Raw genomic sequence first — 72,089 nt, forward strand, 5'->3', positions numbered from 1 at the left:
GATCTGTCTGGCAAACAATACCCAAAGAAAAACACATTAGTCAGAAAGACACAAAAGTCTGCGTGACCCATCTCAGAGGGACTGTAGATGAGGCAGAGATTTTGTGGGACATTACAGGATGTCTGGGTATGCATTGGATGGTTATTCACCTCCTTGTGGGCTGTTCGTTTGCCATGAAGTTATAGAAGCACATTTTGTGGATTTTGAGAGTGTTCTTCAAAGATCACATCACTGGGTCCTCTTACTACTGGTTATGACCCTGTTTATCCAGCTCTCAGATGATTTACTGCTAGAATTCTCAAAGATCAAACAAGGATGACGTTGGCATATTGTAAGTGAATGTATATTAATAAATAAAGCCTATTTTTTGGGGAGGGGCAAGATTACATTTGGAGTCATATTCGATTAGCCAGAACATGTTCAATTAAAGTAAGTATTTCAGATTTTTTAAAGGATCTAGTGCTTTCCCAGCATATATAACGAATTAACTCTTCTCCAGCCTTCAGCCAAGTACATATATTGATCACAACAGACGTTTTATTGATAAACTCTGCCATCTTCCTCATAGCTAGTCCAGTGGTATTTATACCCCGTAGTCTGTCCCTCCTGATTGGATGAATTCTAACCAATCAGGTTTCCGCTCTCCCACCTTGTTTACAATGAAATTCCAATTCTTACGTCCACCGAGACCTTCGTCTTTGTAAAATCTAGTTTTAGTTCAAAGGCTTCCTCTATTAGGCGGACCCATTGGGGTGATGTGAATCCCGTGGCCAGTGTGTATGCCATGCTCTCCTACCGCCGATTTCTCCAGGAAACCCAAACGGACACACCTCATGTGCTCCTTGGTGCAAGTTTCCACCGCACGTCCCGTCTGGCCAATATGCACCCAGTACCTCCAGTAATTTAGAGAGACACTCAAAGTGTTGGAGAAACTCAGCAGGTCAGGCAGCATCTATGGGAATGAATAAATATCGGGCCGAGACCCTTCATCGATTCTGACTTGTGTCTAGCAATTTAATTTAGTCAACATGGGCAAATATTTAACACGTATTTAACACATACTGCATTGAACTAGACGCATTTCCTATTAAAAAGTGGGGGAAGAAATGAGATTACCATTCCCTCGCACAATAACCTATATTTAGAAAAAGTGGTTAAAGTAAATAAAAGTATACGCCCACTTATCTATGGAGAAAGTGGAGAGGTCTGATTGGGATACGAGGGTACCCTCGTTTTTATTTAGTGGATACACGTACTACCAACGTACTCGATGTGACAATTTCCCCCCGCTGCGACTCTGCGTGCGTGGTTCCTTTTTCTACCACCGCCGCACATAACATGGCAACCCTTGCAGATCGCCCAGTCAGCCCTCGCAGAGTGTCTGAGAACCAAAAATAAGAACTGCATCTCCATGGAAACTGGCCGGCTAAACAGACCGAGACCAAGTTTCCATTTCGGAGAGAGGGAGAGGCGAAGGCAGCATCGCCCCGGCCCGGCCCAGCCTTCGCTGCACCTGTAAATAGTCTCGGAAAGGGCGAGGTCGCTCTGCGCGCCTGCGCACATTCTTCCACTCGCGGCATCGGCGGAGAGCAGCGCTGGGACTGACTGATCGACCCTTGTATTCGCAGCCGGGACTCTGAAAACCTCCGAAAAAAGTCTCTACTTTTCCGGCAGCAAAAATGGTGCAAGGTGGAATGAAGTGCGTTAAGTACCTGCTGTTCGGCTTTAATTTCTTGTTCTGGGTAAGTGCTGGGATTTGCGTGTGCCTTAAACGTTAGAATTTTGTTGTTGTTGTTGTGGTGGCTTGTCTGGAAAATAAAAGAGTTGTTTGCCTTGGATTTAAAGTTCAATCATTAAAAGATTTTACTCTGCCGCTGGGGTTATTCGAAACTGTTGAACTTAAACCTCTGGAATTTTAAATCGGATTTAAAATAAAGTAAACTGGATGTGTAATCCTTTCAGATAGATGTAAAATTTTCATGGAGCGCCTCTCCTTTTTTGAAAGTATCCTTTGGGGAAGATATTAGGGAAAAAAATATCTGAAACAGCTCCGCCTCGTGGCTCTCTGCCTGTAAGGTGGAGTTTATGACCGGGTGGCCTGTGATCTTCAGGTGTACTTGAAGTGGGTAAAAAAAATAGCTGCCTTCAACAGTTTAAAAAATGAGGAAATACCTGTTTTTACATGTAAGAATCTGGTTGGTTGTGCAGGGATGTTCTGAAAAATGATTATTAGTTCTTTGATTTGCAAGTTCTTGACTAAGCCTAGCCATTATTGTTGATTTTGTCTAGAGGTGCCATACGGGTATGAAGTTGATAACTCTTGGTTCTTAATATCTTAACTGGTGTGCTTGCAAATTTCTGCCGCTGTGATTTTAAGCAATAAGCATGCTGTTTAATCATTGACATGTTAATTACAAATATCTGTAATCTAATTTCACTCTTCCATTGAAGAAAGCAAACTTAGGGCATATTATGCAAACCTTGGCTGGATCATGCTGCCGATTCTGGTCCTGTCGCATTTAAGTTTTATTACCGTTGGGGTAATAAACTTGTCAAGAGTTGCAGACCAGGTCCTAAATGAATACTTTGCATCTGTACTCACCAAGGAGAAGGTCATGTAATAGAGTTCAAGAGTCAGAATTGTTCAACAGTCATTACCTAAATAGACTAATCCTCTTTGAAAGTACTTAATCTACCTGTCTAATTGTCATTAAAATGTCTTTCATGACCCCTTATACTTTGTGACCCCCCCCCCTTCCCTTTTAATTTCTTCCTCTCCTTCAAGGCTTCCTCAATCCCAGTTGCCTGTATCTGCCATCATTCCCTTTTTCTCCCCGATCAAGTCTTGGTCAATCCAAGGTTCCCTGTTCTTGCCATTTTAGCCCCCTCCCTCAGTATTAACTGTCCCTTTAACTGCAAGTCTAAGCTCCCAGTCTGCTTCTACTACATCTCTTATGCTGCTGAAGTCAACTTCTTCCCCCCACCACCAGCTTAATTTCATTTTTTAAATAAGAATGTGTGTGTGTATGTATGTGTGTTTATATACATATATATTCACATGTATGTATATATATCCAAAGACTTTTGCACAGTACTGTAGTAATTTTATGTATTGCACTGTACTGCTTCAAAAACAAACCATGACATATGTGAGTGATAAACCTGATTCTGATTGAGGACTGACAATGGGAAGGGGGCAGGGAAAGGGTAAGGGTAAGGGAGAGTGGAGAGAGTGGGAAGCCCCAGAGAGGCATTCTGTAATAATCAATAAACCAATTGTTTGGAATCAAATTACCTTGTCTGTTGCCTCAGGGATGGGTGCGTCTGCAATTCTGGCACCTCCTCCCTCAGCACTCCTAACCTGCCACCTGTCCAACAACCCCGCCCCCCAATTGCACTCCGCTCTCAGCATTTCATTTATCCTTTGCTCCTGCCAGATTTACAAACTTGCTCTCCATTCCATGTTGACAAGTATAGTACTGTGCATATAGATGTGCCTAAGATTTTAGCACAATACTGTAGATCGTAGAACAGTGCAGGCCCTACAGTTCAAAATGCAGTGTTCATAATACATTTTAACCTACTCCAAGATCAATCTAAATTTTCCCTCCCACATAGCCCTCTATTTCTCTTTTATTAATGTCGAAGAATTCCTTAAATATCTCCTGTTTATCTGCCTCTGCCATGACTCTTGACAGTGTATTCCTTACACCTACTACCCAATGTGATTTAAAAAAATACTTTGAACAGCCCCCCCCCCATACTTCCCTTCAGTAACCATAAAATTGAGGCCTCTCATTTCTTCCTTCAGATGGTGTAGGCTATTGTCTCTATCAATGTGTACACCTCTATCAAGTTGCTTCTTATCCTCCCCTACCAAGAGGAAAGCCTTAGCTCACTCAACCTATCCTCATAAGACATGGTCAACATTCTAGTAAATCTCCTCTACACTCTTCCTGTATCTCTTGTCGACCATGGTTCTGTCATCCTACCATCTTTCCCTGCATCGATGGGACAAACCTATTTAGAATCCCATGCAGTTCTCCCTAAACAGCTTCCATATTTCCGTTGTGCATTTCCATTGCATCTATTCCTAACTTATGCTCTCAAGTTCTTGCCTAATATTATTAGAATTCTTCCTTTCCAATTAAATACTTCTCCTGACTGTCTACTCCTAACCCTCTCCAAGGGTATGGTAAAGGTCAGAAAGTTGTGATCAACTGTCTGTGAGGTGCTTACCCACTGAGAGATAAGTCACTTGACCAACTTCTTTATTTAGTACCAATTCCAGTAAGGCCTATCCTCCAGTCAGCCTGTCTACATATTGTATGAATAATCCTTCCTGGACACACCTAACAGATTCCACTGCCGTGAAATCTTTTGCACTAAGGAGGAGCCACTCAGCATTGGAGACGTTGAAGTCAACTGTGATAACAACCCTATTATTCTTGTATCTTTCTAAAATCTGCCTCCCATTCTACTCTTCAGTTTATGTTTCTCTCACGAAGACTGTAGAATTTTCCCAATAGAATGATTGCTCACTTCCTTTTCCTGACTTCTACCCACACAGTCAGTGGATAATTCCTCTGCAACGTCCTCCCTTTCTTCAGCTGTGAATTCCAATACCACTCCCCCACCTCTTGCCTCCCTTCCTGTCCCTTCTGAAACATGTAAACCCTGGACTTTTAGTAGCCATTCCTGCTTTGGAATAGTCAAGACTCTGTAATGGCCACAATGTCCACAATATACTGACCACAGTATAGTTGACTACAACTGCAATAATATTCTGATCACAACTTTGTTGACAACTGCCTCATGCTCCAAGTTCATCACCCTTGTTTCTGATATTTCTCACTTTAAAATAGACACATTTCAACCCTACTGACTGCAATTATGCCCTTTCCAATGCCAGTCCTTCCTCACAGTCTCTCTACAGATTGCATCAGTTGTTCCACTAACTGCTTTATCCTCTGATCTATTACTCTGATACCCATTCCCTTGCCAAGCTAGTTCAGACTCCCTGAACAGCTCTAGCAAACATGCCCTGAAGGATGTTGGTTCTCCTTGAGTGGAGGTGTAACTCATCTCATAACCCGTTACATTTGACCTCTTCAGCCATGTGGGTTTTTGGATTAAATGGCTACTGTAATTAGTCTTTGGTGCGTAGGTGAGTGGGAGAACTTGCGGAGTTAGAGGAAATAGAGGGGGAAAGGGAAGTTGGAACGGGGGAATAAAGCAAGGTGAGCATGAATGTTTGCTGGATGGTCAGTACAGTATAGACTTAATGGGCTGAAGAGCCACTTTCTGTGCTGTAAGACTTTGCTTCTGCTGAACTCTTCAGTCTGTTATTAAGAGTATGAATGAATTGTCCAGTATCATCCTAACCGACCACTCTCACTGTAAACCACACCAAGTTCTGCCGCTCTTCTGTTTACTGATGCATTAGTTCAGATCCATCCATACTCAACTTCCTGATTTTCCATTAATGTGTTAAAAATGCTGCTGCTTGCAATTCTGCAGCTGCCGAGAATTGTGTTCCATCAGTGTGCATCTTCCAGCCCTCCCCACCTCCCCATTGGCAGCAGTGCCTCGCACTCACTGGTCTTCTCAGGAATTCTTGCCTTAGGTTTCTGTAGCACTCTCACTCTCTTAAAGATACATCAACTAAGTTTATTTTCTTCATTCCTGTCTTGGGATCCCTCTGAAAAACAATGGATTAATGGTTAGCCATTAAGACCCTATCTTAATTTCAGTGTCATAGATTTTTCATTACCAGGTTTCTACCACAATGGGCCATAAAACTGAAGTGTTCTAGTTCAGGGCCTTGTTGCCATCTGCCTGCCAAGCCAATTCCAGCCTCTGGTTGCACTTGCTTCATTGGCAGACCTTACAAACCAAACCCAAAATATCTCCCAGTTATAGGAATGAACTTCAGTCCATGAGGAAATGTTTTTGGATGGGGGAAGATTACTGAATAAATTACTTCACTATACTTGTTTTAAACATAATATATTATAAACTGTTTATATTATGCAGCAATTCATCTGAGTCCACAGTGAAATACCTGTTGATGTGTTTTTAATTGTGAGGGTGTGCAATTTTCTCTAGTACAGCTGGGCTAGAATTATTTTGTCTTGTATTTTCTGGAGGTAACTCAAACGAACCATAAAGGTTCCTTTTCAATAAAAGTAAAGCTTGTAGTGTTAACACTGTCCTCACAAAATGCTGGTGGAACGCAGCAGGCCAGGCAGCATCTATAGGGCGAAGCACTGTCGACATGGGGACTAGAGGAATACACTCCATGTGCACGTAGATGAGATTAATTTGAAAACATAGAGCATAGAACAGTACAGCACAGTACAGGCCCTTCAGCCCATGATATTATGCTGGCCTTTCAACCTACTCCAAGGTCAGTCTAGCCCTTTTGCATGCAGTAGCCCTTCATTTTTCTAGTATCCATGTGCTTATCTAAAGGTCTCTTAAATGTTCCTAAAGGGCCTCAACCACCACCCCTGGCAGCACATTCTACACAAAGTTCAAATACTCTTATTATCAAAGTATGTGTGCTGTATGTAACCTTGAGAATCATCTCCTTACGGGCAGCCACAAAACAAAGAAACCTGGTAAAACCCTTTTTTTTTTAAATGGTTAAGTGCCCAATGTGCAAAAAAGAACAAGTCATGCAAACAATAAAAAGTAACATTTAGAACTAAAGTTCATGAAAGTAAGTCCACAGCCACGAAGCCAGTCACAGCCAGGCCAGAAGCCCATCAATTATAGACCACAGCCTCAGTTCAGCACAGGTGAGAATGTGAAGAGGGTAAGGGGTACGTGTAGAAGGGGTGGGCAAGGGGTAAGTGCAGCAAAATTTGTAGACAGGATCAGAGAAAGGTTACGTCATTGGGGAAGTGTAATAGAGCTGGGAAGAGGTAGCTAAAATAAGATTCCGGACAATGTGTGGCAACTACAAAGAAGAGGAACCTTGCGACCTCAAGACAATGTGTTCTGCAAAGTATTTTGAGCGATATACCTTTCTCGAGTGTTTTGCTTGTGTCCATACCCATTCCAAGTATTATGCTTGCGTCTATGCTTATTCAGAATATTTTGCATGCTTAGCTGTGCAATAGCCAATCAATTGATGAATTTGAATCAGTAACCATATTTGCGAATGTAGGACCCTGCTTTTGGGTATAAGTCTGACCTTTGTAAACCGACAAATTGGAAGTTGGCTACCTTACGCCCGAAGTGCATGGGGCTGCGAACTCCTCTCTGAATAAAAACTGTTTCAGAGGTAATTTCGTGTCTCTGGTGTTTTTCTTGAACTGAGCAGGTTAATAATTTCAGGTTGACACAGATGAGTAAACCTCATGAGCAGCGAGCTGAACACCGGTCCGACCCTCACCTCTGGCCCCAGTATCCTCACCCATTCAATCTGGCCTGTTGCTTGAATTGGCCAAACAGCCGCCGTTCCTTGTTCTCACACCCGAGCCCTGCCGTTTAACCTTGCGCTTGGGCCTGGGACCCATCACCTCAGTTTGGCCCTCACGTGAACCTTCCAGTCTGGCCAGGAGCTTGAATGGGTCAAACATCAGCTTGTTCTTTGTACTCAAGCCTGGGCCCTACTGCCTCGTCTCTACCTCAATTCGCCTCACTTCTGCCATTTCGGATCAGCATCAGGTCCAGTGCTGCAATGACCAAACATTGGTTTTGTTAGCATTTGTTCTCATTCCGTGCTCGGAACCGCCCTGCACTTTCAAGACTTCAGTTCATACTGCAACAGTGGCGGGTCATACAGGCTCAGCTCCGAAAGAAAAGATACAGTCTATTGATTGTGGTGATTGTTTTCCAGAAAAAGAGTAGTTAGTAGTTCTGTTTGCTGCCTGCAAGTTGTCACTGTGTTTCACCAGTGCCATCTTAAACCAGAAAGACTCTCTGTGTAAAAAGAACACCTTGCCTCTGATATGCCTCCAGTATTTGTACATGTCTTCAATCACCTTAAAGCAATCCCCCCTTGTAGCAGCCTTTGACAGGAAATTGTCTGTGGCTAATCACTCGATCTATGCCTCTTAGCATTTAGATCGGAGTCATGATCAGTATGGATGTGGTGGACTAAAGGCCTTGTCTCATGCCCTGTTGTCAGTGCTGTACACTTGTATGTTTGGTTTCCATTTAGAGTAAGCTAGCTGGATGGTTGGTTGTGCCAGTCCAGAAATGAAGCCTTTTCTGCTACATGCTGTGGTTGTTTTCTTTTTACTTGGTAGTGAGATTGGTCTCTGCAAGTTGGTGCAGCCGCTACCCAGCAGTGCAGATTTCCTCAGCTGTATGACTTTTGCATTGCCTCTAGGTAGGTAAGGCAGACCCCTCGGGTTTCCCAGCCCTCGGGCTCAGAAATTTTGCCTGCTGCTCTTCTGTTGAGTTTATCTGGGACAAGTATAAAATGGCATTGAAAGCAATGGGAGAAATTAGCTGCTGCAGCAAAAAAAAAGTTCCCAGTGCTCTGTTTTGATTTTATTGGAAATAGAAGATCAGGAAGGGTTTGTGGAGAACAGAATGGTTAATGTTCTCCAGGTCAGTGATGCTTCATCAAAATAAGTGAAGGAAGAAATATCTGTATTGGAGAAAACAAAGGGAATGTCTGCTTTAGGGTGGAGATGGGTGTGACACTGTTGTTGGAGTTGTTTTGTTCCCAGATGAATGACAGGAGTTAAACTGAGATGTAGAGTAGCTGCTGGAAAATTGGAAGCAAAACAAGGAATGCTGGAAATTTCCAACAGTTCAGGGAACCTCTGAGGAAAAAATAAACTGAATTAATGTGAAAGGCCTTTTTATGAGAGTTGGTTAGTTCTGAAGCACGAGCTGATAATTTGAAAATATGGAATTCTGTATTGGATCCTCACAGAAGATGAGATGTTTTTCCTCAAATGTGTGTGGTCTTTATTGAAATAGTTTAGAACAAAAGCACAAGCCAGATTGAGAAGAAGTGAAAGTAATGAGACTGAAACTGAGTGTTGCCTGGTCAAGTTCTTACATGTTAATAACTTTCCCTGTGCCATTGTTGGTAGATCTTTCAACATTGTTTTCTATATTTCTGCATAGCTGTTCTCGTTCCCTTCTCCAAGGCAGAGCAAAGATTCCATCCTACCATCCTCCATATTCAATGGATTGTCCTTTGAATTCCAGTTTGTTCATTGTGATTCTACCGTTGGATGCATATTCACTTCCTCAGCAGTTTGGTTCAATTTTCTATCTCTACCAATCACGCTACCGATCCTTTTATATGTCACTTTTCCTTGCAACTGGAGGAGATGTAACACCTTCCCTTTTATCTCAGCTCTTCCATCCAGGAATCTAATGGTCCATCCAGGTAAAGCACCAAAATATCCATTCAAGATCGTGTATTGCATTTGGTGCCCTAGGTATCTTGCCGGTATCAAAAAAAAATCTAAACACAGACTGGGTGAAAATAAAACGAATGCTATAAATACTCAGCAAGTCAAGCTCAGGAAGAGAAATGGTCAAAATTTCAACTTAGGGACCTTCATCAGAACAGTGACAGATTGGGCAACTGCCAAAAGGAACACATGATCAGTCTTGTTTTCCAGTTGCCTAATACTTTAGTTCAGGGGTGGGCAAACTTTTTGACTTGAGGGCCACAAAGGGTTCTAAAATTTGACAGCGGGGCCGGACCAGGAGCAGATGGACGGAGTGTTTTGGTAATACACCTCATAAGAGAAAATAAAATATCATGGGATATGTAGAAAACATGTGCTTTAATTTCAATTGAAAATGAACAAATGCATTACAACAAAATATCTGTCTTTGAAGTCCCATGGTATTTAGCTATTTATTGAAATGACTTTTAAAACACTGAAAATTAAATGAATAAAATACAGCTTTTTTAATAGTAACAGTTATTATTTTAAAGCACTGAAAATTCTGTTATCCTTCAAGATATTATCATCATCACTCTCCTCCTGACTGTCTTTATTTCAAAAACGGTAGGAGATGCAGGTCTACTTGTCCTGCTCCTTCTTACTCAATTGTCCCCTGTGCCAAAACTCAACAACGACCCGCACAATGACAGAACAGTGAGAGCGCGCCAGTATGCGGAGCCCATTATTTGATCTGGAGCACATTTTTTATTTTGAGAACGTACGTGCACCTGCACACTACTCATGTCCATCACTTAACAGAAATGACATGTAACATGTAAGGCTTATTGAAAAAAATATTTTCAAATGCATTTTTTACATAACACAACGAAGAAACTTATTTTTAATTTCAGTGGGAACAGTGTTGCTGATCTCCCTTTTTAGCCAGCGCATCAAAGTCTGGATTTAGTTTTGTTGTGGCGATTCTCAGGATGGATCTGACGTGTTGGTCAGTTAACTTGGATCTGTGGCTGGCTTTGTTGATGTTCATGACGCTGAATGCCTGTTCACACAAATAGGTCGAGCCGAACAAAGAGTAAAGCGCAAATGTGGAGTAATACGCTGCACCTCAACAAAGTTCAATGTGTAGCGGTGTGCTACATGCTGCGCTAAAATTACGACACGGAGTCGGTAACTGCAGTCGAAGAAAAAAACTTTATTCGAAATCCCCAGCCTCACTTTTAAGCCTCTCTCAACCTGCACCCCATGGCGCAGAGGCTCCAAAGCTCTGTGCTCGCAAATCCCCGCAGGCTATCTCCCTTAGCCGGAACGCTGGCTAATTGTGAGCCGGTTCGGATGTGCCAGGAAATGGGTCACCACAAATGTATATAGAGTGCGTCATCTATTGGGAAAACGCCAGAATTGCGGGGAAAAAACGTTAACAAGGTTTATTAATATAATTTCATCAAGTTCTGCGGGCCGGATTAAAAAGCTTAACGGGCCGCAGTTTACCCATGCCTGCTTTAGTTCCACATTCTCCTCTCACTCTAAACTCCTGTGACCTAGACAAAGGTTCCCAAAATGGGCTCCACTGTTCCAACCCAAGCCTGAGGAACTGAACTTTAATCATTTCTGTTTCTGTTCCGTGAATCAGGTCTCATTTGCATTTCACGCCTTTATTTTTTCCTACTGACTCCTATCATTAACCCTAGACCAAAAAATGAACTGTTTGTTTTCGTCCATAGATACTGCCTGACCTGCTGAGTTCTTCCAGCATTGTATGTGTGTTAATTTAGGCTAAAATCAGATCTGAATCAATGGAGCAGCCATTTGGCAGTAACTCCACCAGTTGCACCACTATTTTATATTTTCTCTTGCTGTTTTAGAATTTAATTTTTTCAGTATTCACACTCAGCACCAGATAAAGAGATTTGCACAGATTTAATTGGCAGGTTTGACAAGTGGGGTTGATTGCAAGAAGCCCTGGCATTGCCCTGTCAGCACAGTTCTGCGCACGGTGTCAGAAGGGAGCCTGCTCTGGCCCCTCGTGTGCTGGAAGCTGGGCACCAAAAACATTGGCTCCATGCTGACAGGGACTGGGGCGAGAATATAGTCAGCCACCTAACTCTAGCATGAGATCTGCTCCAGTGTTTTGGGTCAATCAACTTTATTCAAATTGTCGTTGATTAATGCACCACAGAATATCCTGTCCTGTACCAATGCATTAGTATTGATCTGTCCCCCTTGTCCTACTTTTCTCTGGAAGCTACAAAACTAGTTTTATTTTTACTGTTTGTATGAAAATAACTTGACTATCAAGTTTCGACTCTTGCTTTTATGTTCACACTACCCACTCGCTGTAGGCACTACCGAAACATCTGTGAAATTCCTAATTCAGAACATGCAGAATTAAATGTCATCCTAAAAGATTTTTAAAAAACACAAATTGAAGATGACATGCAGGAAAAATGATGAAACAAAATGGCTCTGAAGAAATTTCTGTAATCCAGAAGGGAAGGCGGGGGGGAAGGAGGTGAGCAGTAGTGGTAGGGGATTCATTGGTGAGGGGAACAGACAGGAGATTATGTGGATGAGAATGGTATTCCCAGATGATATGTCGCCTCCAAAGTGCTAGGATCAGGGTTGTCTCAAATCGAGTCTGCAGCGTTTTAAAGCTGGTGGGTGAACAGCCAGAGGTCCAAGTAGATATTAGTGCAATGACATGGATTGGAAAAGGGATGAGGTCCTGAAGAGAGATTATTGGGGAGTTAGGTAGAAAGTTGAAAAGCATCTGTATTTACTGTGGAGACAAATACAATCTATAGAACTAATGCAAAACAACAGTGAGGTCATGGACAATATCCAGTTTAGAAAAGAGGAGGTGCCTGACATTTTGAGGCAGATTAGGGGGAAGAGTCCCCAGGGATTGACAAACTGTCCCCTTGGACCTTGTGGGAGGCTAGTGTAGATGTTGTAGGGTCACTGGCAGAGGTATTTAAAACCATAGTTGAGTTGCGGGAAGATGGTTAATATTCTGTTTTTAAAAAGAAGGCTGTAAGAATAAACTGCAAAGCTATTGGCTGGTGAGGCCCATATTAGTAGTATGTAAATTATTGAAAGGTATTCTAAGAAGTAGGGTATAGAAGTATTTACATAGACAGTAACTGGATAGGGATAGTGGACATGGCTTTGTGTATGGCAGGTTGTGGCTAGACTTTGAGTTTGTTTGAGGAGGTTACCAGGAAGTTTAATGAAGGAGAGACAGTGGAGATGGGCTCTCTACATTGACTTTGGCAGAGTTCTGCATGGAGGAGCCTAGATATTGAAGCTGTATGATATTGGTGAGGCCTAGTTTGGAGCATTGTGTGCAGTTCTGGTCACCTACCTACAAGAGAGACATCCATAAGATTGAAAGAGAACAGAGAAAGTACATAAGGATGTTGCCAGGACTTGTAGGTCTGAGTTATAGGGAAATATTGACTAGGTTAGGATTGTATTCCCTAGAGTGTAGAAGAGTGAGGGGTGATTTGCTAGAAGTACACAATAGATAGGATAAATTTAGGCTTCTGCCACTGAGTCTTGGGTGTAACTACAACTAGAATGCAATATTTAAGAGAAGTTTGGATAAGTATGTGGATGGGGGGGGGGAGAGTATGGAGGGCTGGAATCCAGCTGTGGGTTGGTGAAGCTAGGCAGAATCATAGTTTGGCACAGACTAAATGAGCCAGACAACCTCTTTCTGTGCTGTGGTGCTCTATGACAATGAACCTGGATTGATCTGATGATTTATTAATTAAAATATGATTAACAACATGTAATAAAACTTCAATAATGCTGCGCACACAGATTTTACTGGATTTTCAAGAGTACTGGATGTTATTTCTATTAATTCCCTAGCATACTTTTAATTCAGTTTTTTTGATGGTTACACAGCTTGTAATTTTCCAGTAAGCCAAGTAAGTTTAAAGGGATTGTGGGAAATGGGATCCCAGAGAGTGGAAAGCAAACATGACAAATAACACATGATGAGCCAGATGCTAATTCTTAATGATTTCTGTATAGTTGGGTCAGGAGTTACCAAAGTTGTTTACAGTATTTGTACAAACTATTGCTGACAGACCTTGAGTTTCCTGCCCATAAATTGTGCATAGTATGGTAAGGTTAAAGAAGCAGAATTGAGTAGGAAACTAAGAGTGAAAACTGCAATAGAAAGTAAACTTCGGGATGAACTTGGTGGATCAAGCAGCATCTGTAAAGGTGTGGTCATCATTTCAGTCCAGACCCTACACCAGGACTGGGAGAGTAGAGGGAAGGTGGCCAGATTTAGAATTGAGGGGGAGGGCTGAGGCAGACTGATAAGTGATAGCTAGAACGAGTAAAATGAGGGATATTGAGCAGGTGGGGGAGAAGGCATAGAAAAGGTGAAGCCCAGGTTGAGGTCCCCTGGTCTAGGTAATAAGAAGGGGTACAGATAGAAAAGCTACAAAAGGAAAAGACACTGAGTGGGAAAGGTACACCAAGGAAGCTGGTTTGCATGAAATTGGATAACTCCTTGATCATGGTATTGGATTGTTGAGCACCCAAAGGACAAGGTGATACTGTCCCAGTTTGTGCTTCGCCCCACAATGACGGTGAAGAAGGCCAAGGCTGCACAGGCCAGTGTGGGAGTGGAAAGGCTAATGGAAGTTGTATGTAACTGGAACCTCAAGTTGGCTCCGAGTGCAGGTGCCTAGTCTGCACTTGGTTTCCTCAATGTAGAGGAGACAAAATCGTGAGAACCCGATACAATCAACCAGAGTACATACAATTGCCTCACTTTGAAGAGCTGTGTAGTTCATTATATGATAGCGGGGAAGTAAGTAAAGAGACGAGTGTTGCACCTCCTTCCCTTTACCCAGCTTGTCCACCTTTATCATCTGTGCCCCTCCCTCCTCAGCCATTACATAAACATTACACTTGTTCAAACTGTCCATCATTCACATCCCTTTTCACCTTGGTTCACCTCCCCCAACCTGGTTCCATTCCTGGCTCTGTCTACTCTTTCCTTACTACTGCATGCACTGGCTGTCTTCTCATGACCCTCTCAGGCATGAGATAGCATCTCAACCTGAAATGTCAACTATCCCTCTGCTTCCACAGATGCCACCTGACCTGAGTTCTTACAGCAGTTTTGTTTTACTACATATTCTAGCATACTCATTCTCTATAATCTTGTAGTTTTTACTGCAGATGCAAATTATAGAGCAATACCACATGAATACAAGGTCTTTGGCTCACTGAGTCCATGCCAACAATGAAACCTACCCATGATACCAACTTACTATGTTCAAATACATATCCCTCTAAGCCCCTGCCTCTGTATCCTAAATGATGCCATTACTCTGTACTGAACTACTTCCCTTGGAAGTTCAGTCCAGGTACCCTCATGAAAATGTTGCCGCTCGGGTCCATTTTTTTATTGAATTGAATTGAGTTTATTTCTTCCAACCTTCACATACAAGAGGGGTAACATTACGTCTCCATCTAAATGTGCAATCATAGTAATTTATAATAAATAGAACAGTCAATGTAATACAGAGTACACGCAAATCAGCGTGAGTTCATCAGTCTGATGGCCTGGTGGAAGAAGCTGTTCCGGAGCCTGTTGGTCCTGGCTTTTATGCTATGGTACTGCTTCCCGGATGGTGGCAGCTGGAATAGATTGTGGTTGGGATGGCTTGGGTCCCCAATGATCCTACGGGCCCTTTTTACAAACCTGTCTTTGTAAATGTCCTGAATCATGGGAAGTTCACAAGTACTGGGCTGTCCCTGCAGAGTCCTGTGATTAAGGGAGGTACAGTTCCCATACCAGGCAGTGATGCAGCCAATCAGGATGCTCTGAGTTGTGCCCCTGTAGAAAGTTATTAGGATTTGGGGGCCCATACCAAGCTTCCTCAACCATCTGAGGTGAAAGAAGTGCTGTTTTGCCTTTTTCACCACATAGTTGGTGTGTACAGACCACGTGAGGTCCTCGGTGATGTAGATGCTAAGGAACTTGAAGCTATTTACCCTCTCAACCCCAGATTAATTAATGTCAGTAGGGGTTAGCCCATCTCCATTCCTCCTGTAAACCACAACCAGTTCCTTTGTTTTTGTGACACTGAGGGAGAGGTTATTTTCTTGACACCACTGTGTTAGAGAGAGGACTTCTTCCCTGTAAGCCACCTCGTTACTGTTTGAGATGAGGCCAATCAATGTAGTGTCATCGGCAAACTTAATTAGCAGATTGGATATGGGGTGGTGGTATACAGGGAGTAAAGGAGGGGACTCAGTACACAGCCCTGAGGGTCTCCTGTAGTGAGAGTCAGAGGCTTGGAGAGAGGGAGCCCACTCTTACAACTTGTTGTCAATCTGACTCTCACTCTGAATCTCTGTCCCTTAGTTTTTTAACTCTCCGATTCTAAGGAAAAAAACTGCTGTTGTCCAACTTATTTATGTCCCTCATGACTTCCTAAACCTCTATAAGGTTATCTTCTGCTCCAAGTAATACAGACCTAGCTTGGTTAACCTCTCCCTATAACTCGGGGCCTCTAGTCCTGTCAACATCCTCATGAATCTTTTCTGCACTGTTTTTGGTTTAACTGCTTGGCTATAACAGAGTTACCAAGCAGAGGTACCTAGTACTCCCAAGTGCAGCTTCACCAGTGACTTGTAGAACTGCAACAAAACGTCCCAGCTCCTGAACATCCTGACCGATGGAGGCCACTTTTTTCACCACACTGTCTACTAGTGCAGCTCTCAGTAAACTGTGCACTTGTGTTTCCAGCTCCTCCTCTTGCATTGTATTCCCTAGTGCCCTACCATTCATAGTACAAGCCCTGTACTGATTTGACTTTTCAAAATCAGTTACCTGCACTGAAATCCATTTGCCTTTTATTGGTCCACATCCTTAACTAATTGATTTCCCCCTATAATCTATGGTAGCCTTCTTCACTATCAAAAACCCTCCTAACTTCATATTATCCACAGGCCTACTGAAGCCTTCTGCCTTCGCATCAAAATCATTTACAAAATAGAATGAATAACAAGGTCCTAGCATCCATTCCTAAAGGATTTTCAGACTGCATGCCCCAAGATAAAAATCTCTGGCTGTCCACTCTATCCATGCCTCTGACTATCTTGTACACCTCTTATTTTCCTACACTCCAAAGTGAAAAGCCTGAGCTCACTCAGCCAATCTAGATAAGACATGTTTTCTAATCCAGACAGTATTCTTGTTAAATCTCCTGTGTACCCTCTTTAAAGATTCTGTGTCCTTCCTATAATGAGGTGACCAGAACGGAACAGAATTCTCTGTGTGGTCTAACCGGAGTTTTTTTTAGAACAGCAGCATTACCTTATAGCTCTTGAACCCTGACCTAATAAAGGCCAAGACACTGTACTCCTTAACTGTATCAACTTGTGCTGCAACTTTGAGCGGTCCATGGGCATGGACCCCAGATCCTCCCTCCACACTGACCCTGTCCTCTGCCTTTGAATTCAACCTTCCAAAGTGTATCAATTCACACTTCTCCAGATTGAACTCCCATCTTCCATTTCACAGCCCAGCTCTTCAGCCAATCATTATCCCATTGTAATGTATGACAACCTGCTACAAAATCCATAACACCATCAACTTAGTCATCTGCAAACTTCCACTTCCACTTTTCATCCAAGTCATATGTATGAATTACAAAGAACAGGGATTGCAGAACAGATCCCTCTAGACCACCACTGGTCACCAACCTCCAGGTCCACTACTACTCTCTGTCCTCTGTGGGCAAGTCAATTCTAAATCCACAAAGCCAAATTTAAATGGATCTTCTTTCTTTATCCTACTGTGAATGCCTGTAAGAAAAAAAAATCTCAAGATAGTATATGGTGACATATAGTGACTTTGATAATAAATTTCATTTAATCTTCCAACTTGATCTCTCTTGACTTCCTGAATGAGCTACCATGGGAACCCTTGTCAGAAGTCTTATCAAAATCAATATGCATCCGCTGCTGTGCCATCATCTGTTTTTGTCACTTCCTCAAAGATTTCAATTAGGCCTATGAAGCATGCTCCTTGCAAAGCCATATTGATTGTCTCTAGTCAGACTAGGCTTCTCCAAATGCTTGTGAATCCTGTCCAGAAGTTTGCCCACCACTGATATAGACCAGTGTGTTTTACATTTCCCAGGGTTATCCCTATTGCCTTTCTTGAACAAAAGAATACTATTTCCCATCCTCTCATCTTACTGTACTACTCCTGTGGCCAGTAGGGACAAAATAATTATTGCTAAAGGTACAACAATCTCCTCCCTCAATTTTTGTAGTAACCGGAGGTATATAGTGTCTAGCCCCAGAGACTTAACTACCCTAATGTTTTTCGAAAGCTTCAGTACGTCATCTTTTAAAATGTCAACATGTTCCAGTATATCAGCCTGTTCTACGCTGATCTCACATTCATCAAGGTTCCTTTCACTGCTGAATACTAAAGCAAGGTATTCATTGAGGACTTCTCTTATCTTTTTGTGTCTATAAACATGTAAAAGTTGTATACATATGAATATAGTTATGTATGCTGTTTAGACTTCTGCACAGTACTGTTAGTGATTTTGTGTATTCCACTGTACTGCTGTTGCAAAAAAAAAAGCAAATTTCATGACATGAGTGATGATAAGCCTGATTCTGATGTGGGTCTGTATTGCGGACCAAGAGTGTGAAGGGGGCAGGGACAAAGGAATCACGGTTGGGGAAAATGGGTAGGAGGAGGAAAGAATCGGGAAGCACCAGAGAGACATTATGACATGATCAATAAACAAATTGTTCGGAACCAAATGACCAAGCCTGGTGTGTCTACGCTTGTACCACCCTCTGCCCCGGCACTCCTTTTCTGCCTCCTGTCCAACACTCTCTCATGGCATCCCACCCTGGGCCTTCCCAGCATCCTTTCCTCCCACCAGATTTACAAACGTGTTCTCAGCTGCACATTGACAAATACAGTACTATGCAAACATCTTGGGCACCCTAGTTATATATAGCTTTTGCACAATACTGTATGTTGCCTCTTTTATCCCTGATTGATCCTAACCTCACTGTAGTCTTCCCCCTGTTCCTTATATACTTGTTGAATGCCTTGGGGGTTTTCCATAAACCTACTCTTCAAGGTCTTCTCATGCCTCCTTCCAGCTCTCCTAAATCTATTCTTAAGTTCCTTCTTAGCTACGTGTAATCCTCCATGGCCCTGTTTGATTCTTGCTTTCTAAGCCTTAAGAATGTTTGTTTCTTCCTCTTGACTAGATGTTCAATACCTCTTGTCAACTGTGGTTCCTTCACCTTTCCCTACCCCAATCAGACAAATCTGTCAAAAACCCCATGCAAGTGCTCTCTGAACAATCTCCACATGCCTGTTGCACATTTCCCTGAGTACACCTGCACCCAATTTGCACTCCCATGTTCCTAGCTATTTACATCATAGTTCACCCTCCCTAAGTTAAATACTCCATACTTTCAGTTCTTATTAGAAAGCTATGGCAAAGGTCAGGGAGTTGTGATCACTGGGTCTGAAATGCTCACTGGCTAAGAGATCTGTCACCTGACCAGTTTCTTTGCATCGTACCAGATCCATTATGGCCTCTTTCGTCAGCCTATCTATATACATATTGAGTCAGGACATGCCCAACAAATTCTGCTCCATCTAAACCTTTTCCACTATGGAGGTGTTGATCAATATTAGAGAAGTTGAGGTCCCCCATGTTAACAGCCCTATTATTTATGCATCTTTTAAAAATCTACCTATCAATCTGCAATTCAGTGTCTCTTTTATCCTGCGGGGAGGGTCCATAGAATGCTCCAACTAGAATAATTTCTTGCTTCCTTTTTATGACTGATACCCATGCTGAGTTAGTAGATTCATGATATCCTCTCTTTCTGGCACTGTTAAACCACCTAGACACCAGCAATACCTACATCAGGCTGCCTCTTGTTGATTACAGCTCAGTGTTCAACACTATACAGCTCAGTGTTCAACACTATCATATGCTCAGTACTAATTGATAAGTATCAAAACCTTGACCTCTGGACCTCCCTTGCAACTGGATCCTTGACTTTCTTATCAGGAGATCACATTTGTTACAAATTAGAAATAACATCTCCTCTCTGGTGTACCTCAAGGCCTGCTCTACTGTTTCTACAACCATGACTGTGTAGCTGGGCACAGCTCAAATACCATCTATCAGTTAGCAGATGACACAGCTGTGTTAGCAAAATCTCCCTCTGAGACAAGGAGGCATACAGGAGTGAGATACATCAGCTGGTTGAGTGGTGTCACAACACCAAGCTTGCCCTCAGTGTCAGTAAGGTGGTGCTCTTCAGGAAGTTGAGGGATCAGCAGCGGAAAGGGTGAGCACTTTCAAGTTCCTAGATGTCAACCTCTCTGCCCAACATGTCGATGCAATTACAAAGAACGAATGACAGCCACTATATTTTGTTAGGTGTTTGAGGAAATTTGGTATGTCACTAAAAGACCGTGGAGAGCATTCTGAGGATGAGAAAAGAAGCTGCAGAATGGTGCAAATGTAACCAGCTCCATGGGCACTAACCTCCCCAGCATTGAGGATGTCTTCAAATGGCGATATTGCCCCTTCTTGAGACCATCATTAAGGACCCTCAGCACACAAGATGTGCTCTCTTCTCATTGCTACCATCAGGGAAGAGGTACAGGAGCCCGAAGATGCTTTCAACATTTTAGGAATAGCTTCTTGCCAACTTGCATCAGGTTTTTGAACAGACGATGAACCGACTCATGAACACTTTTATTTTATCCTCTCTTTGTGCTACTTGCTAAATGTATACATGCCTGTGCTATCTCATTCTGATTCTCAGTTCCTGCTTTACAGAATCCTACCTACTTTGAAGGTTCTCTCCTGAGGACCTCATTAGTTTTCCTACCTATATCATTGGCACCAATATGTACCATAACTTCTGGCTGCTGACCCTCCCACTAATGAATGCTGTGGATGCAGTTTGAGTCATCTCTGACCTTGGCACCTAGGAGGCAACATACCATCCAGGAATCACTTTCATATTCACAAAATCTCCCATCTGATCAGCTTAACTATTGAATTCCCAATCTCACAGCTCTCCTTTTCTACCCCCTTCCCTTGTCAGCCACAGGGTCAACCTCGGTGCCAGATATTTTTACCTGGTAGATTGTTCCACCCACCCCACTCCCCCCATGGTATACAATAGTCTTAAGTAAATCAGGAGGGCAGAGAGAGGGCATGAGATGGATCTGCCATGTACAATTAAGGAGTTTTTTTTTAGCTGTTTTAGGAATAATTGGGTGGCTAAGGAGTGAGTAGGTTCCTCCAGGTATCACTGGAGCCTTCTATGTCTTAAACTACTGGGGATTTTGAACACATCATTTCTCCTCTGTGTTTAATGAGAATAAACATGGTTGCTCAATAGGTAATGGAAACAGGTGATATTTTAGAGACTGTTGTAGGGAGGAGGTATTTGCAGACTTTCAGCATATTAAGTGTATAAATTACTAATTACCTTGTTCATCCTTCGACTTTAGAAAGGAAATTGTGGAGCTATTTGCTTCATCATTAGCTACTGTTAAAGGTCCCAAACGCTAGCGGATACCTTGCATCCTGTTGTTTGAGATTGGCAGTAAGGTCAAGCCAGGGAACTACAGGCCTGAGGGCCTGACATCAACAGTGGGAAAGCTATTGGAGGGAATTTGAGAGACAGGATCAATGTGCATTTGGATAGGCAGAGTTTGATTAGGAGTCAGCATGGATTTGTACATGGGAAGTTGTGCTCGATGAACCTTTGAGAGTCCTTTATCTTAACCCCTGATCCTCAACAATGGTAATGTGGAATACATTTACAGATACTTAAATACTATCAATTTCATGTTCTTTAGCTGGTGATTGCAAAATCTATATAATGTCATTGGCTATAAGGAGGCAAAATTGTACCATATCGGACTGGAACTGGTACATATTGGAAAAGCAGTTTCTAGGAGGAGTACCTGTTGCTTTTGAATTTTACTGAATTTTTAAAAATTTGATAGCAAAATACAGTATAATGCTCTTGGCTCCTGCATTAATTTCAGTTTCCTCAATCACTGAAGACTGTTTCATCAAACGTAATGTTTCTTGGGAAACTTTGAAATGCAGCTGCTAAAGTGTTACTGCATTGTGGAAAACCTCTTAGTTTGCTTGTTTTTGTAATCTTTAAAATCTTGGTGGCTCTGTTCATTTTCAATTTGTCTTTTGAGAGCTAGGATCTGGTGGTGTGTAAACAGTCCACAGATAATACAATGAGTTCATCAGTAAGACAATGCCATTTATTCTCCCTGCCCGGCAGTACAGAGAGCCCCTTCACTCAGAGGGTTGCAGTGGTTCGACTTTGCTAGCAAGGCCAATTCATTAAGATTATTGAAAGAGTAATTTGCACCCCTTCTGATCTGTGGAACTCCCTACCACCACCCTGGGGAAAGCAGCTGATGTAATCAGAGACCACTCCCAATGCATTAACTCTCTCTACTCTTTTCCCCTACCTCTCTTCCATTGGGTGAAAAATACCAATCCTTGAACCACCAAGCTCAGGAGGAGCTTCCATCCCATTATTATAAGACTCTTGAGTAGACCTGCTCTTATGATGAAAATAAGCTCTTAATCTCTGTCTATGGCACCATGGCCTTTGCACTTTATTTGTTTAGCTACACTGCACTTTTTCTGTAAATATAACACAAAATTACACTTGCTATGCAAGACCTTAGTTAGACTCCATTTGGAGTACTGTGATCAGTTCTGGTCATCTCATTACAGGAAGGATGTGGATACTATAGAGAGACAGTGCAGAAGAAGGTTACTAGGATGTTGCCTGGATTGGAGAGCATGGCTTATGAGAATAGGTTGATTGAACTTGGCCTTTTCTCCTTGAAGTGACAAGAGGATGAGAGGTGACCTTATAGAGGTGTACAAGATGATGAGAATCATTGATTGTGTGGATAGTCAGAGGCTTTTTCCCAGGATTGAACTGGCTAACATGATGGGACATAGTTTTAAGGTTCTTGGAAGTGGGTACAAAGGAGATGTCAGTGGTGAGTTTTTACAGAATGGTGGGTGTATGGAATGTACTGCCAGCAAAGGTGGTAGAGGCGGACACAATAGGGACTTTTAAGAGATGTTTAGATAGGTACATGGAGCTTAGAAAAATAGAGGGTTCTGCGGTAGGAAAATTCGAGACTGTTTCTAGAGTAGGTTACACAGTCGGTGCAGCATTGTAAGCCGAAAAGCCTGTAATGTGCTGTAGATTTCTGTTTCTCTCTTTTGCTTGGAATGATCTGTATTGCTAGCATGCAAAAGAGTTATTATCACCATCTCATTACATGTGACAATAATAAACCAAATTCCATTTACAATATGTTGTGAGCCTTGCCAGCAAGTTCACTAGTCACTATGTTCACTATTTCAGTGTGAACTCTTTGGAAAATATTTCTTTAACCCACTTAAATCGTCTAACCTCTACTACAGTATTTACTGAACAATAATCTTAGTTCTACTTTTCCAGATAAAATTACCTCATGTACAGTACTGTGCAAAAGTCCTAGGCACATACACATAGCAATATGCACAAAATGCTGGATGAATTTAACGGGTCAGGCACCATCTGTGGAAACAGTCGAAGTTTCAGGCAGAGACACTTCAGAACTGGAAAGGAAGGGGGAAGATGACAGAATTAAAAAGGTAGGATAGCTGGAAGGTGGTACGTGAAGCCAGGTGGGTAGGAAGTGTAAAGGTCTGGTGTGAAAGGACTGTCTGGGTAGGCCCATTGTCTCTGCCTGCTCCTGCCCCAATGATTGTGTCCTCCATTCTATCCTCCTTTGTTCAGACTAAGTTTCACTATGGACTCCAGTCCCTATACACTTCTATCTGCCATCAAGAAGGCCTTAAAGCTATCAGCTTCTTTCTCAATCAAAGAGCCAAATAGTTCCTTTCTGCCACCACCCTCCTCTGCCTGGCAGAACTAGTCCTCACCCTCAACAATTTTTCCTTCGGCTCCTTCCACTTTCTTCAGGCTCGGGGGTAGCTGTGGGCACCTGTATGGGCCACGTGTATGCCTGCCTTTTTCACTGGCTTCATAGAACAGTCTTAAGTTCTGAGCCTTCTGTGTAATGCTCCCCATCTCTTCCTCCATGACACTGATGACTGCATTGGTGCTGCTTCATGCACCCATGCTGAGCTCATGAATTTCATCAACTTTGGTCCCAACTTCCACCCTGCTCTTAACTTCATTGGCCCTCTTCTGACACCTCCCTCCCCTTTCTCAACCTCTGGAGACAAACTGTCAACTGGTATATTTTATAAAGCTACCGATTCCCACAGTTAACTTGACTAAACTTATTCCCACCCTGTCTTCTGTTTTTTTTAAAAAAAAATGTTTCTTCATCACCCAAGGATCTGTTCCCAGGATGAGGCTTTCCTTTCCAGGACATCAGAGATGCTCAGAGTCCCAAACAGTCCTTCCAGACAACACTTCACCTGCGAATGTGCTGGGGTTGTCTATTGTGTCCAGTGCATTACATTGGTGAGACCCCTCATAAATTGACGGGCTGCTTCATTAAGCATTCCACCTACAAAAAGTGAAGCTTCCTAGTGGCCAAATATTTTAATTCTGATCTCATTCCCATTCTGACATGTCAGTCCAGGACTGCCTCTTGTGCTATAATGAGGCCACCCGCTGGGTGGAGGAGCAACACCTTCCATTCCATCTGGTTAGCCTCCAATCTGACGGTAAATATCAATTTCTCTTTCCGGTAACTTTTTATTTCCTCCAGCTCCCCTCTTCTTCTATTCCCCACTCTGGCCTCCTACCTTGTCTCACCTGCCTGTTCCCCCTCCTTCCCGTTTTCCCATGGTCCATTCTCTTCTGTCAGATTCTTTTCTCTCCTGCCATTTACTTTTCCTACCCATCTAGCTTCACCTATCACCACCTTGCTGTCCGCCTTCCCTACCCCTCCCCCGTCCATATTCTGGCATCTTCCTCTTTCTGGTCCTGAAGAAAGGTCTCGGCCAGAAATGTTGACTGCCAGCACTTTGTGTGTGTTGCTTTGGATTTACAACATCGTCAGAGTTTCTCAGGTTCATATATATATATCTAGAGTACCTAAGGCATTTGCAGGTACTGTAGTAGTTTCCATATTACACTGTTCCGCTGCTGCAATAAAAATATAAATTTCATAACGTGATGATAAACGTAATTCTGATACTGGACTCTACTGTGGGAAGGTGACAGAGACTGAGTGTATCTGCACCCACATCACTCACCATCTCTGGCACTCCTTCTTTCACCTGTCCCATGGCGTTCCACTCACCATTCCCAACGTCCTTTGCTTCCACCAGATTTACAAGCTCGCTGCCCACTCCACATAGACAAATGCAGTACTGTACTGCACTCTAGCTATAGATATGTGCCTAATACTTTGTACAGTACTGTATATCACAGAAACATTGTTTTCTTTCCATGTAATTTGCATTAGTAACATTGACTCTCAGTTTCCAATGTAGACAGTGTTGGTAAGATGCCACCTCTTTCCTGGACAGGCAACATTGTCTGTGAGAAAGAAAACACATTAGACAATCTTGATGAGCTAAAAGAAGTTTGTTTTTACTAGTTATTCTCCATTCTGTTAATATATTTCCTTGTGCTACCTTGGTGCACCGTGCTATGAATTGATCTGTATAACACTATGCAAACAATAATATTCCAGTTCCCAGACTGAAGGCAGCCATGCCTTGCATCTGTCCACCTTCCTGGAGCTTTAGACTCTTTGGTCCATTGTCCTTCTCACAGGTTAATCCTGCCTCCACCGCCGCCTGTAGCACAGCATTCCAGGGATTCACCACTCTTGTACAAAAAAAAGTAAGGAGGCATTTTTTTTCTCTCCAAAGAGTGATGAACCTGTGGAATGCTCTGCCACAGACGGCGGTTGAAGCCAAGTCCGTTGGAGTGTTTAAAGTGGAAGTTGATAGATTCTTGATCAGTCAGGCGTCAAGGGATATGGCTAGATCCTTGGCTTAAAGTACAGCTCACCTTCTGGCACTGGAGCATGTGTGTGCTTTGCGGTAGTATACACACTTCGGAGCACACAAGTGTATGATTTTGAACCTTGTAAAGTCGAGAGTGGACTACTCAATAACTATGTGAGTAATCAGTGAATTATATTTGTATGTTCTATGAAGAGTTTCTTGCCACTTGATTGAAATTGAATGAAGTGTGTGCATAGAAACTGAGAAGAAAAGGCCTTAAAGTTCTCCATTTCTTTCTCAACAGAAACCCTATCAAGAAGGCCTTAAAGCTTTCTGCCTCTTCCTCAGTAAAAAGAACTTGCATCCACTGCTACCCTATCTAACCTGACTGCCCACTGTCTCTACCTGCTCCTGCCCTGTTGAACCTGTGTCGGCATTCCTCCACTCTATCCTTGGCTTGTTTTCTTCTCAACTACCTTCACGACACTTCACGTACCCTCCATCTTCCCAACAACTTCCATGGTCTTGATCATCTCATTTTCACTATGGATGTCCAGTTCTGTACCATGCCATTCCCAATCAAGATGGCTTTGAACTCCCTGCTTTTTTCTCAATGGGGATAGTTCCCTCCATTACTGAATGTCCTTTCATCCCTCCCCACTAATCTCCCTCCTGGCATGTACCACTTCAAATGACAGAAATGCTACTCCTGCCCATTTGCCACCTCCATTCAAGGCCCGAAACAGTCCTTTCAGGTGAGGTAACAATTCACCTGTGAATCTGTTGAGGTCATCTATTATATTCATTGCTCCTGATGTGGCCTCCTCTATGCTGGTGAAACCTGCCATAAATTTGAGGGCAGCTTTGTTGACTACCTCCGTTCCATTTGCCAATAGCAGAATTTTCTGGTGGCCTACCATTTTAATTCTATGTTCTGAGATTTTGGACCATGTCCTCCTTTTTTGCCACCTTGAGGCTATTCCCAGTGTTGAGGAGCAACGCCTCGTATTCCATATGGGTAGCCTCCAACTTGATGCATGAACATCGATTTCTCTTTCCACTTTTTTTCCGCTCCCCCTTCTCTCTTCTATTTCCCACTCTGGCCTCCTTCCTCCTCTCACTTCCACCTGGTGCCCCTCCTCCTTCCCTTTCTCCCATGGTCCACGCCCCTCTCCTACCAGATTCATTCTTATCTAAACCTTTACCTTTTACACCTACCTGGCGTCACATATTATCTTATAGCTAGTTATCCTTCCCCTTCTCACCACTCCACCCTAATGTCTACTGCTTCCTTTTCCAGTCCTGAAGAAGTGTCTTGGTCTGAAACATCAACTGTCCATTTCTCTCTGTAGATGCTGCTTGACCTGCTGAGTTCCTCCAGTATTTTGTGCATGTTGCTCAGGAAGAACTGAGAGCATGTACAAAATCCTTTTTTAAGAAGGACTCTCCTGCAATTTGGGGGTAACAGAAGGGAGGAGGATTCCACAGCTTTGTAATCATTGAGGTCACATAAAATGTAGTGGGAAAATCTAGGACAGCAGAGTGAATTTCTTTCATTGCTGAGTAGTTGGATATTGGAATAGGACAACAGCCAGACATTTTGTTAACATGGGACAACACAAGATCAAATAGTCCTGGAATTCCAATGTGAAATGGAGGAAACATTTGATAAGATAAAAACAATGTCGTATGCTTTCAGAGTCAGTTTTTATAGGGGGAAATTAATTAATGATTAACTTGATATTGTAAATAATTTGCCACACAGAACTGTGTGTACTTTTTCTCTCTAAACTACATACGGTCCCATTTAATGGTTCAGTCAGTTTGCACATGTGTGCTGGGGTCTAAAGTAAATGTGTAATGAGTTACTGGAACTATGGATTCCCATAATTGATTACATGTTCAAGGCCTGGTTACAATCAATACTAATTTTCCTTTAGTTTAATGCTCTTTCTTTTGCAACCAGGAGTCAGCTGACATGATTGAAGTAGCAAAAGGAATAAATTGTCAAATGAAAGCCACAAAATTAAGTTTTGTAGGTTCTGTTTTTTGAACAAATTCTAATGTGTTCTTTTGAAATTAATTATCCTTTAGTATTTTTTTATTGTTCTTGCATTGGTACAGCAAAGCAAAATTTCCGAACAGATTTTAGCTGGCCATCCACTAAAGGATCATAACACAAGGAGAGGCTTGGAAATGGCACTACCAATGTTCAGGAGAATCTAGGTGCTCTTATACAGAATTGAAAATTAATATGCAGAATCCACAGGCAATTAGGAAAGCAAATGGTATGTTGGCCTTAAGTGCAAAAGGATTTAGTCAGAGAGTCATGGTCATGGAGTCATAGAAAGTATAGCACAGAAATGGGCCCATCTGGTCCAGCTGAAAGCATGCTTACTCCCATCAACCTGTACCAGGACCACAGCTCTCCATACCTCCTCCTAATGAAGTACCACTCCAGACTTCCCTAACGTTGAAATAGAGTTCACATGCACTACTTGTGCTGATAGCTCATTCCACATTCTCGTGACTCTCTGAGTGAAGAGATACTGATAATCAGAAGTTTCAGCAAATTGAAGCCTGAGATGGTGGGTTTGTCGCATGTGAAGATTAAACTTAAATTCTCAAATTTGGGGGAAAAAATGAGTGGTGGATCATAAATATGAGATTCTGCAGATGCTGGAAATCCAGTGCAACAGACACACATGATGCTGGAGGAACTCAGCAGGTCAGGCAGCATCTATGGAAATGATAGTCAATATGTCAGGCTGTGACCTTTCTTCAGGACTGGAAAGGAAGGGGAAGGATGCCAGAATAAAAAGGTTGCGGGGGGTGGGGGGGGAGAGGGAGGATAGCTAGAAAGTGATGGGTGAAGCCAGTTGGGTAGGAAAGATAAAGGGCTTGAGAGGAAGGAATCTGACAGGAGAGTGAGTGGTGTTTATGTTAAACACATGTTGTTCCTCTTCATAGCAGTGTCTTAGACTAAGTATTGGCTAGCCTTGTAGATTTGAAATGGGAAGATTTTTTTTTAACTGGGAGTACTGAATCATTTGGTATTCCAATGGACTCTGGGGGCTTAATGACTGTATTTTCCAGACGGGTGGGTAGGTATATCATTGAAGTTGATAAACATGGGGTTAGTGCAGCAAATCGGCGCTGGGCTAAAGAGAGCAGCTGAATTTATGAGTAGCAATGTCAACACCAGGAGCTGAATGGCAAGGTCCAGCTTTGTGTTTTTTTTTATTGTTAAATTCCAGACCAATTCATTCACTTTCTTTGTACAATTTTGTAGAGGAAGATGAACCAAAAGCTCAGATGGTCTCTTTAGTTATGAAATAAGATGAAATTCAGAAGTACATTTAATGTCAGGGAAATGTATACAATATACATCCTGAAGTGCTTTTTCTTTGCAATCATCCAAGAAAACAGAGGAGTACACCAAAGAATGAATGACAGATGTTAGAACCCCAAAGTTCCCCCCACCACAACTCCCCTCCCTCCCGTGCAAAAGTGGCAACAAGCAACGATCTCCCCTCCCCCCCCACCCACTGGCAAGAAAAAAGCATCAGCACCCGTCACTGAGCACTCTAGTATGAGCAAAGCATTAGTAAAGACAAAAACTTGCACTACATTGTTCACCCGGCATTTGACATACCACAGGCTCTCTCTCCCACTAATAAAGGAGAAAGAGATGTCTCCATTTCACAGCAAGAGGGGAGTCATAACAAACATTTTGCTGGTTTACGATGTTAAAAATCCGTTGCGTTGCTTTTCTTCAAGCACTGTGCCCAAAGCTCTCGGGTCTCTGGGCACAGAGCCGTCGATCTTCCGACTCCCCCGACGACACACGGATCTCCTGCCGTGACACCGACCTTCGAGCTGCCAGTCTCCAGAACCCTGAGATCCTAGGCCTCCAAAGGTGAGCTGAGCTCATAGGCTGAGCAAGCCCTTGGCGTGCCAAACAACAGCTGGTTGTGAAACCCCGAGAGCGGGTCCCATTCCTGCAAAGAACCGTAGTCAGCGTGTAAATCCAGGTCGGGGTCTTCAAATGAACCCTGAAAGGGAAAAATAGAGATATTAAAGCTAGAAATAGAGCTGCTGCCAAAGATGTAAGCAAAGGAGTCACCGTTAGGTGCCATTGACCCTCCTAAGCTCTGCCTTAAATTGAGATTTTTTTAAATAAATGCTATACAAGTCACTCAGTTTGATTTGGGAATATGTAGCTTGAATGGAGGGGTAAGGTATTTGGGCAGCCAGATCATGAGAAGATTACATCAAATGGGTAAATTACGTACAACACAGTTTTATATCAGTGAGTCATTGATGATTGATAATTGAAATGGTGGAAATAGTGTTGAGTGCTAAACCATACACAATCTTTTTATTAAGCAGTGTACGTGGGCCGTGCTGCCCCAGCAACACCCTACAAAACCTATTAACCCTAACCTAATCACAGGACAATTTATAATGACCAGTTTTAACCTACCCAGTACGTCTTTGGACTGTGGGTGTAAACCGGAGGCCCCAGAGAAAACCAGCACGTTCCATGGGGAGGACGTACAGAGACTCCACATAGATCAGTGCCAGAAATTGAATTCAAACTTGTAAACCCCCTGAGCTGTAATAACATTGTGCTAACTGCTACACTACCATGGGAAAATAAGGATCCGGCTGTCTCACGCACGCTGTCTGTAATCTTCAAGAGAGTGCTGGTTTTGATTTACTGGCTGCTGTGGGACTGCAGGATTCTTCTGCTGGGTGGGTATGTGACATTTCAGTGAACAATGTTGTAACATGGGGTGGATCTCTTGACTAATGACTAATTTTGTCAACCAGTGACGTATATCTGCCTATGCAGCAAGTACTAAAGCAGAATAATTACCATTTCTGCCGCTTGGGCATTATTACATTTTACTTACTCTTGGTCTGACTCTTTCTCATCTTGTCTTGCCTCTTATTTGTCTGCATCTGGCCTGGGTTGCTATTTTGTTATTCTTTGTTAAGATAATGGTGGTTCTCTTCCTGACTTAATTAGTTCCTTAGCAATACAAGATGCTGGAGGAGCTCAGCGGGTCAGGTGGCATCCATGGAAAAGAACAAACAGTCAATGTTTCAGGCCGTAAGCCTTTTTCAGGATTGAGAAGGAAGGGTCTTTTCCCATCTTTCCCTTACTCTCCCACCTTTTCATTCTGGTATTCTCCCTTGCCTTTCCAGTGTAGTGTCCTGGTTCATATTCTTACTGTCATGCTGTATGTATTTCATTTAGCAGTTCTTTAAGAGCAGTCTATTCTGTTATCACCTTGTTTGGGTTAATGTTGAAGATGAGAGATGAGGAGAAATATGCCATCCATTAGAATGGTCAAATTAAGGGGAGGTTTTTCTGGTGCGGGACACCAAGGTTGGGCTAGGGGCTTTTGGTCGAGAAGAGATGAAGAGGGAATACGCAGGAGAGAAGAGGTTGTAGGATACAATTCGGAGCGGGACCATGGTTTGATGAAGCCCGGGGTGAGATCGTTTGAGGATTGATGACTATAGAGAAACTTTGAGCTCCAACTTGTACACATTTGACTCTTTTATTAAAATGTGCCCTTTTGTTCTTTTCTTTACTAACCCTTCAGTCAAATTAAAATTCATAAACTTAATCTTTTATTTGTATGTGGTGTACTATCTGTTATAAATTACACAGCATCCACACAAACAGGTGTGGGTTACGGAGCACCTCAACTCTCACGAGTTTGGCGGGGCCGGGGGTTGTCTTCCCTAGACTTGCACAGCCAAGGATACCGGGGGGGTTTGACCAGTTTCAAAAAAGGGTCTCGGCTTGAAACACCAACCGTTGGTTCTTTTTCATGGATGCTGCCTGGCCTGCTGAGCTCCTCCAGCATTTAGTTTGTGTTGCTTTGGACTTCCAGCATCTGCAGGCTTTCTTGTCTTTTATTTATTTCCTTGCCCCTTCTCTTCAGCCTTGATACCTCATTTTTGTCAGGTTTTCTTGTCCCTGTATACAATTTTCAGTGTTCTCTATTGCTGTTGTACATTGTTGGTCACTCTTGTTAATTTAGTGCATTGAATTTGTTAATTTAATGGACTATATTACTTTTAGAAAAAAGTAAGTTCCTCCCCCATACCTTGTTTAGTGCATCAGGCAGCAACCTTGCCATTTCTTTAACATTTGTTTCACGAGGCTGAGTTGCTAGCTTGGCACTCAACCCAGCACAGATAGAAGGCATGCAAGGAGCTGGCCAGATTTGAACCCGGTGCCACTCATCAGCGCAGATTCCATTACACAATCAGCAATAGACAGTATTACTTAAGGCAATAGAAAATGTGCAGGAGCTTAAAAAATGAGCTCAGGTTGACTGCAAGTCTACCTACAAGTATGAAAGCACTTGCAATGTATTATATATTCTTTAAATGGATTCCTCATGGAGATCTATTATTTATTTGTTTAATTTCCTGTTGAAAAGCAAACAGAAGGCAAGAGTTTTCTACTGCACTGCTCACCAGCTTTTTATTTCATCTTTAAAGAGAAGGGATAAATTATTTGCAGACTGGCAAGTTCAGTGCTAAAACTTTTTTGGACATATCACTCAATATTATTTCTCCTGTTCAGCTTGCAGGTCTTGCAGTTTTGGCAGTTGGATTATGGCTTCGTTTTGATCAATCAACAAAGCACATATTTGAGATGGAAGACCAGCCTTCTACGTTCTACACAGGTAAGATGGCGAAGCTTGGGGCAGTGAGGTTAGAGTAGGGTTCATCCACATTCACAAGACGCTGCTGGTTATCAAGTGCAGCAAGTACTGCAGGTCGACAGCACAGGTGTGTGGTTAGATGGTGGCAGAGCTGCAGTTGTCGTACACCATGTTGCAGCATGCTTCTGCCATGCAGGGAAGAAGGCGTCACTGCAAGTGCAGGGAGCGTGGTCCATTGATCAGTGCGGATAGTTGTCTTGGACATTTTTTGTTCTGTTTGCAAGGTTCTGCTACATACTGGTAATGTAGAATACTGTGAGTCCAATTCACTGGTTCTTTGGTGAGACTGACAGTGGGGGAGCTGTGTGGCCTTGGCTGTGGCGTAGACCAGAGCCTCATTCACGTCTTGGGGGTCGCCTTTTGTGGCTGCCGGCAAAGAAGTTATCAAAGTTGGCTGTGTGCTGCTGGATTCCACGCTGCGTTGGGGGCTCACCCCTCCTGTTGGTGCTGCTCTCCATGCTTGCTTGGAAGACAAGCTGGACTGCGACTGGCTGCATCTGCACTGCATGATACAAGGAACCACTGTGGGCTGTTTCTTGCTGAAACATGGCTCAGGACAACATCCATGCACCATCAGTCTCCAGGCCACGACACTCAGAAACTTGGGCTATTTTATTTTTGTAAGCTGGGGAAAAATACATACGCAGGACAACAAATACTTTTTTGGGTCTTAAATTCCTTTATCTGTTTTAGATGTATTATTGCAGAAAGAGGGTATCAAAATAAATTTTTAAAAAACTGTTCCTACTATTACAATCCCAGTTTAACTTCAGACCACACCCTTGTTACATATGAAAATACTAACACCAAATGTACAAAACTAATACAGTAGTGGCAATTCTTTTTTAAAAAAAAAGCAATACACCAACCCTGTATCTTATACAAAACATCAAAAATAAGAATAAGTACATCTCACCTTAACTCACATTTGGCACACATGTGCTTAACTTCCAAACACATAGGCTTAACCTTGAAAACAGTTCTTGCTCACACAACATAAACACAGATTAACACATTCCTGTTACTCTGTTACATTCACATTCAGTCATGAAAACAATAAAGACAAGTACATTTTTACAATATATTGCCTTGTAGTTGAATTACTAAAAAGACTAACCTAGTAGGCTGATTAAGGAGCTTCACAATCACACTATTCAAGTGTCAATCAATTTTACTCGTGAAAATCTAAAGCATCCGCATGTAAAACATGTCAAATTACTGATATTCTAGACTTATAAACAAGTATAAATGAATTTACATGGATATTATCAAATATTATTCACCTTTCCTTGCCCAACCTGGGAAAAGCATTTGAACATCGTCCTTTCAAGAACATGGCAACTCTTCGTTCTATTCCACCCGTGCAAAATGACATCACCGTTTTCTCTTAAAGGCACAGGCAGCTATTTTAGCATTGCCAAGGTGAATACATCAGTGCATTTTAACAATAAAAAGAGATCGTCAGTGGTCACCTGATTACACTATATATATTTTTGTAAATTTTTTCCTGCTATTTTTATATATGTGCTGCGTGTGACTACTGGCATTGCATTTTGCACCTTGGCCCCAAAGGAACGTTGCTTTGTATGGCTGCATTCATGTACGCGGTTGAGTGACAATTCAACCTGAACTTGAGTTCTAATGTATAAAATTTCACAGGACGTAGGAAGCTAATTTTTCTGGTGAAGTAACTAATTAGTTGGCTGTTTGGGGAGACCAAATCTAAAAGGTGCTTATGAGGCTCTAGGATGGGGAGGGATATGGACCTTGTGTAGGCAGAGGGACTCATTTAGTTGGGTGTTAAATTGCTAGCTTAATTAGTTTGGCATCATGTCATGGGCCCAAAGGGCCTTTTCCCAGGCTGTATTATCCTGCATTCTAAAATGGTAAAATTGAATAGTACACTGGTATTTCTATCCTTGAATCAATTATTAAGTGCTGCAAGTCTGGAAAGATTTTTAGTTTAGCTAAAATTCACTTAAAGGAATGAACCCCAAAGTAAAAACTCCACTGGAATTGAGAGGAATAGATAGAGTGGATAGCCAGCGCCTCTTCCCCAGGGTGCTGCTGCTCAATACAAGAGGACATGGCTTTAAGGTAAGGGGAGGGAAGTTCAAGGGGGATATTAGAGGAAGGTTTTTTTTACTCGGAGAGTGGTTGGTGTGTGGAATGCACTGCCTGAGTCAGTGGTGGAGGCAGATACTCTAGTGAAATTTAAGAGAATACTAGACAGGTATATGGAGGAATTTAAGGTGGGGGGTCATTGGGGAGGCAGGGTTTAAGGGTTGGCACTTCGCTGGTTTGGAAAATGAACTGTTGATTAAAACTAATTCTGAAAGTCATTCAAGGCAAAAGTATATCGTGCTTCAGCTCATTTGGGAGTACTCCAAATTGATGCTGTCTTTGAAGCTTAACCTATGTATTAGGAGTTTACACCGGAAAAATGGGGGAGATGAATAATTTTCTAAAAAACACAAAATGCTGGCAGAACTCAGCAGGCCAGACAGCATCTATGGGAGGAGGTAATAACAACGTTTCGGGCCGAAACCCTTCATCAGGAGTGAAGTAACATTGGATGGTCGAGGGGGGATAAGAAGTGGGGGGAGGGATACAGTAGAGAGCTGGGAAGCGATAGGCTGGAGGGAAATGGGCTAGGGGGAAGATAATTATCTACCTAGGTGGGAGGTAAGGTATTGCTCCATCGACCTGCGTGTGGCATCATCTGCTAATACATCAGCACATTCCTTGAGCACACGTCCAGGGATATTGTCAGGACTTCCCACTTTTCGTGGATTGACCCTAGCCAGGATCCTACGTGTGTGTTCTGAATCAATGATTGGAGCTGGCTGGTCAGATGGTAAGAAGGGACTGGCCCTCCCCCTTGCTATAGTGTTTGATGCTTCGAAGCGTGCAAAGAAATTGTTGAGCCTGTCTGGAAGAGAGGCATCGCTGTTTTCTGCCTGATCTTGTAGTCTGTCAGAGCTTGAATTCCCTGCCACATCTGTCTGGTGTCACCTGTGTCACAGAAGTGTCCATATATTTTCGCTTTCCTAATCCCTAATGAAAGCGCAGTCCTGGCTGAGCGAAGCACACTCCTGTCCCTCGATCTGTAGGCTGTGTCACGGGCCTTCAGTAGCCAGCACGGGCCTTCTGTTGTCATTCATGTCTTTTGATTACCATGTGCAGTGAAGGTTTTCATCACCGTGACATCCAACATGCATTTGGCTATGTAGCTGATTACTGCTTCCGCATACTCCTCAATGTCTATATGGTCAGCATAGGAGGCTGCTGTCTCGAATATGTCCCAGTCTGTGTGCAAAAAACAGTCTTGTAGTGCTGAGGCTGCTCCTTTTGGCCAGACCCTTATCTGTCTTATCTGCTCTCACATGTTTAAGCAGTGGTTTATATGCTGGTGTTAACATGACAGATATGTGCTCAGAGTGGACAAGATGGGGGCAGGGGGCTGCTTTGTTTGCCTGTGGGTGTTGGTATAAACCAAGTCCAGGGTGTTGTCTCCCCTGGTTTTGAAATCCACATGTTGCAGGAATTTGGGGAACACAGTCTTTAAGCTGGTGTGTTAAGTCCCCAGCAATCACCACAAAGCTGTCAGGATGTGTAGCTCACTGATGGCTTCATGTAGGCCTCCCAGTGCTTCGTTAGCATTAGCCTTGGCATTGGCACTGGGAACTGTGTAAACAGCTGCTACAAGCATGATGGCAAATTCCCTCGGCAGATAGAACGGCCGGCATTTCACAATGAGAAATCCAGCCAGAGACGAGCAGTGTTTAGCAGCTACTATAGCATTTGCACACCAGTCTTTGTTGATGTAGCTACACAGATCCCCTCCCCGGCTCTGACCGGAGCTAGTTGCCTCTCTGTCAGCACGAAACGATGCCATTCCCTCTAGCTGTATCGCCACGTCTGATATGTTGTCGTGGAGCCAGGATTCCATGAAGACATACACACAGCGGTCTTTAAACTCCTTGCGTGTTTCTCTCAGCAGATGCAGATCCAGCTTGTTGTCGATGGAGCGGTCATTTGAGAGCAGGAGGGACAGTACCCCTGGCCTGGTGGGGTTAGCTTTTAGCCTAGCATGGATGCTGGCCCTCTTACCCCTCTGTCTTCTCTCACAGCACTTTCGCTTCCTCCTCCCTCGGGAAGCAGCCGGCTGGGTAGCGGATAGTAGACCGTAGCGGCGTAAACTGTCCATGTCACACCAGAACTCGTCAGTTTTTCTGCCATAGTTTGCCCTGATGTTAACGAGCATATTCCGACTGTATGTTATGCGTCCAGGACAAACAGAACAAACACTAGATACACTCATTGATGTTGCCTCAGGATAGTTTTGTGCGGCATGTGCCTGCACATTGACTGGCCACATCCTGAGGTGTCTCACATCACTTACTATTGGACAGGGAGGAAGCCATGGTATCCCTTCCCCTTGCATTGCTACTCAGCTGTCCCTAATGTGAAGATTCCTCCAAGGGTGTTAAGCTTGACAGTGGTCGCTAGTTTGTTCCAATAAATGAATCTTTGGACTAGGGAGTGCCATTTGCAGCTGGGCAGAGGAAAGGTCACAGCTACCCTTCACATCCAGTGAAGGGATCTGGGTAGTCTGTCAACACGTGTTAGTTGCAATCAGAGATCCACACACTGGTTGTTACCCAGGATGTAGACCTGGCCTGCACATCTCTGTGCTGAGTGACTATACCATTCACCAACACCATCCCTCACAAGCAGCCATTCCACGCTGAGTTACTGGTGAATCACTGGGGCCAGAGAGCCAGCAAAATGCGGGTGGGGGGGGGGGTCACACCAGGTACCCAGTGCCCTTGTTTGCAGTCCGAACAATATTCTTTAAGAAAGGGTATGCACCTGTGAGTAACTAGGAGGGACAGGAATGAGATCTTAGACACACAGAAGTTTGAAAAAAACATAATTTAAATCTGGTAAATATAATTTAAGGGTGATTTAAAGTGACTGTGCAAGAGAAGAAAACTGGATGGGTTATGTGAGGAATTGGTGTAGAGTGGTAGGACGGACATGTATCTGATGGTGATATTGTATCTCATAGAACGATACCCTTACAGCAAGGCAAACTAGCATCATTCCTGATACTGAATTATCCATGGCTGTGGTGCCTCCTGGTACAGTTGGAGATATCTCCAAAGTGGACCCATTGTCTTTTATCTCCCAACAATTTCTTTTGATTCCACTCTGTGTCAATTAACTCTGCAAACTCCCAACTTATTGTTGCTGCTGAAACTTTGAGCACAATGAAGAACCAAATGGACATATTGTTGCTTATCACATGCAGCTGTCCTTCTGGTACTGGCCTGCGCAGCCTTGTCCAGCCAACTTTGGCAGAGAGCAGCAGTATATACGCAAGGTTGTCTTAACCCTTGTCTTGCCATGTCACCAGTGTTACTTTATACAACTTTCCCTTACCAAAGGCAGCCCAATAAACCCATAGTTCCCTTTTTACCTGCCGCGATTCCAGTCACCAGGTGGAAGGTTAGTGTTCTTCAGTACTCTATGGCAATTCCATTGGTAGATCTTCAAATGTTCATACATATTTTTAAACAGGATAATCAAAATCACAAGACATAGGAGCAAAATTAAACCATTCAGCCTCTTGCCGTCTGTTCCACTATTCAATCATGGATGATTTATTTTCCTTCTCCATCCCATTCTCCTGCCTCTCCCTGTAACCTTTGACACCTTACTAATCAAGAGCTTATCAATCTTTGCTTTAAATATATCCTTTGACTTTGCCTTCCAAGCTCCCTGAGGCAATGAATTCCAGAGATTCATCACCCTCTGGTTAAAGAAGTTCATCCTTACCTGGGTTTTAAAAAGGATGTCCTTGTATTCTGAGTTTATGCCCTCTGGTCTGAGACTCTCCCACTATTGGAAACATTATCCCCATATCATAAATAAAGTGGATGAGCTTAGAGCGTGGATCAGCACTTGGAGCTCTGATGTTGGGGCTATTACAGAGACTTGGATGGTGCAGGGGGCAGGAATGGCTACTTCAAGTGCCAGGCTTGTTTCAGAAAGGATAGGGAGGGAGGCAAAAGAGGTGGGGGGCGTGACACTGCTGATCAGAGATAGTGTAACGGCTGCAGAAAAGGAGGAAGTCATGGAACGGGTTGTCTATGGAGTCTGTGGAATAGGAAGGGGTCAGTAACTCTACTGGGTATTTTTTATAGAACATCCAATAATAACAGGGACATCGAGGAGCAGATTGGGAAACAGATTCTAGAAAGGAGTAATAATAACAAGGTTGTTGTAGTGGGAGATTTTAATTTCCCAAATATTGATTGGCATCTGCCCAGAATGAGGGATTTAGTTGGGGTGGAGTTTGTTAGGTGTGTTCAGGAAGGTTTCTTGACACAATACGTAGATAAGCCTACAAGAGGAGAGGCTGTACTTGAACTGGTATTGGAAAATGAACCTGGTCAGGTGTCGGGTCTCTCAGTGGGAGAGCATTTTTGAGGTAGTGATAACAATTCTATCTTCTTTACCATAGCATTGGAGAGGGATAGGAACAGACAAGTTACGGAAACGTTTAATTGCAGTAAGGGGAAATATGTGGCTATAAGGCAGGATCTGGGAAGCATAAATTGGTAACAGATGTTCACAGGGAAACGTACGGAAGCAATGTGGCAAATGTTCAGTGGATATTCGCGTGGGGTTCTAAGTAGGTAAGTTCCAATGATACATGGAAAGGATGATAGGGTACAAGATCTGTGGTGTACAAAGGCTGTTGTAAATCTAGTCAAGAAGAGCTTACGAAAGCTTCCAAAAGCTAGGCAGTGATAGGAACCTAGAAGATTATAAGGCTAGCAGGAAGGAGCTTAAGAATGAAATTAGGAGAGCCAGAAGGGGCCATGAGAAGGCCTTGGCAGTCAGGATTAAGGAAAGTCCCAAGGAATTCTGCAGGTATGTAAGGAGCCAGAGGACAAAATGTGAGAGAATAGGACCAATCAAGTGTGATAGTGGAAAAGTGTGTATTGAACTGGAGGAGATAGCAGAAATACTTAATACTTTGCTTCAGTATTCACTACGGAAAAGGATCTTGGTTGATTGTAGGGTTTAGTTGCAGTGGGCTGAAAAGCTGGAGAATGTAGATATTAAGGAAGAGGATGTGCTGGAGCTTTTAGAAAGCATCAAGTTGGATAAGTCACCGGGACCAGACGGGATGTACCCCAGGCTACTGTGGGAAGCAAGGGAGGAGATTGCTGAGCCTCTGGCAATGATCTTTGTATCATCAATGAGGATGGGACAGGTTCCAGAGGATTGAAGGGTTGCAGATGTTGTTCCCTTGTTCAAGAAAGGGAGTCGAGACAGCGCATGAAATTATAGTCCAGTGAGTCTTACTTCAGTGGTTGGTAAGTTGATGGAGAAGGTCCTCAGAGGCAGGATTTATGAACATTTGGAGAAGCATAATATGATTAGGAATAGTCAGCATGGCTTTGTCAAAGGCAGATCATGCCTTACAAGCCTGATTGAATTTTTTGAGGATGTGACTAAAGATATTGAAGAAGGTAGAGCCATAGATGTAGTTTATGTGGATTTTAGCAAGGCACTGGATGAGTTACTCCATGCAAGGCTTATTGAGAAAGAAAGGAGGCATGGGATCCAAGGGGACGTTATTTTGTGGGTCCAGTACTGGCTTGCCCACAGAAGGCAAAGAGTGGTTGTAGATGGGTCATATTCTGCACGGAGGCTGGTGACCAGTGGTGTGCCTCGGATCTGTTCTGGGACCCCTACTCTTCGTGATTTTTTTATAAATGACCTGGATGAGGAAGTGGAGGGATGGGTTAGTAAATTTTCTGATGGCACAAAGGTTGGGGGTATTGTGGATAGTGTGGAGGGCTGTCAGAGGTTTCAATGGGATATAGATAGGATGCAAAACTGGGCTGAGAAGTGGCAGGTGGAGTTCAACCCAGATAAGTGTGAGGTTGTTCATTTTGGTAGGTCATATATGATGGCAGAATATAGTATTAATGGTAAGACTCCTGGCATCGTGGAGGATCAGAGGGATCTTGGGGTCCAAGTCCATAAGACACTCAAAGCTGTTGCGCAGGTTGATTCTGTGGTTAGGAAGGCATAAGGGGTATTGGCCGTCATCAATTGTGGAATTGAATTTGGGAGCCGAGAGGTAATGTTGCAGCTATATAGGACCCTGGTCAGACCCCACTTGGAGTACTGTGCTCAATTCTGGTTGCCTCACTACAGGAAGGATGTGGAAACCATAGAAAAAATACAGAGGAGATTTACAAGGATGTTGCCTGGATTGGGGAGCATGCCTTATGAGGATAGGTTGAGTGAACTCAGCCTTTTCTCCTTGGAGTGATGGAGGATGAGAGGTGACCTGATAGAGGTGTACAAGATGATGAGAGGCATTGATCATGTGGATAGGCAGAGGCTTTTCCCCAGGGCTGAAATGGCTAGCATGAGAAGACGTAGTTTTAAGGTGCTTGGAAATAGGTACAGAGGAGATGTCAGGGGTAAGTTTTTTACACAGGGAGTAGTGAGTGCATGGAATGGGCTGCTGGCAGTGGTGGTGGGGGTGGAAACGATAGGGTCTTTTAAGAGACTCCTGGATGGCTACATGGAGATTAGAAAAAGAGAGGGCAATGTGTAAAGCCTAGGTAGTTCCAGGTAGGAACATGTTTGGCACTGCTTTGTAGGCCGAAGGGCCTGTATTGTGCTGTATTTTTTCTGTTTCTATGTCAACTCTATCTTGGCTTATCAATAATCACTAGTTTTCAATGAAATTTCTCTCCCCCCCCCCCCCCCCACCATTCTTCTAAATTCCAGTAAGTACAGGGCCAGAGCCATCAAATGCTCCTTTTCCAATGCTGGCACCTCCTTTCCTAACGAAAGGGCCCAAAACTGCTTACTACATTCCAAAGATTGCCTGGACAATACTTTTTAAAGCTGCAGCATTACATCCTTGCTTTTATTTTCTAGCCTTCTGGAAATAATGCTAACATTGCATTTGGCTTCCTTACTACTGAATCAGCTTCTAAGTTAGCTTTAGGGAATCCTGCAGTAGGGCTCCTTTGCACCTGATTTCTGAATTTGCTCCTCATTTAGAAAATGTTTGTCTTTATTGCTTCTGTCAAAGTGCATGATCATATACTTCCCTACATCATATTCATCTGCCTCCTCTTCGCCATTCTCCTAACCTGCTCTCGTCTATCTTTGTATCATCTATACTTGGCTGCAAAGCCTCAAATTCTTCATCCAGATCATGATCATACAACATGTGAAGTAATGAACCCAACACCAAACACTACTAACTACTAGCAACCAAACAGGAAAAGTCCCCTTTTATTCCCTTTCTTTGCCTCTGATATTCAGCTTATCTTATGCCTATGCTGATATTTTTTTTCTGTATGAACAGGGTATACAGAGGCATACCACGGTATTTTGGTGTGCATGACTATATTGTACCAATATCTTTCATACACTAAAAGATAAACTCGTACTCTCTCAATCTGCTTCACTGTGGTCCTTGCACCTTATTTGCCTACCTGACCTGATATTCCTCTGTAACAAAAACATTATAATCTGCATTCTTTAACTTCCTAAATGTAATTATGTGGCATGATCTGCCTGCTCTTTATTGATAAAACCAATAGCTCAAAATCCTTGAAACTGTTGCTAAACAGCACAATGAACCACTAGATATTGCACAAACTACCTCAGCTCATGTTTGAAGTATACACAATCATGCACTTCCCTACGTTGTGTTCCATCTGCCCATCTCCCTGAACACTATTCATTGTTAGCAACCACCATCTTGAGAGCTTTTTGAACTGTTAACTAAAGCCATATGGCACCTGCATTTTGAGTTTGATTTGTTTAAAAACCTCTTATTTAAATTGACCAGGCCGCCTACTGGAAAGTTCAGGCACCTGTTTTCTACTTCATGTTAAGACTAATTTGACACTTGATGTGAAAGTCTAGGTGTACATGCTTGAATTCTATATAATCTGTGTTTAGACAAAGTTACTAATTAACTTTTCCAGTGAGATGATGAGTTTGAAAGCGGTAACTGCAACTTCGCATTTTTGTATGAATCACTTATTATATCTAAGTGTATGGGTGTAGTTTTCCAACAAGTAACAAGATGTAGAAAGCAAGCAATTTAATCAACTGATCTGTAGCTGGAGATTAATCTGATTTCAGTCTTTTCACCAGAAAAAAAAATTACAACATCAGAAACCAAACAATGTGCTACTTGCAGAATGTACATCTGTGTTCGAAATACAAATTACTATTGTCTGCTGCTGTAAACGATTAACATTTTCCACAATGCCATCCTTCATGTACATTACCATCTCCTGTTCTTTGTAAAAGGCAGCTCTGTTTGACATATCATTGCTGTTAACGTCAACAACAAGCCCTCAAAATGTCATCAAGGTTAAGTCTCACCATCTGAAGAAACAGAACTGCAATTTCAGCCTTGCATAAAACTTTTAAAATAAAGACCACTGCTTTGATGTATTTAAAAGGATGTAGCTAGTAATTTGTGTTTGCCACACTCACAGTGCTGGAGCACTCAGAGCATGCTTTTGGTGTGCTGTTGATTTCCAGCCATTTTCTTCTTGACAGAATGTCTGACGTACTCAAAATTCCTATGTTTGTTTACAATCCTGGTTGCTCCATTGAATTAATTAGTCTCTACTCCGCCACTTACATGACCTTGTTGTTCTTCCAACCACAATGAATCAAATTGTACATCCTTTAATTTGCCTGTCTCCTCTACTCATTTCCCCACTCTGCTCCCTCCAATATTAATTTGACCAATCTGCAATCTTCCATATACCCAAATCCAATTTTAAAGCAGAGCAGCTGCCCCAAATCAATTAGAAGGGTTTACCATACATATTTTCTTCTTGCCTGAAAACAAAATATTTGACCGCTACTACCCCTTGTCACTCCCAGAATTTTGTTTGTTACTTCAGCTAAGATTATAGCCACCCTGACAGATTCATTTGCCCATGATCAAAGAACTGTCAATTCTGTTACTTGCATGATTCCCTCAACCATCCTCTGAGTTACCTCAAGCCATCATAATTGTCATAATGTTACTATAATCACTATCTCAGTACAGTAACACTATAACCACTTTGTTCTATAATAGACGTTTTTGTTTAATTGTGAAGTACATACTGATTACAGTGGGCTAGAAGCTGTTCTTGAGCCTGATGGGAGGTGCTGTCGAGTTCATGTATCTTATGCCCAATTGGAGAAGAAAGTGATGGGGATGGGAGGGGTCCTTGATTTTTGTTAGCAGCCTTCCGGTGGAAGTGTAGACAATCAATAGTCTGGGCTGTATTCACATCTCCTCAATTACTCATCTTGGCCAACCAATTCCTATCCCAAAATGTGATGCATCAAAAACAATTGGTAAAGTCATGGTGGAAATGTTGAATTTCCTTCCCCATCTCTGGTGAGCCTTTCCAGCTATAGCATCCATGTCGCTGGGGCAGGACAAATTGATGGTGGTACTAACACCTTGGACTTTGGCGTTCTCAAGCACATCGCACCAGTGATACAGGTGGGGGTGTACTCCATGCCATTTCCTGAAGTTAATGACTAGCTCCTTTGTTTTGCTGATAGTGAGGGAAAGATTGTTGTCGTGTCACCGTGCCAGTCGGCTGTCTTCTGGTGTCAAAGGTAATTGTACAGGAGGGGGTGGTGCCTTTCTTTACTGATAGAAATTGGTTGGTCAAATAATCAAGGATCCAAATGCTGAGCCCTTGGTTTAAGAATCTTGGCCTGAAATTTTTACTCCACCATAAAAGCAGCCTAACTTTGTGTGTGTGTGTCTCTGCAGATTTCCAACATTTGCAGTTTCTAGGAGTTTGGAGATCTGGTTATTTGAGATTGTTATTGGAGGTAGAACATCAGACAATAATGGGGTTCTTATGTACACCTAATGACAATAACACTTGGAAGTAGTGCTACTGTGACTCAAATACTTCCTCTTCTTAGACCATAAGACATGGGAACAGATTTAGACCATTTGGCCCATTGAGTCTGCCCCACTATTCAATCATGTCTGATCCTTTTTTTCTTCTCTCCTCCTCAATCCCACTCACAAGATCACAAGACACCCTGGCTTTCTCCCCATAACTTTTGATGTCATGTCCGATCAAGAGCCTATCAGTCTCTGCCTTAAATACACCCAATGACCTGGCCTCAAGCAATCATGACAGCTGCATGTGGCAACAAGAATGAGGCTGTGCCCTCTTGTCCTTGACTCTCCCACCATGAGAAACATCCTCTCTACATCTACATTGTGTCTAGGCCTTCCAACATTCGAAAGGTTTCAATGAGATCCACCCCTCATCCTTCTAAATTCCAGCAAGTACAGACCCAGAGCCTTCAAACCTTCCTCATATGATAACCCTTTCATTCCTGGAATCATCCTTGTGAACCTCCTCTGGACCCTCTCCGGTGCCAGCAAATCTCTTCTAAGATGAGGAGCCCAAAACTATTCACAATATTCAAGGTGAGGCCGCACCACTGCCTTATAAAGCCACAGCATCACATCCTTGCTCTTGTATTCTGGACCTCTTGAACTGAATGCTAACATTGCATTTGTCTTCCTCAGCAGCGACTCTACCTGCAAGCTAACCTTTAGGGTGTTCTGCACAAGGACTCCCAAGTCCCTTTGCATCTCAGGTTTTTGGATTTTACCCCCGTTTAGAAAATAGTCCTCACATTTATTTCTGCTACCAAAGTGCATGACCATGAAACGTCTAACATTATAGTTCATTTGCCACTTTCTTGCTCATTCTCCTAATTTGTCTTAAGTCCTTCTGCATCCTACGTATTTGCTCAACACTACCTGCCCCTCCACCAATCTTTGTATCATCTGCAAACTTGGCAACAAAGCCATCTATTTCATCATCTAAATCATTTGCATACAGCATAAAAAGAAGTGGTCCCAACACCGACTGCTGCAGAACACCACTAGTCACTGGCAGCCAACCAGAAAAGGATCCTTTTATTCCCACTCACTGTCTACTTCCAATCAGTCAGTGCTCTGACCATGTTAGTAACTTTCCTGCAACACCACAAGCTCTTAACTTGATAAGCAGCCTCATGTGTGGGACCTTGTCAAAGGCCTTCTGAAAGTCCAAGTATACAACATCCATTGCATCCCCTTTATCTACCCTACTTGTATCCTTCTCTTCTTCTTGTAGGTGTCTATATTTTGATTGGAGCTGGTGCATTGATGACGGTTGTTGGGTTCCTAGGATGCTGTGGAGCAATTCAAGAATCCACCTGCATGCTTGGCTGTGTGAGTAGAACATTTACACTTTACATTTCTACCTCTCTGCTATGACCAGAGACATTCTTATAGGAGTTATTTTAAAGCTGCATATGCAAATGAAATGCTAGAAATTAAAGTTGTCAGTGTTTTCTCTCTTTAATTTTTTTGATGGTATGTCAAAACCAGAGCTTGAAGTTCTATTTGTCCAGTATCTATTGCATAGGCATTCTGCTTGCATACTTGAGAGTGAGAAGACCAAGGCTTAGAAATGTTGAAATGTGCTTTGTGCTTTGCTAATCAAAATCTTTATCTGCTAACCATATTGCTACTTATATTATATTAAGATACTTCCAGAGGAAGAGACTTGCTTGACTCAGCATTTCATGACATTTTATATGCTAAAGATCAAAAGGCAATTCTATATTTACAATTTATCTACAATGCTTCTTTGAATTACATATAATTTCACAGCTCCTTCTTCGGACCCACTTTCCCGACACACAAAATGAACATTAATTACCTTTATTTTCAACTAACTGTTGTTCACAGCTCTGGGAACCTTTTGTCTGGAGCTGCATTTTAAATTTAATCTGCAGGCCATGCTCAGGTTTAAAGATTGGTTTCTGCAGTTTATATTTTGTTATAATCTCTCAAGTCCAGAATATGACCTAACACTACTAAACTTCCCACTGCATGTTGTGGAATTGATGAGAGTGAGTGAATCTAATGACAATGAATCACTAATATTGGCAACTGATCTCTTCTTTAGAGTTCCTCTAGGAGTCAGATTAACATCAATAGCTCCCTGGGTACCGTTGGCTTTCTGGTTCAGTTATTGAATGACCAAATCTAGAAGTGTAATTAAAGTATTGCTGCCAAGATGTTTCTTTAGATGGCTGTTAAAACAGCTTGACCAAATAGATATTAAGGAAGAGGATGTGCTGGAGCTTTTGGAAAGCATCAAGTTGGATAAGTCACTGGGACCGGATGAGATGTACCCCAAGCTACTGTGGGAGGCGAGGGAGGAGATTGCTGAGCCTCTGGTGATGATCTTTGCATCATCAATGGGGATGGGAGAAGTTCCAGAGGATTGGAGGGTTGCAGATGTTGTTCCCTTATTTAAGAAAGGGAGTAATGATAGCCCAGGAAATTATAGACCAGTGAGTCTTACTTCAGTTGATGGAGAAGATCCTGAGAGGCAGGAGTTATGAATATTTGGGGAGGTATAATATGATTAAGAATAGTCAGCATAGCTTTGAAAAGGGCAGGTCATGCCATACAAGCCTCATTGAATTTTATGATGATGTGACTGAACATATTGATGAAGGAAAAGCAGTAGATGTAGTGTATATGGATTTCAGCAAGGCATTTGATAAGATACCCCATGCAAAGCTTATTGAGAAAGTAAGGAGGTATGGGATCCAAGGGGACATTGCTTTGTGGACCCAGAGTTGGCTTGCCCTCAGAAGGCAAAGAGTGGTTGTAGACGGGTCATATTCTGCATGGTAGTCGGTGACCAGTGGGGTACCTCACGGATCTCTACTGGGACCCCTATTCTGTGATTTTTATAAATGACCTGGATGAGGAAGTGGAGGGATGGGTTAGTAAACTTTCTGATGACTCAAAGGTTGGGGGTGTTGTGGATAGTGTGGAGGGCTGTCAGAGGTTACAGCGAGACATTGATAGGATGCAAAACTGGACTTAGAAGTGGCAGATGGAGTTCAACCCAGATTAAGTGTCAGCTAGTTCATTTTGGTAGGTCAAATATGATGGCAGAATATAGTATTAATGGTAAGACTCTTGGCAGATGATCAGAGGGATCTTGGGGTTTGAGTCCACTGGACACTCAAAGCTTCTGCACAGGTTGACTTTGTGGTTAAGAAGGCATACAGTGCATTGGCCTTCATAATTGTCGGATTGAGTTTGGGAGCCGAGGGGTAATGTTGCAGCTATATAGCACCCTGATCAGACCCCACTTGGAGTTCTGTGCTCTGTTCTGGTCGCCTCTCTACAGGAAGGATGTAGAAACCATAGAAAGGACACAGAAGAGATTTACAAGGATGCTGCCTGGATTGGGGAGCATGCCTCGTGAAAATAGGTTGAGGCCTTTTCTTCTTGGAGTGAAAGAGAATGAGAGGTGACCTGATAGAGGTGTATAAGATGATGAGAGGCATTGATCGTGTGGATATTCAGAGGCTTTTTTTCCAGGGCTGAAATGGCTAGCACGAGACGGCACAGTTTTAAGGTGCTTGGAAGTAGGTGTTGTGTGAATGAAATCACTGGAGAGTTACTGGTTGATGCAAAGCAGTTTCCTTATTCGATAAAACAAGGTACAGCAGGCATCATATGGAGACGCTTTTGGTGGAAAGGTCTGCTGGCCCAGTGTAGGGCTTGATATTTATTTGCTACACACAAAGGGCAATTCCATATTTACAAAGTATAGACAATGCTTTCTATTGAAGCTACATACAAACTTCACACCTTCTGATTCCCATCCATTCCACAGTCGCCAGCAGCATCTGGACAGGGATCCACAGCTTTTAGGAAAAGCATTGTTCCAAATTAAATCCACAATACATCATCAAGGAACCAAAGACTGAGAGCCAAAGCCGTTTGCTAAATGTAAATGACCTAAACCCAAAAATCACTCTAACAGTAGGTATAGAGGAGATGTCAGGGTTAATTTTTTTTTGCGCAGAGAGTGGTGAGTGCGTGGAATAGGTTGCTGGCAATGGTGGTGGAGGCGAATACGACAGGGTCTTCTGAGAGATAGTTACATGGAGCTTAGAAAAATAGAGGGCTATGGGTAACCCTAGGTAATTTCAAAGGTAAGGACATGGTTTGCACAGCTTTGGGGGCCAAAGGGCCTGTATTCTGCTGTATGTTTTCCGTGTTTTTAGGTACTTTTAGTCTGTCACTTGTGAACAGTTCATGGTGATGTGGCCTAAGAACAAAATAGACCCAATGTGGTTTCATCAGTAGAAAGTATATATTCTGAAGTTTGAGGATCATCTCATGGGAATTGCAAGTATACCGAGAGGGCTTAGATGGGCTGTCGTCAAGAGCCTGAGGAATAGGAGCAGGAAGCTACTTTATTACCAGCATGTTTCCTTCTAGCACCTAAGCTCCTAAGTAACCGGTCTTACTAATCCTGTGTTGTGGTTCCTATGTGCTTATCTTAGACAAAAAAAAAGTCTCTGCAGTGTGAGAAACTCCTTAATGTGATGAATATTCGTTAAGAAATCTTTCATTGCTTTGCACCTGACTCCCAATGAGTAACATCTGGGCTGATGAGTGAGGACAGGGAGAAGGTGGGGTTGACTAGCCACGGGATATTTTTATTAATGAGCATTTTAATACAACTGATCTTAATAAATCTTGATTTTCAATTAGCAGTCTGATAACATTTTATTTAAATTAAATTTCTCACCAGCATTATTTTAGGAGATACAAGCCAAGAAAAAAAGAACTGGTGAACTTATTCTTTAATTTTAGTGTTGTATGGTTTCATATCAGCAACATGAAAATGTGGGATATTCATTAGGTGATTTGATATGACGCACTTGTGAATTGAAGTAGGATTTGAGAATGTCCTTTAAAGAGTCAGTCCATTATGGTCATGACAGGGCCTGACTCGACTGGTACATACAGTGGTTTACCGTTAAAGCTTTGCTTTAAGTGTATTCATCACTCAAATTAATTACTTTTTTCATTTAAACTGATTTTTGAATTAATATAGTTCATAGTTTACAATCTTCTATTTCAGTTCTTCATGTTCCTTCTGGTCATATTTGCAGTCGAAATTGCAGCTGGAATATGGGGCTTTTTGAATAAAGATAAGGTAGGTACTAAAGAATTGAGCTTTAACATTTCTTGGCCATCCATTTTCATTGGCACTTCCAGGTTAAATGTTTTTTGCTTCCTCTATCTTACCAGAACATGCAGCTTGTTCCTGTTTTGGGCATGTGCTAGTGTTTGGTTCCCACACTCAAACAATCTGATGTGCCTCCAGCTAAAATTAATGAGACTGGAAAGGTATACGAGCAGTATGTATGCATTGCCAATCAAAGTGCTCCTTAGTTGGGGTTTGTGTAGACTAGTGGTCACCAACCCGTCGATTGCGATCAACTGGTCGATCTTTGAGACTTTCCCAGTAGATCCCGAAAATAAAAATACCGTTGAGAGATTGTTTCCAGGTTGTGGGGTTTTAGTTCCGTTCTTTCTGCCCAGTGCACATGCGCATAGCTCCCCGCACTACACAGTTTACTTCAGTGGTCCCCAACAACTGGGCCGCGAGGAAATGATACGAGTCAGTTGCACATTTCCTCATTCCCTGTCATGCCCACTGTTGAATTTGAACCCACGCAAGGTCATCAGTCGCCTAAACACAGTGACACCCTCGCGCCCGTGTTCGCCTCATGCGGCCGGTGGGAACCGCCGATGCTACTGGCCTGGAGTGTGGACAGGTGGGCACCGCCTCTAAACCTGTTTAGCACACCGAATGTCCGTGGGGAATCCGGTGCTAAAATATTCGCAGATGACCTAATTTGGGCTCAAGGTTTATTAAGTATCAGAGCAGCTACCTCGCTGCAATCTACTGAAACATTCTTTTGTCGGCCAATAGATCCTACAAGAGGCACGGGCCTGTTGCTGTCCTCACTCGGCCGCTGGTTCTGTCCAGACTGCGACCGCCGCGGCCCCGGCACAGGGATGTCCGGCCCTGACCTTGTCCTCTCACCCCACCCACGACCAGCCGCACCTGGCCAGGGCATCTGCCGGCAGGCGGGCAGAGGCTGCAGTTTGGGCCCGGGAGGCTGTCTAATGAGGCAACGAAGCCCTCAAAACTGCTTCAGTACTCTGAGTCCAAGAACCCTGCACTTAAAGACAAACCCACTGAGTTTTTCCAGCGGAAAAAAACGTGAGCAGCACGGGACAGCAGCTAAGTGCTGAGAGCCATGAAAACTAAATTGCGGAATAGACTGGACATAAGGAACCTGCTTCGCGTATCACTGTATTCCCGTCGTGCTTAACACCTGCAAGAATATTGTCAATGTTAAACCGGTCCATGGTGCAAAAAATGGTGGGTACCCCTGGTGTTTATGCATTATTTCTACTTCCGGATTACAGGGTTTTACTTCCGGTCTCTCTGCCCCAGCGCACATGCGTGTAACTAATCAATTTGGAGTCGATCTCGCCTTTCACTAAGGCCAAGATAGGGGATCTTGGGCTCAAAAAGGTTGGTGACTGCTAGTGTAGACAGTAGACTATTGATTGGAACTGAATTTGGAGCCGGGCATCAGTCATCATTAGAGAACTTCAATGGTGATTCTTCATCTATCTTCTCATTGGTCTTTGGATCCAATGAGAAAATACATTGTTACATTGAAAACAAAAATGTTCTTCTGTTTATAAATTTTCTGTTTGCTTAGGACCTTTGTTTTTCCTGATGTTCCTCTCCACATACTTATTTAATGGTCCTGGCTCCAACTCTCCGTATTCAACGTCGCTACTGTGGCCACAACATCCCAACTCCCTCCACCATTATTGAGAGTGTCTACATGCCAGATGGCATATGTGTGTGTGCCCACTTGTGTGAGAATATTAATCCCAATGAAGCACAGGCTCATCTTCCTGGTCACACCAGCTGTTGTTGGGTCAGCACCTTGCTGTGGTTGCAAAGTTATTCCACATTACAAGGTATCATGGACAGGCAGTTATCACTCCATGATATGAAGTTCACGATGTGTAATGCCAGAATCAACATGAGCAGTTCCTCCAGTGGTGAACCTGGACCCCATTCTGTCACATTAACTCAGAATCTCAAATGCTTTGTTATCCCCAATTGAGTAGCGCAGTTTGGTCAGGAGGTAGCAGGTTGAAAGTGGATACTTAAAAGGGTAAACCAGAAGAGGAATGCAATTTTTACTCTCCTGTAGAGAAGGTGCACACATTCTGACCTTTTGGTCACTAAAACAGAACCAACATGGGTAGTAGTGGTTACAGTCTAAGTCTGAAAGCTTCTGTGGAATCAAGAAGTACTTGAAGTGGAGTGTAAGTAAGGGAAAGGAGGGAAAAAGATTGTTCCTCAACCAAAAGGGAAGCAAACAGCCTGAACAAACACAGCTATCTATGGACATGATCAGGAGGAAGGGCTAAGAGAGACTGTTTTTATTTTGACAATGTACCTGGTACAGAGTCTCTGCAGAAGGAGTGCTCTGTTTCATCGGAATAACAAAACATGAATTCATGGCAAGATCGCTGATCAAAATGATGGCTCTTGCATTTTAATACAGTTGATCTTGATTTTCAATGAGCAGTCTGATAACGCTTTATTGTAATTAAATTTCTCACCAGCATTATTTTAGGAGATACAAGCCGGCGGGGGGGCAGGGGGTGCAGAAAACATCATCCATGTGTTGGAGGAAGAGGATAAGACCAGGGAATCTTAAGATTCCTTAATTATGGTTATGGTCATATTCAAATAAGCAATGGGTCTAACTGTGGGTTGCACTGTGAATTCCTCTGATCAGCCTCCTCATAGTCTGGGCTGTTCCCCTAGTTACAGTGTGGATTATGTCAGTCACAGTAGGCATAATCAAAGAAAGAAATGGGGTGCTTTATCATCCATGATATATGGCATCCTTCAATCTCACAAACTTTTGACTTCCAGGATCAGGCGGAATTGTGAAGTATCTGACACAAAATTCATGACAAACTGAGCAGCTGTAATCCCTGCACCCCCCACCTTCTCCTACAAGTGAGTGGCCACTGCAGAGAGTGGGTTAATGCTCTGAGAAGTTGACATTGATAGAACTTAGTACAGGCACCTCACTTCATGATAGTGTGCCACCTTTTAACCTGCTCAATCTAACCCTTCCCTCTCCCATTTCCTTCCATTTTTTTTTCATCCATGTGCCTATTGAAAAGTCTCTTAATTATCCCGTACCACTACCTCTAGCAGGATGTTTCCCACATCTACCAACTTACCACTCTGTTTAAAGAAAATAATCCCCCCCCCCATATGTCCCTCTGATCATCATAAAATTATGCCCCCTCATATTAGCCATTTTTGCCCTGAGAAAAAGGTGCTTGCTGTCTATCCATGCCTCACATAAACTTACACACCTCTTTCAAGTTACCTCGCATCCTCTGCGCAAAATCAAAAATCCCAAGCTCACTCAAACTATTGCACATCCTGAACTTCATGTCATGGAGAGAAAATTGCCTGTCCGTGATTTCTTGCAATGTAGAATAATTTTACAACCAGAGCAAGGTGCTGACCCAGCAGCTGGTGTGACCAGGAAGATGAGTCTGTGCTTCATAGGCATTAATGTTCTCACACAAATGGGCACGCACACATATAAGACATTCTCTCTAGTTTGGGTAGCATCCTTGTAACTATCCTCTGCACCCTCTCTAATGCTTCCACATCCTTCCCGTAATGAAATAGATGATCAGAACTGAACACAGTACTCCAAGTGTGGTCTAACCAGAGTTTTATAGCGCTGCAACATTACCTCCTGATTCTTGAGCATAACCCCTCAAGTAATGAATGCTGACACATCATATGCCACTTTAACCCCCCCCCCCCCATCAAATTGCGTAATAACTTTAAGGAATCTATGGAAATGGATCGCTGCTCCTCCACACTGCAAAGAACCATGTCATTAACATTGTAGTCTGTCTTCAAGTTCTGCCTTCCAAAGTGCATCACTTCACACTTTTCTAGATTTACCTCCATCTGCTACTTCTCAGCCCAGCTCTGCATCCTCTCAATGTCCCTTTGTATCTCATCCAAGTCATTTATACAAATTGAAAAAAGCAGGATTCCCAGAACAGATTCCTGTGGAATACCACTAGTCACCGTCCTCTGTCTTCTGTAGGCAAGTTTGGATTCTATGCCTCCTGTCATTATGTATGAGCCTACTGTGGGGAACCTTGTCTTATGCCTTACTAAAATCCATGTGCACCACATCCACTGCTCAGCCTTCATCAGTTGTTTTGTCACTTCCTCAAATAATTCAGTCAGGCTTGTGAGGTACAACTGGCCCCTCACAAAGCCATTGAACATCCCTAATTAGACTATGCTACTCCAAATGCTTGTAAATCCTGTCTCTAAGAATCCTGCCCAGTAGTTTACCCACCTCTTAAGTAAGAGTCACTGGTCTAAAAATTTTCAGGATTATTCCTATTACCTTGAAGAAAGGAATAACATTTGTCATCCTCTAATCTTCTGGTGCTACTCTTGTGGCCAGTGATGACACAAAGTTCATCGCAAAGGCACCGCAATCTCTTCCGTCGCTTCTTGTTCTTAAACTTCTTCCTGGTTACCTTGTAACTTAAGATTTATAATAGCAGCAAATTCACAGGAAGGGTAAGTGAACCAACATCAGTATCCTCTGCCAGGCCTCTAGCCAGTAACGTGCTATGAGCTGTGTTGAGTAGGCTATGTCATTTGTATTTCTGATACCAGCTTTCACCATAGACACTTCTGTTCTGAGCTCTGTTGGAATGACATTACCTGGTAGACGAAGGAAAAGATTTAAAGATGTGCTCACGTTTCCCAGGAAATGCAGCATCTCCACTAATTCCCGGAAGCTTTAGCCCATGGCCACCTGAAGTGAAGAAAGAACATTTGGGATGAGTTTAAAAAGTTCAGGTCAATGCTGAACTAAAATGTTCAGAATTAGGGGCACTCAAATGCTTAGTGTAAATTGCAGGAGGAGCAGGCCAACATGTAGACTGCCAGTTAACTATTCTGTCTGACACTTACTGCCCTATTTGCCCTGTTGGTGTCTTCAGCCATTTTGGAACTGGAGCAGAAACAAGTCATCCTCTATTCTGATGGACTATCTAAAGGAGATTAAAACTTGCATCAGCATTACTCCTTAAGATTTGCCTGAAGTAATTAATAATTTGAGGGAAAGTTTATTTTTGCCTCCTCCCTCCCCTCTCACCCTCTGGATTGATGCTTTTGTTAAATTCTGACCGCCAGTGACAGTGGTTTATTTTAAATTCCTTGTCAAAATCCTCCTTGGGTTTGAAAGCATTGCCTTTGCATTGAAACTTGGAAAACCATCCCAATTTCTGCAAGATTTCAAAATCCCTCATCACAGGAACTAAAAACATTAGTCCACAGCACAGAAACTGGCGAGTTAGCCCACTGGGTCTATGCCCAGCATCAAACACCCAATTACACAAGTCCCATTTAATTCTCTTCACATTCCCATCAACTTCAGCATCTCTACCAGCACACCAGTGGTGAATTAACCTACCAAATCGCACACGTTGGGGATTTGAGTGCAAACTGGAGCACGAATACGAAGCAGCGTATTGTAGACGGCATGCAGGCTCTATGGACACAAAATCAGATTGAGCCCAACTTGCAGAAAGCCCAGCAGCAAAATGACAGGCGCTGGTACCTTTTGGTCGTGGCAGAACACAAATGCATCCCCGGTCCCTAAGGAAGCCTTTGCCTCATTTTCTGCCTAATCTCAGTGTGGCAGTACATTTACCATCAGCAAATGTGTAAATCAATAATAATGCTTTTCAATCATGAACAGACTGCATGTAATGTGTTTAGACATTAAAAGTGGCCTATTTTGATCTTTGTTCACATAGCGGTGAATCTACTCATAACATCTGAATTGTGTGATCTGTTATACTTAAATCTCTCAGTATCAGTAAATAAATCATAATTTCTAAATAATTATCCACAGGTTACGAATGAAGTGAGGGAATTGTACTCTTCTCTGTATACCCAATACGTAGTACACAAAGATAAAAGCAAGGAAGCAGCTCTAATTGCAATTCAGAAAGGAGTAAGTTATTAATTTCTTCCAGTTCTTTTTTTTAATATATAAATGTAGCTACCAGTTCATTTGAGAAAGTTGTTTAAAATATTTGTTGTGTGATAGTATCATAATTATCAGTGTTATCTACCCTTGAATGAACATTGTACAAGTTTAATGCCTATCATTGAAGCTCCACCCAGACGTGAGCTGCCTTTTGAGATGAAGTCTTTTGAGCTCTGAAATAAGCTTTCCCGGTGTGTGAAATTAACTTGGCACCAATTGTAGAGCTGTGTGTGAATACCTTACCTCCACATTGGGCCAATTGAGATGGCAAGCTCATGACTGTGCTGTCATTTGTTTGGTTAGTACAGCTAGATTTTCTCTGCAGCATTAGAGGCCTGCGGCTGTATAGTTGAGCCCATACTTCACAAATTTCAAAATGTAAATATTATTACTATAGACTACATTTTAAACATTCAATGCCTCTCCATTTTCCCCAACAACAAAGAATGTAAATTCAAAGTTTCAAAGTACATTTATTATCAAAACCTCACCCCCCCCACCCCCCAAGGCAAGTTGCATGGCTACCAGAACTCAGTCTGAGCTTCTCCTCTTAGAATGACTCACTCCCCCTGCATTGATTCTGTAATGCACCATCCCTCGAACTCGCGTCACCCTTGCTTCCTTCTTCATTGTTTGCGGTGATAGTTTACCACAACTTACTTCAGATAAGATGTTCTTAGTCGAACTTCTTGCCTTTTGAACTACCAGTAAGCTGTCACATGGCTTTCTTGGAGTTCTGGCAGTAATTGTTGAGTAATAGGACTTTAAAACCAGCAAATGAAGCTATCTAAGGAAAGTGTGTGGATGTTATTGGCACCAAATCATTTAGCCTACTACCTAGCAATAAGGTTCACAGGTGACTTTTCAATGTGAGAATGCAGAAGTTAGATTATTACATTTGCTGTAACATTGTTTTTCAATGTGAAACTAAAATGCTATTTAATTATTTGCATGCAACTGAAAATATTTTGGATTCATTTTCAAGACTGAACTTGTTTTTTTTTAATGATGAACCAATGTTTAACAAAATTCTTTTATTTCAGCTGGACTGCTGTGGAATAGGAGGCACTCTGGAACCACTTATCCGAAGTACTTGCCCCAGTAAAACACTTTTGGAAGAGTTTCAAAGACGGGTATTGTAATTACATATTCCCCTTTTTGATTGGTTACCTGGTAAAATTACCTGGTAATTTTCTGGCCACTGGTTTCTTCGGATGCCCTTCCAACAAGCCAAAACTATTGTAGACTCTTAGTCTTGCTGGATCGGACCACAGGAGTACTTCAGGCTTCCGCGCCATCTCTCTTCATATAACCTCATTGAACATTGCCCCTGCTTCATCTCATCTACCAAAAACTTCATCCGTGCTTTTATTACTTTCTGGACTCTTAGACTTAAGATTATTCATTTTTCTGCCATGTCCTCCTTATGTTACATTGCCTTGCAATTGCTACTAATCAAACAATGCACTGATTTTAAAATCTTCATCTTATTTTCAAATGTCTGTCCATCCCTATCTTTAACCACATCCACTCCCATAACCCACTCAAGAATTCTGTGCTTGTCTAATTCTAGCCTCTTGATCTTCTGATCTCAATTTTCAGTTGAGAGCTAAGACATTAGCCCTGTAATTTCATTTCTGAATCATTGTTTTCCTGTTATCATAGTTAAAGCCTTCAGTGTTACGTAAGTTTTTGCTCAAATGTGTAGTGAGGCTGAGTAACAATTTCCTAATTAAACTTTAAATTACAATACCATTGTGTATTGCACTGTGGTTACTGTGTTTTGCACTTTGACCCCATAGTGATGCTGTCTCATTTGGCTGTATTCATGTATGAATTACAATTGAACTTGAATTATGCTATCTATGTATTTTTTATTTTTGCAGTCATGTCTGCAGGTAATTGATGAAATATTCAATGGAAAGCTTTACATCATTGGGGCAGTTGGGATTGGAATTGGAATTGTAATGGTAAGTAAGACTCTGAAATTGGGAGCTTAACAATTTTGAAATTTTAATTTATGAATTGAAATTATAACTGTTTTCTTTCCCTAGATCTTTGGCATGATTTTCAGCATGGTGTTGTGCTGCGCCATCCGTAATAGCAGGGAGTTGATTTAGGGAATGTGTCAAACAATGATGCTTTTCAGCATGGATGGAATGGATTTTTCAACCTCACTTGCTTCTATCTATTAACGGCTTGACTTCAATAAACATCTTTTCACCTATTCAGTTGAAAATCTCTGTATAACCTAATCTTAAATAAAACTTTATTTAACAAGTTCACATTTTGTTTAATATTTTGTATAAGTTGGATGAAAAGAGCAACAAACTCTAATCTGAAGTTTTCTTTAAGGTTTTCAATAATTTTAAATGTATTTGTTATATTGACTTAAATCGAAAATTCTAGGAGAGGAGACTTTACATTCTGAATTTGAAGTGCCAATATAGTTACACAGCTGTTACAATTGTCGGTCCGTGGTTTGAAAGAGTAATATGTTATGTTCAATGTTGGCCTTACCAAAATTTAATAAAACCTTTTAAGATATTTTTTGGAATTTAAGGAAAGAGATGCAACATGTAGATAGCAAAATGTACTTGTTCCTTTGAGGAAAATAAAGTTTAAATTTGAAATTCCAGAAAATGTGTCATTTTGAATCTATATTGTAACTCGAATGGCAGATAGGAACATTATTAAGATCAGTCAGTCTATAATTACTTTTGTTCAGTTACTTGGAGACTTTGCTATAAATACACCTTGCGCTCCAAAGGTAAAAAAAAAATCTAGAACATTGATTAATGCAATCAACTCTGACAGCATAGGAAATGTTTTATGCCTCATTATTTGATTTATTTTAAAATCTATATAGAGAGACTTCATCTGACCTTTATCCATCTATTTTTAAATATTAGTAAAATCATCAGTTGTTTCTGAGCAAATATGTTCCTTTTTACTGAGCCTAATTGTGAATTGTCACAGTTTGGTGTCTTATTCTAATCAGACACTTCAGCTTGTTTGCTTTTGCATCATTTCTATTAGTATTTTATAATCCTTTCAGTCATGTTCCCAATATCTGTCTCAAAAGTGTAGGAAAAGCAAAAGCATGACTGAGAAACTCAAAGACTATTACTGTAGATATTCAGAATAATGTCTAAAACGGGGAAAAAGCTCAGCCAAGTGCAGAACTTAGCCAAATAAATGAGCTATTGGGAGGATTTTGAAAGTGAATGGAGCTGAAAGAAGCTGAGAGAGATGTAGTCTTCCCTTTAATCTAATGCCACCCTCATAAACATTTTTGTAACATTTTAAAATGCATAAGCATTAACAAAGTTATTGTGGGATTTTTGGATGATTGACTAAGTTGTGTAGCTGCCGAGCCTTACCTGCCAGAGTGGTGATTAAGGATTTTTAGCCTTCATTAATAATCATGGAACTCATTATCGATTCCTAGTAGATTGGAAAACTGGTGCATTGAGATAGTCTGAGAGAAATCTAATTTGCTGCATAGCTGTCCTAGGAAGTTGCAGGAAACTGATACTTGTGTTCAGTTTTAATTTGAATATATTGCAGATTTGACATTGAATCTATACTGTTCCATTAGTCACAATAATAATATCTATCAGGTTAGGCCTATTCCACCAGCCTATACTACCACCTCCAAAACAGTGCCATTTTTAACAGCAACACAAGTCAAATGTGCTATACTTTGGTTGTAATTATTGAGGCTTTTAAGGAGAATTGCTTAAGAGACTGCAGATGTTGGAATCTGCAGTAAAAATCTACTTGCTGCAAGAACTCAATAGCATCTGTGGGAAGAAAGGAATTTTTGAAATTCCGGGAACACAATTTCTTCCTTCCTAAAGATATTTAAACCTACTGAGTTCTTTGTTGCATATGACTGTTAGAGTTCTGTGCACAGTTCCAGTAATATGCTATATGATTACATCCAGAATTGCCAAAGGTTATTCTGACTTGGCAAGCCAGTATTTCTTGTCTTATCTTGAAACTTATTGGGTTCAACTGAAAGTTTATTACACTAGAGTTGTTTTGTTTTTAACCAAGAAAATGAATTTAAAATGTACTGGGAATAACATCAAACTGTTCAGGCAATTTACTGATCCAGGACTACCAAAGTCTGGAGCATTCTGGATTCCCAGCCTTACTCTATTTGTGACTGTATTAATTTGTTTTCATTTCACTGTGTATCTAACTGTAGTGTTCCACACTGCTCAGTGCACCTTTCCACTGTTGAATCAGTCCCAGTGTTTACTATTGTCATTCTGCAGTAATTCTAAATGTTCTGCATCGAGTTGGACCTTCAAATAGACTCACAGCATTTAAACCACAAATTACAATATTGTAAAAATTAAATTCTTTTATTTTTTTATAATGGTGATTTGATTGCAGAGCAGCAGATAAGAGTAGCAATCTTAACTTATTTTACGGAAACTTCAGTACTAAATAACAAATTTGAACTCTTATTTGGCATGGGCCAGAAGTTGCTACTTGTTCCTTTGTCAGATGTGGGTGTTGCTGGCATTTATTCCCTGCGATAGTGCACTATCCTCTTAAACCCATGCAAGTGTATTTGAAGGCATGTCTGCAGTGAAGTTCTGAGAGATTGATAAAGCAATATTGAGAAAATGCTGATTTATTCCTGATTTAGCAGAACTTAGAGGGAAACTTGTTATTGATTTGTACCCACAGTTTAAAAAAAAAATTCTTGTTTTGACAGTACTTTCACAGCCTTCGGTTACTTGCTGCAATGACTTTTTAAGTTATAGATGATGTTGAACTTGCTGAGCTTTGTTTTTGAGATTTGCAGTCATCTAGGCACAGAAGGACTTTTGGCTAGGATAAGGATTTCAGTACAGATACCCAGCTGCAGACTTGCTCTCATAACTGCTGTATTGAACTGGATGACATTGTTACTTTTGTTAGTGATGACCTCATCAGCGTTTGATGACTAGGAGTTCGGTGGTGGACCACGTCCCCATTATCTGCTGATTTGCTATTCATGGATCAATGTCCTTGCAAGGTGTGTGTCGAGTATCACTTCATATCTTCACTAGAGGAAGCAACAGAACAGAAATGCGTGCCTGTGCTTGCATTGTCAAGGGCCAAGGAGCAGAGTGTTTCTAGAGGTCTGCTTTTGTTGAACTGAAACTTGGAAGCTCTTGTGTTGTTGGGGAAATGGTAGTGGTGGGTATCGTTTCCAACAGCCTTAGTGAAACCACGAGGAAATCTGCAGATGCTGGAAATTCAAACAACATACACAAAATGCTGGTGGAACGCAGCAGGCCAGGCAGCATCTACAGGAAGAAGTACAGTCGACGTTTCAGCCCGAGACCCTAAGTTCTTTCTAGTCCTGACGAAGAGTCTCGGCCCAAAACGTCAACTGTACTTCCTATAGATGCTGCCTGGCCTGCTGCGTTCCACCAGCATTTTGTGAGCCTTAGTGGAATCCATGCCTATATTTGAGAATAATAAGTACTTGATGTAAAAGGATAGTTCTTACTTTCCTGGTGACGCTCCTATTACTCGGTGTTGGCCAACGTAAAGAGTGTTTTCAGCCTTTGAGTGTTGTTCAGTTTTGCCTGCATGCAGGCAGGGCCTGGTTCATTTACTGAGTTGTGAATGCATCATGCAACTCCATTCACATACGTGAGTTAAATGTGAGCATCCCAACATAGAGGAAAGTCACTGATGATGCAAGTGAAATGGCTGGTTCTGGAAGAGTTTACTGAGAAACAACTTCTGTAGTGTCCTGGGGTTCGGATGTAGGACCACTGACGAGCACAATTCAGTGCAAGGCATAATTTCTGCCATTGGAATGTTTTCTCCTTTGCCTAATGCTTTCAATTTAATGCCACGCACTCTCAAACATTGTCTCAATGTCAAGAAAAAACACCTCACCCAAAGAATTCTGCCCTGTGGTCCACATTTGGACCATGGTTGTCATAAGATGAGGAGCTATATTATCCTGCCAAAATCCAAGCTGGGCATCAATGAGTTCCTTGAGTGTACATTGCTCTTTGTTGGAATAGGAAGACTGAAGAAAGAGAGGAAGTGAGATGTGGGGTTAAAGTAACAGGTGACTGATCGTAAACAGTTTTGCTGACCAAAAGGGTGCCATGGTGTTATAACCAACCTGAATACAGTCTAATCTGTAGAGGAAACTAGATGGCGAGCATGGATTTGGTATATTAAAGTGAATGCAACATTTCCTATGTTACTAAGAAATTAACACACGAGAGTTTCTGTAGATGCTGGAAATCCAGAGCAACACACACACAAAATGCTGGAGAAACTTGGGTCAGGAGGCATCTATGGAGAAGCATTGTCAGATGACATTTTAATAGATTGTTGCCTGGAGGATGTGCTTAGGACAAAGGCCGGAAAAGTAAGGACAGCTTGATATCAGCTCTTCAAGTATTAAACACTTGACCCTCGGAGAGGACTTACTCGATCTATTTAGCTGGTCGTACTTTTCTTCCCAATCTAGTAATTGAGTGCAGGGTGGTTCATAGTGTAGGTCTTTAAGTATACATTTTGGTACAACTTACTAGGCCACTTTAGAAGATAGCTAAAGATGGACTATTTGCTTCTATTTGAAGCCATATATGGATCAAAAAAGACAAGGGTGTCAAGTTGCCATCCCCTACAGATATTAGTGATGTAAGTGGGAGTTTACTGTTACTGATAGTATAGATGTTTTTAAATTAAAGATATTTTAGTGAAATGAAATTGCACAGTTATTTACAGATTATTAGTTGTAACTCTCTGGGTTATAGTCTCCTCTCTATTTACAATATCCTCCATTCTGTGCAATATTAAGTGAAATTTCATAAGTTGAGCCAGGTGAAACACATGATGCATATTGCCATGTGTGGAGAGTAACATTACCATTCATGAAGGCATAAAATAGATCTGTAAATCAGAGATGTATGCCCTAACAAGTCAGTTACATTATAGCACAACTCTGAAAATAAGAATTTTAAATGTATCTGCATGTCAGGATATGAAGCATCTTATCTATCCTTTCCAATACAGTGTATGTTTCTGAGAAGTCAGAGCCTAGAATTTAGCTTCCTAGCTAAACAAGGAAATTGAGTTGGGAAGATACCTGACTTATCTGCCTATGTAACCATTCTAACTACAACTTGCAGAATTTATCTTGATTGACAGACAGCAGGGTGAGAGCTGAATCTCCCAATAGCCAGCTACTCCCTTCCAGCTAAAAACAAGAACAGAACCTCTTCCAGGAAAGCTGTTTATTAATTAAGATAAATTTTAAAACAATTATAATAACTGAATTTTCTTTTCTTTTTCAATCTTTTTATTATTATTAATATCAACATAATAAGATTAATACATAGATAATGGGATTACAAACATACACATTTCAACTGAACATGAATGAATACATAAGCAATAGTTACAATATAAATGAGTCTTCCCAAATCATGGACGATACAAGTAACATAAACAAAGCAAACCTAGGTATATCATAATATATATTAAAAAAAACAAAAGAGAAAAAGAAAAAAAATTTATGCAAGAAAAGCTAATCTAACAATCTAATAACTAATAAGAAAAAAAAAGAAAAAGGGGAAAAAATGAAAAAAGGGCTGTTTATAATATCTAACAAAAATACAAAATCATCAGTGTCGTCAACTCCGATCCTCTCAACATATGTAAAATCAAAACTGGAAAATCAAATAGGCTTGGAACAGGGTCACATTACATCATATGAAAATATTGAATAAATGGTCTCCATATCTTTTCAAATTTAATAGAAGTATCAAAATACAACACTTATAATTTTTTAAAATTTAGACATAACATAGTTTGAGAAAACCAATGAAATACGGTAGGAGGATTAATTTCTTTCCAATTCAACAGAATGGATCTTCTGGCCATTAATGTAAGAAATGCAATCATTCAACAAGCAGAAGAGGATAAATGGACTGAGTCCATTGGTAAACCAAAAATTTCAGTAATAGGATGAGGTTATAAATCAATGCTCAATACCATGGAAATAATATCAAAAATGTCTTTCCAATACTTTTTCAAAAGTGGACAAGACCAAAACATATGAGTTAAAGATGCTATCTCAGAATGACATCTGTCACAAATAGGATTTATATAGGAATAAAAATGAGCCAATTTATCCTTGGACATATGAGCCCTATGCACAACTTTAAACTGTATTAATGAATGTTTAGCACATATAGGTGATGAATTAGCTAATTGAAGAATTTTATCCCAATTCTCAATAGGGATAGTAAGGTTAAGTTCTCTTTCCCAATCATTTTTAATCTTACAGAAGGGCTCTGAACGTACCTTCATAATTATATTGTAGAGTTTTGATATTAACCCTTTCTGAGAAGGATTTAGTTCAAACAAATTCTCCAAAATACCTGAAGACACAAGATTTGGAAAGGTAGGAAGTACAGTATTTAAGAAATTCCTAATCTGTAAATATCTAAAAAAATGAAATATAGGCTAATTATATCTATTAGATAATTGTTCAAAAGACATAAAACAATTATCCAAAAATAAATCGGAAAATTGTAGTAATCCTTTAGTCTTCCAAGCTGAATAAACTTGGTCTATAATAGAAGGATAAAAAAGGCAATTGGATACAATAGGAATATTTAAAACAAACTGAGTCAACCCAAAAAATTTCCGAAATTGAAGCCATATACGTAAAGTATGTTTAACTATCGGATTGTCAATTCGTTTCTGCTATTTAGAAAGAGCAAAGGGAAGAGAAGACCCTAAAATAGAACCCAATGAAAATCCTTGTACAGATTTAATTTCTAGGTTCACCCACTGAGGGCTAAAAGATAAATCCCAATCCTTTAACCAACATAGCAAATATTGGATATTGACTGCCCAATAATAAAAACTAAAATTAGGCAATGCCAATCCTCCTTCCTTCCTTGCCTTCTGTAAATATTTTTTTACCTAATCTAGGATTTTTATTCTGCCATATATATGAGGAAATTTTTGAATGAACATTAGCAAAAAAAGATTTTGGAATAAACATTGGTACCGCTTGAAATATATATAAAGAGTTGGGTAAAATAACCATCTTCAGAATCAGAATCAGACTTTAATCGCCAAGTACCTGTGCACATACAAGGAATTTACTTCCGGCAGATGTTGTCTCTCTGCTCATAACAATAATAATGATAAATATAAATGAAAATATAGATTATACATACAGGTAGTGCAATCCAAGTAATAGTTAACCGACAGTTAACCGGCAGTTGACTGTTCAGCAAAGTGACCGTAGTAGGGAAAAAACTTCTCCAGTGCCTATTAGTCTTAGTTTGGAGGGATCTGAACTGCCTACCAGATGGAAGCAGTTCAAACAGTCCGTGCGCAGGATGGAAGGAGTCCTTTATGATGTTCCCCACCCTCTTCTTCAACCTGGAAGAGTACAGGTCCACAATAGAGGGCAGGGAGGCTCCAATGATGCGCTCAGCAGTCCTCACTGTGCACTGTAGTCTGGTTCTATCCTGCTTGGTGGCGGCTCCAAACCACACAGTGATGGAGCTGCACAGGACAGACTCAATGACTGCAGTATAGAACTGCAGCAGCAATTCCTGAGGCAGACCATATTTCCTCAAGAGCCGCAGGAAGTACATCCGCTGCTGGGCCTTCTTCAGGATGGAGCTGATCTTAATAGCATTAATCTGACCTATCAGAGATAAAGATACTGGTGACCATTTAGTAAACAAACATTTAATCTGATCGATTAGGGGTAAAAAATTAACCTTAAATAAGTCCTTATAATTTTTTGTGATTTTAATCCCTAAGTAAATAAAAGAGTTATTAACTAATTTAAAAGGTAAGTCTCCATAAATTGGAACCTGTCTATTTAAAGGAAACAATTCACTCTTATTAAGATTTAATTTATACCCGGAAAAATTACTAAATTGAGCCAACAATGATATAACTGCAGGAATGGATTTCTCAGGATCAGAAATAAATAATAATAAATCATCTGCATATAATGATAGCTTATGTATATCTGCCCCACGATTAACGCCAAAAATGTTCTGTGATTCTCTGATAGCAATTGCCAAGGGTTCTAAAGCAATATCAAATAATAATGGACTAAGAGGACAGCCTTGTCTAGTACCCCAAAATAAATGAAAAAAGGGAGATCTTTGATTGTTAGTAAACACTGAGGCTACTGGAGTATGATATATCAGTTTAATCCAGGAAATGAATGTCGGACTAAAATTAAACTTCTCAAGCACAGTAAAAAAGTATGGTCATTCAACTCTATCAAATGCTTTCTCCACATCTAATGAAATGACACATTCTGAAGTGCTATGTGAAGGAGTATAAACAATATTCAATAATCTCCTAACATTGAAAAAAGAATAGCAATTTTTAATAAAACCAGTTTGCTCTTCCGAGATAATTTGAGGTAATACCTTCTCCAGCCTGGATGCCAGTAACTTGGAAAAGATCTTAGAATCTACATTCAATAAGGATATTGGTCTATAGGATGCACAGACAGTAGGGTCTTTATCTTTCTTCAATATTAAAGAAATGGAAGCTCTATAAAAAGATCGTGGTAGATTACCCAATCTAATTGCTCCTTCAAAAACCCTGCATAACCAAGGAGAAAGAGTAAAGGAAAAACATTTTTAAAATTCTATTGTATACCCATCTGGACCTGGTGCTTTCCCAGAATTCATAGAGGAAATAACCCCTTTAATTTCTGCATCCGTAATAGGAGTTTCTAATATTGAAAGATCATCTGATGATAATTTTGGAAAACTGAATTTTATTTAGAGTAACTTTGTAAATAATTAACCCTTTCAATATATTTTTTCTTCCGGCAGTCATGCACACAGTATAAGAATACCAAGTAAAAATCTAGATTTGAAATGTAGCTGAATATCAATATTTGGAGCACTTAAATTTACAACTTAATAACTTAAAATGGGCAGAGGATTGGAATGAGTGAAGTGATGGAATTTGGAGAGTCAAACCAATGTAGGACTTATGAATGGTAGTTCTAATTTGTACCATAATGTTCCCACAATTTACAAAGGGCATTGTCTATTTGGACTTTAGCAAGGCCTTTGAGAAGGTCCCACATGGTAGGCTGGACTAGAAAGGTAGGTCCCATGGAATCTGGGAAATGGTAGTTAGGAGAGTTCAAAACTAGCATGGAGATGGGAAGAAAAAGTTAGTTCTTAAGGGCTAGAAAAGAAAAAGATGTTGGAGTCCTTGTTATTAATTATTTACTTAAATGAGTTGTGTGCAAACAACTTTAAGGAGGGGTCAGTAATTCTGAAAGAGATTGCCATATACAGGGACATTATTATTGGATAAGGAAGTGGGCAGAGGAATGGAATATAGTTTTCAGCACATAGTGTGAGGTGATAGAATCTGGAAAGTCAAACCAAAGTAGGACTTAAGAATGGTAGAACACTAGGGAGGGTAATGGAAGAGAAGGAGCTGGGAGTTCAAATGCATACATTGTTGAAAGCAGCATTACATATAGACAGGATGGTGAATAAGGCATTTACTGTGCTTTCCTTCAGTCAGGGACATTATGGTGCAGTCATTAGACTGTACTTGGAGTACTGTACTATTGAGCACCATTATGGGAAATCTATGGTTAAACTGGAAATATTTACAATTGTAATTGTAATTCCACTTTGGAAGGAAAAACCAAGGTAGAACATACAAGGTAAATGGTAGGGCACTGAGGAGTGCAGTAGAACAGAGGGATCTAGGAATGCAGATACAAAATTCCCTAAAAGTGGCGTCACAAGTAGATAGGGTTATAAAGAGAGCTTTTGGTACATTGGCCTTTATAAATCAAATTATTGAGTATAAGAATTGAAATGTTATGACGAGGCTGTATATGGCATTGGTGAAGCCGAATTTGGAGTATTCTGTACAGTTTTGGTCACCAAATTACAGGAAGGATATTAATAAGGTTGAAAGAGTGCAGAGAAGGTTCACAAAGATGTTGCCAGGACTTGAGAAACTGAGATACAGAGAAAGGTTGAATAGGTTAGGACTTTATTCCCTGGAGCATAGAAGAATGAGGGGAGACTTGATAGAGGTAAATAAAATTATGATGGGTATAGATAGAGTGAATGCAAGCAGGCTTTTTCCACTGAGGCTATGGGAGAAAAAAACCAGAGGACATGGGTTAAGGGTGAAGGGGGAAAAGTTTAAAAGGGAAAATTGGGGTGGGGGGCTTCTTCACACAGAGTGTGGTGGGAGTGTGGAACGAGCTGCCAGATGAAGTGGTAAATGCGGGCTCACTTTTAACATTTAAGAAAATCTTGGACAGGTATATGGATGAGAGGGGTTTGGAGGGATATGGGCCAGGTGCAGGTCAGTGGGACTAGGCAGAAAAATGGTTCAGCACAACCAAAAAGGGCCAAAAGGCCTGTTTCTGTGCTGTAATGTTCTATGATATTACCAGGACTACAGAGCCTGAGTTAAAGGGAAAGGTTGACCAGACTAAGCCATTATTCCTCAATTTAAGAGGATGGGGGACAACTTTAAAGAAATGTTTAAATTGATAAGAGCCTTGGGTAATTTGGATGGTACGATCAGTGCAGTAGAGTTCAGAAGCAGGGGCATAGATTTAAGGTGAAAGGGGAAAAATTTTAAAGGGACCTGCGAGACACTTTTTCCACACAAAGGATAGTAGGTGTATGTATTAAGCTGCCCAGAGAAATGTTGAGGCAGCTGCTTTACCACATTGTGGTTTGAGATCATGCTCACTATACTGGTGTCATCTTACAGGTGGGGTTTGGTCAGATTCTGGCCATACAGCGCGAATGCTTAGGAAGGAAGTAGTGGGCTGAGAATTTAGCCTTTAATGTATAAAAATTGTGCATCCACTTAAGAACTTTTCTCATGGGTCAACCCCTCCACTTATAATTTTCTGTAGGAATCGCTTGCTTTAAATGATGGCCCACTTACTTTGATCCAACCAAAAGAGTGAAAATCTCACAGCTGTCACTGCTAACGTGCAAGCTTCACTTATTTTTAATGTATGTACAAATTGCATGGTTAACAATGAAAACACAGTACAGGCCCTTCAGATGTTGTGCTAATCTTCTAACCTACTCCAAGATTAACCCTGTCCTCCCAAATAGCCCTCCAGTTTTCATTTATCCATGTGCCAATCTGAGAATCTCATTAAATGGTCTTAATGTACCTGGTGCTGCCACCACTAAGGTGCACCACACACTGACCACTCTGTGTAAATAAACAAATAATAATAAACTACCTCTTATTTCCCTCCAATCACCTTAAAATTGAACCCTCTCATATCAGCCATTTTTCCCTAAAGGAAAAGTCTCTATCTGTCCACTCCATCAATGTCTTCCATCATCTTACACACCTCCATCAAGTCACCATTCATCCTCTGCCAACCCAAAGAGAAAAGTCTCTGCCCGCCCAAACCCTCACCATAATACATGCCCTCTGATCCAGGCAGCGTATGGTTGTCTGGATGTCCTCTGTACTCACATCGAAAGCTTCCACATCCTTCCTATTATGAGGCAACCAGAACTCAACACAATTAGTGTATTGGGATAAATACTGGCAGTTGAGTGTGGCACAGATGGTCAGCTGGGCTGGCACAGACCGAATAAGCTGAAACCCCTGTTACAGTGCTATATGATCCTTGAAAGCCAGTGTAGAATCCATGGCAACTGCGCCTTGTGGTAAGTTATTTATCATAATAGTTCAACAATGTCCTGGGTTCACCTTGACGTCAACTAGTAGCTAATATAGTACCATAAAATAAAATGATATCCTACAATATTAAAAGTGTGTTGGTCCTTTCTGAAGCTAATGCAATCATTTCTCTCTTAGGGGGCTCCTATTTATATAACATTATATAACCCAATGCATGCAAGAAGTTCTGCAGCAGAAAATATTTTCTTTATGCTGGTTGCTGTAATTTTTGAATAGTAACGTATTTTCAGGCCAGTCACAGAATGTGTTAAACATGAGCCATATTTTATTGAAGTTCTTTCTACCGCAGAGTTAATAGAATGTACTCCTGCATGTTTTAATCAAGGACATGCTCCTGCAAGTACTTTTTGAAAGAGAGGGAAATAAATAAAATAGTAAGATCTGCCTTTCATAGTGTTCCCAAGAATATAATAGGGACCTGCTTCTGACTACTTAACAGGACAGGGCTTCCCCGTCTTCTGGCCACCAGCAGCAAAGAAAAGTGCACTAAAATGCAGCTAGGCACAGAAGTCAGAAATTTCTAAGGAAAGCATGTCATGAAGTAGAGTTAGCTGTGAATTTAAGTCGAGCGTGGTCACACACGAGCACAGAGGATTCATAACATTTGAATTATTTCCAGCTGGGCGGCTACTAGTCCTGAATCTGATCTTTACTCTGCCTCTGTATATTCATGGTTTGATTATTCATGTCAAGCTTTGTCTTGACATGTATTGTCCCTTGGAGAGTAGAGCAGAGCATGTACAAATGATACAAATGCTCGGGTCCTGAGGGAATGCTGTTGTTTTGCCCTCTGGTTATGTTATTGTGTTTGCAGAGATGGCCCAAGTCAACATCCATTAAAAACAAAATGTTTGGCTTGATCTTTGTGACCAAACCTGAGAAAATATTTAGGGCAAACTCAGATCGATGTAATAAATATGCTGTTAACAGTTAATAAAAATTAACTGACTTGACTGGCAGCCAGTACTTTCAGCGGAGATTATTGTTCGAGTTGTGTAAGAAGTTTTCAGTGTCGGTTTGGGGTCACACTGATATCTCTGCTACAGAAGGATGTGGATTTAATTTCCACATCAGAGACATAAAATAATAGAGCACAGAACAGCCCCTTCAGCCCTCGATGTTCTGCTGACCTTGTAACTTATTCGAGATCAATCTAACCCTTGCCACACATACAGCACTTTATTTTTCTGTGTCATCCATGTACCTTTCTAAGAGCAATTATCCACACTGACATGTTAAGAGTGTGGGGGTGCCACACTGTGGAAGGTGCAATTCATCAGATGTTCAAGCATACAAAATTAGCTACAAAGAAGAAACTGCTGCATGAATCCAGTACAGTGGTTCCCAAACCTTTTCGGGTTGTAACCTCCTGGCTCCCCAACCGCACCCCTAGCCATTCTTTCCCTTTCCAGCCATCACCTAAACACCATACCGAATTTTAATTTTATGGTGCACGGTGAATGAAAATAGGAACTTCAAATTCAAAGTGGTGACAAATAATTGACATGCAAATTGAAACTTGAAATGGCTGTTGCAGATAGAGTTCTGCAGAATGATTTCTTACCCTCGTCAGTGTAGTGGAGGCCACATCATGAGTGCCAAGTGCAACGGACAGCTTTGGAGGATAAGCATGTAAATCTGTTTTTCTTTGAACAGCTGTTTATGTCGTAGGATAGTGGTGGGCGAGGTGGTACTGGAGCAAATACTCTACCTCCTACAGTAGCACGGGAAAGTATCAACAGGAGGCATTGGCGGAAAAGGATAGGGAACCAGGGAGGCGCAGAGGGAGTCATCCCTCTGGAAAGCAGAAAGTAGGAGTGAGTTTTGAGCAATGGCTAATCGGAGATCTGAAGCGTGAGAAGACGTAGCTGATTCAGGTTTGCAGATTGAGTACGTAAGGCATCGAATCACAACAATTTGGTGCATTGAGCAGTGGCCAATCAGCAATCATGATTGATTGGCAAGTCAACATTAAAATAAGGCAGAGGAGAGCAAAGCAGCCTTTGTTGGAGTGGACAGTGCTAGAGTGGGGATTTGGAGGCTTCAACTCTTCAAGGCTTCAGCATGGTCAGGCCTGAGTGGGAGGAGATGAAAAAGCTGTAGGTAGATTATCTTTTTCTCCACAGTTTATTTATTTGTCCTCCTTTATATTTGCTCAGTTAGAACAGTAGGGATGCCAGGTAAGATGTTTCAATGCTCCTCTTGCAGGATGTGGGAAGGCAGGGAGACCTCCAGTGTCCCTGACAACTACAACTGTGAGAAGTGCATCCGGCTGCAGCTTCTAACACCCCATGTTAAGGAGCTGAAGCTGGAACTAGAACTGGATGAACTCTGGATCGTTCGAGAGACTGAGGAAGGTAATAAATAGGACATATAGAAAGGTAGTTGCAAGTTGCAGGACAGAAAAGTGGGTGAGAGTTGGGAAGGGAAAAGGGGTTAAACAGCCAGTGCAGAGTACCCCTGTGGCCATGTCCCTCAACAACAGGTATTCCACTTTGGATACTGTTGGGGGGGGGGGGGCAGTGTGATCTATGAGAAGAAAGTGACAATGATCAGGTTTCTGACACTGAGTCAGGGTCTGTGAGGAGAAGAGATGAGGTGAGATGTTAACTTCCTTAGCAAGGAGTACTGAAAGGAGGTTCTGTGAACAAGAACGAGATTCATGGATGGTATGTTACCTCCCTGGTGCCAGGGTCTGGGACATCTTGGATCGAGTTCTCAGCATTCATAAGTGTGACGATGAGCAGCCAGAAGTCGTATTCCATGTGGAAACTAATGGCATATGTAGGAAGAGTGACGAGGTTCTGCAAAGGGAGTACAGGGAGTTAGGTGCTAAGCTGAAGGGCAGGACCTCCAGGGTTGTGATCTCAGGATTGTGACCCATGCCATATGCTAGTGAGACCAGAAGTAGGAAGACTATAGTTTAACACGTGGCTAAGAAGATGGTGTGAGGAGGGAGGGTGTCAGATTTTGGATGGTTA

The 72,089-nt window shown here is 41.6% G+C and overlaps 1 protein-coding gene across 1 annotated transcript; it reads left to right on the top strand.

Annotated features, from left to right (window-relative positions):
- Window positions 1-1,330: 1,330 nt before the first annotated feature.
- Window positions 1,331-57,626, top strand: cd9a (CD9 molecule a). The gene is made up of 8 exons (XM_059987574.1): window positions 1,331-1,742; window positions 32,037-32,139; window positions 45,414-45,511; window positions 49,251-49,325; window positions 55,204-55,305; window positions 56,385-56,474; window positions 57,228-57,311; window positions 57,396-57,626. The coding sequence occupies exons 1-8, from the start codon at window positions 1,680-1,682 to the stop codon at window positions 57,459-57,461; spliced, it is 681 nt and encodes a 226-aa protein (XP_059843557.1). The 5' UTR covers window positions 1,331-1,679; the 3' UTR covers window positions 57,462-57,626.
- Window positions 57,627-72,089: the final 14,463 nt, after the last annotated feature.

This window comes from Hypanus sabinus, chromosome 13, assembly GCF_030144855.1.
Source record: "Hypanus sabinus isolate sHypSab1 chromosome 13, sHypSab1.hap1, whole genome shotgun sequence".
NCBI classification, from domain to species: Eukaryota; Metazoa; Chordata; class Chondrichthyes; order Myliobatiformes; family Dasyatidae; genus Hypanus; species Hypanus sabinus.

Bases quoted from the DNA above. Each gene is read 5' to 3' on its own strand.
- cd9a (XM_059987574.1), top strand. From the start codon at position 1,680: ATGGTGCAAGGTGGAATGAAGTGCGTTAAGTACCTGCTGTTCGGCTTT. The intron at 32,140-45,413 runs GTAAGATGGCGA...TTCTTCTTGTAG, and splicing joins GCCTTCTACGTTCTACACAG to GTGTCTATATTTTGATTGGA. The intron at 56,475-57,227 runs GTATTGTAATTA...TTATTTTTGCAG, and splicing joins TGGAAGAGTTTCAAAGACGG to TCATGTCTGCAGGTAATTGA.